The sequence below is a fragment of the Lissotriton vulgaris genome, chromosome 5 (assembly GCF_964263255.1).
Source record: "Lissotriton vulgaris chromosome 5, aLisVul1.2, whole genome shotgun sequence".
NCBI lineage: Eukaryota > Metazoa > Chordata > Amphibia > Caudata > Salamandridae > Lissotriton > Lissotriton vulgaris.
This window is the reverse complement of record NC_141693.1, coordinates 1,757,799,931-1,757,872,019: the sequence shown is the minus strand read 5'-3', so window position 1 is coordinate 1,757,872,019 and position 72,089 is coordinate 1,757,799,931.

The window sequence follows — 72,089 nt, the reverse complement described above, 5'->3', positions numbered from 1 at the left end:
AAGGGGCAACCACGTATATGCACGGTCATAACAGACAAAATACGTACCCTTGGCAGTCAGGAGAACAGGGGAAGAGAGCATTGGTAAGACATACATCTCAGAGCAAACACTCTCTCCAAGGTGAGCCCTCTGATTTCGACCACGGCCTTTTAGACAGAAATTACCAAGGTGGGGTACGACCCATATTGGAGACGAGCTCCTAAGCTGTCTCTCGCCCACGAGCGCACTATACTCAGCCTCACTAAGATCCCTATAGGCTCGCACCTCTTCCTCTGGGATAAGCGACGGCTCATAGATATCCCTATCTAAATCTGCAATCGCTATTGCCAAAGACTTATGGTACGGACCAGGACCAAAGTGTGGAGGACGTGGCTCTCGATTGGGGTAAGAATCTAGTGCACTTCGAAACATTGTTTGCAATGCTCGAGCGGAACCCTGGGAACTATAAGAGAGGACCAAGTAAGGAATTCCCTTATCGGTGGTATGTGGCATTAACCCGCACACCCAACAATTGGTAGTGTTCACCACTAACTGATGCTGATGAAGGAGCTGAATGAAAGAATTGTTCATGAATTCCGCACGTCTAACCTGCTCGTGTTGGGGTAAGATGTGGAAGGAATGGGGAGAAACAGTTGTAGTAAATTTAGGTTCAGGAGGAGGGGTAGGTGAGGCAGAAGGCAACAATGACTGTATCATGTAATACACCCCACCCACCAATAACGAAGAAACAGTTAAGAATAGAAGGAACACCTGAAACATGAAGCATTTTGTATGTGCGATTCTACGCAACTCGAATCTTCTAGTCTGAGCCTTTTCCATGTCCATCAGCTTCGAGAAAGCCATCCTCTAAAACCGTCCGCTACGTTTTTGACGCACTTCGTTCTGTGTAGCAATAGTCAATCCCCAGGAGTTCCTAGGAATCGACGGTCTCTGACCTAGTGTCAAGACCTACTAACCAGAAGGAAGTACCCGCGCGGCCTTACGGTCCACCCGGATGTAAGGTATCTTTAATCAACAATATGTACAAAATCTGCTAGCTGTGGAAGCAAAACACATATGTGGAAAAGACTCAGATTTACAAAAATCACAATTATATATAGGTGTGTTCAACTGGTCAGTGATAATGGGGTAACGTAGATGTCCAGGGGAGAGAGCAAATATTCAAATTTTATTAGTCTTTAGGGTTGGAGCGGAGAAAATATCGGCTTCTCCCAGGACGTGTCTGCTCGTCAAACAATTGGTCCAATGATAAGACAGAGTTCTGTTGATCAGTCAATTGTTCAGATCTTGAGTTTTGTGATGACAAATGTTCAACAGTATCGTTCTGCTGCACTGAGGTGTCTCCGACAGGCTGAGCGTCGCTAAAAGGGACAAAGTTCAGAGCAGCTTCGGTCTCAGACGATGCAATGCCCTTCTTCACCCACGAGTCTGCTGGTAAAGGTATAGGTACCTTTTTAGTATGGGTGGCATGCACCCAGTTTTTGCGTCCTTCCAAACGAACAGCAGTCCTCGTGGCAAGAAGAACTTGGTGGGGTCCAGTAAACCGAGGCTCAAGGTTGTGCTTCCGGCTGAAGTTTCTCGTCACCACCCAGTCTCCAGGCTGGAGCTGGTGGCCTGGACCCTCCGTCTGCGTCGGCAGTGCTTCAAAGACCTGTTGGTGAATTAACCTCAGTTTAGCAGTCAGATCATGAAGATAATCGATCAACATTGGGTACTCAAGATCAGAAAACACACCGGGTCTAGGGACCCCCCAAACATTTGCAGGGCGGCCGAACACAATCTCATAGGGGCTGAGCCCTACTCGGGAGTGTACAGTCGCCCTAGTTGACAGAAGAGCTAAGGGCAAAGCGTCAGGCCACGAAAGACCAGTCGTAGCCTGAACCTTCGCTAACTTCAGTTTGAGGGTGCCATTGTACCCTTCAGCCAAACCTGCTGACTGAGGATGATTGACGCTATGGAATTTTTGTGTAATTCCAAGGCCCTTACACACATTCTTCATCACACTCCCCACAAACTCACTTCCGTTATCAGACCATACAATTCGTGGCATTCCATACCGAGGAAAGTATTCCTTCAGTAGGATTTTTGCAGTGGACAGAGCAGTGTTGTCTTTGAGAGGGTAGGCTTCGATCCATCGGGAGAATGCGCAAACCACCACTAAAACGTACTTCAGGTTATTGCATCGCTCCATATGGATGAAGTCTAGCTGAATCACCTCAAAGGGACATGAAGGGGGAGCAAAATGGCCAGGGGGTATAGGAGTTCCCTTACCAGGATTGTACAGCATGCATATCATACAATTCTTAACCAATCTCTCAGCACACTTAGTAATACCATCATTCTTTCACACAGGGGACAACAACTTGCAGATACCTTTCGCACTAATATGTGCCAAGCCGTGTGCCATCGTCACAACAGCCAGCACATACGCATCCGGCAACATCCACCTCTTATGTTCCGACAAATCAATCCTGCAGCCATTCGCATCCAACTTTCCCGTACTCTCTTTCCACTTCGTCTTTTCAGTCTCAGTGGCCTCATTCTGAATCGCTTTCACACTCTCGATAGTGTCCTCACACATACCAGTTTCTGCAGGCCACCTTACCGAACTCGTCACATACATTTTAGTGCTAAGGTTCCGGGCAGTCTCCTTAGCAATCTCATCCGCAAACGCATTGCCACGACCAACATCATCCGTCACCTTACGATGTGCACTACATTTAATAATCGCCACCTGCTTAGGCAATGTAAGTGCATCCAAAAGATCATTCTCGAGCTGTCCGTGCTGAATCTTCGTACCATGCGATGTCATGAAGCCTCTCTCTCGCCACAATCGTCCAAAGCTATGTGCAACACCAAACGCGTATTGACTATCAGTAAACACATTCACCCGCTTCCCTTTCGACAACACGCACGCTCTAGTCAAGGCAATCAGCTCTGCCGCTTGTGCAGAATTCTGATTCAATCTCGCAGTCTCCACAACCGTACTCAACGTTACCACAGCATACGCAGTCGTCACATCACCATTCGACAACTTAAAACACGACCCATCCACATACAGAGTCCCATCGGGATCTTCCAGTGGAGTATTTTTCAAATCAACACGACCTTTTGTTTCCTCCTCAGTACGTAAGTAGCAGTCGTGAGGCGCTACTTCGTCTGACTCCATACTGATCGGCAACAACGTTGCCGGGTTCAGGACATTACAGCGCTTTATCTGAATGTGACTTGCCAAAAGCGTCAACTCGTACCCAGACAACCTTGCACTCGTCAGATGTTGGGTTTTCGTACGATTCAAGAGAGTGTCAACTGCATGCGGAACCATCACCGTAAGCATATTATCCATGACCAATCCTGCAGATTGTCGGATGGACACCGCAGCTGCCGCTGTTGCTCTCAAACAACTCGGCAATGCTCTAGCTACTGGGTCCAAGGTCGAGGAAAAATATGCACATGGACGTTGCTTACCACCGAATTGTTGCGTCAAAACACTCAACGCACAACCTTCCCTCTCGTGAACGTATAGTGTAAACGGCTTACTGTAGTCAGGGGTACCTAACACAGGGGCCGAACACAACGCGTCACGCAGTTCAGAAAAACTTTTCTGACATTCTTCCGTCCATGGTAAAGGAGTTGGAACATCCTTGCACGTAAGAGCTACCAATGGTTTCGCTAGCAATGAAAAATTTGGAATCCATTGCCTGCAGTATGACGTGATACCTAAAAAGGCACGCACATCTCTCTGAGTTGTTGGCACAGTCATTCGAGCAATCGCTGCAATTCTCTCTGGGGTCAACCTTCTTCCCTCCTTTGACAATAAGTGGCCTAGGTAGGTTACTTCTTGACAACAATATTGCAGTTTAGAAGGTGACACCTTGTGATGTAAGTCACAAAGATGCTGCAACAACGACACCGTAGCAATTCTGCAAATGTCCTGAGTATCCGCAGCCACCAATAAGTCATCGACATATTGGATCAAGGCCGCACCGGCCGGCAACACAAACGCATTAAGTTTACTCTTCAAGGCTTGACTGTATATTGATGGACTCTCACAGTAGCCCTGAGGAGCACGTTTGAACCTAAAGCTGCGACCACCAAGAGAGAAACCGAAAAGGTCTCTACTCTCCTCAGCAATCAGAATGCTGAAGAACGCATTCTTCAGATCGATCACTGAGAACCACGATGCAGATGCTGGAATCAGAGTCAGTAGAGCCGTAATGTCAGGCACCACAGGGAACTGAGGAATCACAATTTTATTCACCTCCCGTAAATCAATAACAAAACGATAAACAGGAGGCTTAGATGGATCAGTGCGCTTCAGAATGGGTAGCACAGGACTATTGCACACGTTTCCCCGAGTCTCCTCAATAACGTCTTTCTCGATCAAATCGTAGATGATTGCTAACAGCGCTCGTTCACCATCAAGGGAGATACGATACTGGGGAATACGTGGCAAACGCACATTAGATTTCAAGTGAACAACATAAGGGGAGATATCAAGCAGGCCCACGTCATTGGGACCTGTCGCCCACAAAGATGCAGGAAGAGAACTCAATTCCGGTGGAAGCTTGTCGAGGGACAAGTACATAGGAGAGATAACTTTCTCACCCAATGTAAGCTTTACCCCCGCAGGAGAGCAATACAAAGTTGCATACAGACGTTTCAGCAAATCCAGGCCTAAAAGATTCTCACCACAACCAGTAGTCAAAATCAAGGGAGCTTTCAGCTCACGAGGCCCAATTGTAAGGGGCAAAGGGCACGAAACCGGATTGCTAACAGGGGCGCCAGAGAATCCAACGGAAACATTTGTTAAGCCAGACAAAGGTGCGCCAGGGAGTTTTGAATGCATGATGGAACTTTTCGCTGCACCAGTGTCCAACAGAAAAGGCTCAACGACGCCCGAGGTGGCAACTGCGACGTAAGGCCCTCTCTGATCGACCGGAACTGATACTACTCCCTCTCTTTGTCTATGGCTGTCCTAGTAATTACCGTCGTCAGTGTTGTGATCGACGTAATAATCGTCTACATTGTACTGAGCAGATCTGTTTTGCGATGACCCACGCTGATCAAAACAATTGTTAGAATCAGAAGAATTATTGGAACGATCAGTTTGAACACCACGACCTCTACCACGTGATGCTTGTTGGGGGCCGCTACGACCTCCTCTAGATGAATTACCACTGTTTCGATCACGCAAGACTGGACAATCGAATTTCAGATGACCCTCGTTCCTACAATAGGCACACTGATTGTACCCCAATGAAGATCTCTCCGAAGAGGAGTCATTTCGTGATTGCGACCTATTCGACTGAGACTGCGATCGATTCCGTTGTTGCGAATCATTTTGATTCGAACGTGGAGGATACGCTTGCTGCAACAACACTTTCGTTTTGAGCTCTTTCGTCTTCTTATCGGCACGATCATTTTCCTCTTTCTCTCTATTCTCATAATATTGGGCCGTAGCCAATATTTGAGCAGAAGTAGAAACAGCCCACGCACTCTCAGAATTTCTTAATTTGTTGCTTAAGTCCGGCAACAAATTAGACACAAATTTGTCCACGAACAACCTCTGACCTCCCTCAGTGCCCATATCCTGACCACTATGATCGATGAATGCCTCCTCAAATCTCGTAAAGAAATCAGAGACACTCTCGTCCTTCTTCTGTTTGCAAGCCGACAACTTGTCCCAATTCACCTTCATAGCTGGCATAAGCGTCTTCATGAGGGTAATAATTCTCTGAGGAAGATCCGTAATTAACTGTTCGGGCTTAGCCCCACCAATTTGTCGTGTATCCGTCGCTATAAGAGCAGGCCAATCACCACCCAACTCTGCTACATGATTTTCTTGACGAATTTTCGCCCAAACCGGTTGCGGAACTACGTTACCAAACAACATATCGATGTCAGCAAGATTCATTACCGTAGCATCCACAAGCTGTGACAATTCTTTATAGTACCCTGCAGGATTTTTGCGAGGGTCAGGCAAAGATTGCTTTACCTGCAAAACTTCTGATCGCTTCCACAGGAGATGTATCCACACTCTCTGGAAGAATGGTAAGATCGGAGGGTTAGCACCAGGGTTACCCGGCATCCACACTGGTGGAACCTCACGCATGGGATACTGACCAGGCGCTGCTGGCGGTCCCTCAATATCTTCTACAAACAATGCTCGAGGCATTATAGAAGGGCGGAAAGATAGCAACTGCTCGACAGCACGTCGAACATTGCTACCCACTATCATTCCGCTTGCAAACTGAAGCTGAAGATTAGTTAGAGCAGTCAATGCATCGTCAGACGCATCAACCGATATTTGGTCACGCAAAACCTTGCACATCTCCTCAAACACGAACCTCTGTGTTGGTATATTGAACTGAGAGAACGTGTCAACCACCACACGTGGAGGATTCCTAAGGGGATATTTCATCCAAGCCATCGCCATATTGTATAGACAGTCACGTTCCCGACTACCGGGAAGCTGACTTCGTCTTTGGGGACCGTCGGAACCAGCAGACTCAAGAATTGGTCCAAGAGAATTGAAGAAGTTGGCAGCAACAGAAGGGACACGACGTCCGGTAGACGGGGTATTAGGGTAACACAACGGGGTAACAAGAGAAGTATCAGAAACAGAGGGAACAGCAGGAGAAACCAGAACAGTAGAGGCAGCGGGAGCAGGAGTATGAGGAAGTACAAGCGGAGGAGCAGTAGGGACAGAAGCAGGCAGAGGAGCAGGAACAGTAGGAGGTACAGGAACAGGAGCAGGTTGAGGAACAGGAACAGGGGGAACCACAGGAACTGTGGTACCCTGTACATACGGAGGTGGTGACTTCATAAGATAGGACATTAAGGGGTCCCCTGTAACTTCCTCCTTCTTATTCGTATCCGTCGGTAAAGCGGGGTAGCATTTATCTATAGACATGCGCTGCAATCTATCGAAAACTTCCTTTTCCTTTTCCTCCTTATCTCGCTGGAACTGCTCTGCGTTTCTTACCGTAGTAACAATACCTTCTCTCTTATTACGTTTGATCTGTTTGATTTCTCTCTGCTTGGCTTCTTTGCGCCACAACCGAAAGGAATCAAACATGGCCGGCCTTGCTTTTCTTTGGAACAATTTAGCTTCAAGATTATCTAAAATCGGAGTATCAAAACTACCATGAGGTGGCCAACTAAGGACACCGCCTTTCTTAGTGTATCGAACCCAACACTCATTGAAGGTAATCGGACCTAAGCCGTGTCGGCTGTACAACTCATAAGTTGGAGTTCCAATCGGAGGTATCGGGCACGAGTCCTCCAATCGGGAATCCGCCCTACAACTTCTAAAGCAACTGAACAAAGTACTACGGCCAGGCATCGTGCACACTAACCGAGTTTCACAAACGTCAAGGGTTATAGGATCACAATATCCCTACAAAGAGCAAAACCCTCGGTTTTTGGCGACTGCAGACGTCAAATATCACAACAAAGAACAAAGTACCAAGAACCACAAATGCAATGGAACCATGCAACAACTAAGCACCCACAACAAAGGACTCTGGGAGCGACCCACAAATACTTAACTCAAAGATCAATGGCGTCACCAGGAAGGCCCGTCTATCGTCTCGCTGTACCAAGGTCTACGCCAGGCGCCAAAACAGGTCTACAGTCAGGGCAGCAGTCCGTCGCAGCCGTCAGGAGGCAGGGATCTTCGCGGGAAAAGTCGTCGGGCCACTTGTTTCGACAACAGGATCGATGAAGCGGGGTGCACCTTCCCTCGGAGATTTCACACGAAGTTCCTCACGACCGGTACCACTGATGCAGCCCAACGTTGGGCGCCAACTGAAGGACTGGGTTCTGCTAAGACCCAGCGGTGCCAGGGATAACACCTAAAACCTTCGTGGGTAACCTGTTCCGGCGTACAAATGACAGAGACACGGGACACTTCCTTCGGCGTCAAAGATTCGAGGTTTATTACTGCAGGGAACACAGAAGTCACAAGAAGTACAACATGTGTAGGTTCGAGGAGTCTGATTCAAATTGTATCTGTGGATCGCTCTTCTTATACAGTTTTCCAGCATAGGATAACATGGTGCACAAAGGTTTACAACTTGGTTCCCATCGTAAAAGTCATAAGGGGTCGCTTTCATGTATTCAAGGCCCGGAACATAATCACAGTAACATTTGGCAGTTCCCAACTGTAAAAGCACATCTTCCCACCATAAGTACATTCCAATCAGTAGTAAACGAATCGAGGAAGAGACAAAAACAGGTGCAGAGGAAGATGAGAACAGTGAGCAGATCGAAAAGGGTGTAAAAGGGGTGGTACCAGGAAACACGAGTTGCAGGCATCAAAGGGGACGTGCTTAATGAATGTACAACTAAGACAATAGAGCAGCACGGCAAGATGAGCCTCAAGCGGGGCCATCTGCCTTACAGTGCCATCCCCCTCATCATAAAGACACCTCCAAAGGAAACATGTCTTCCGCAAGAGCTTGGGAATCCCAGGGTCGCGAAGCGGACAGCGTCCGTTCGCTGGCTACTTGAGGGCAAGAAACAAAATGGATGCCGTATCTAAGATGGAACCCGTGGGTTCAGATGAAGAAACCCACGAAACAAACGAACGGTTCAGGTTAGCACAGCGTAAACGCGTACACCCACTAAACTCGTCATTTGCGGTTCATAGATACCAGACTCGACCATATTCGTGCGAGTCAAAAACACCACTTACAATTGTCACGGAACCTCAATACAAACATTCTCAAGAAGCAGTCTTCAGAACAACACTATGTCACTTAGAAAATTATAAGTGCAGCATTCCACATGAATACTTACAATGGCTTACAAGTACAAAATACAGCATTTGCACCTGTGGGGGGCTTGAACCCCCCCAAATGCCCCTAGGACCGCCACCTCCCCAGAACTCTAAATATGTAAATTGGGGGGTCTGTGACGGACCGACCAGCCCCAGGGACCACCACCCCCCTGGAGCTTTGAAGAAGGTGGGAGGGGGGCCACGCTGCCCCCCTCCTGGAGCCCTTGAGGGCCCTGGGGACCGCCACCCCCCAGGGCCGGCTCCTGCAGTGTCCCAGGGTACCCACCCCCGGGACACTGCTGTTTGTAATGACAGGGCAGGAGCCTAGCAGCTCCCACCCTGTCATTGAAAACTGCTTTACTATATGGAAGAGAGAGCAGGAAACCTGCTCTCTCTTCTAATTAGCAAAGCAGATTGCTTTTCCACAGGGGGCGCACCATGTTAGCTGTTCCCCATGTGGAAAAGCAATGCCGGCTCCCGCAGGACGCGGGGAGCAAGCGGGACTGTGGAGGGATTGGGGACCCCCTCACGGTCCCCAATGGAGAGGGCCAGCCCCGGGGGATGGGGTCCCCGGGGCTACAAGTGGCCTGGGAGGGGGGCCAGGCGCCCCCCTGCCCATACTAATTTTTTCAAAAAAAGTAAAAATAAAAAAAGGCCAGTCCCTGTGGGATGGCGTCCCCGGGGCCATAAGTGGCCCGGGAGGCGGGGCCACAAGGCCCTCCTCCCCAATAGCTGTTAACAAAATAAAATAAAAAGGCCATGCCCCGGGAGATGGGTCCCCGGGGTGATTAAGGCCTCGGGAGGGGGGCCATGCGGATGGGGTCCCCAGGGCCCAAAAAGTTGAAAAAGAAGGGGGGCTACACAGCCCCCCTTCTTAAAAAAATAACATTAAAAAAAGACCAGCATCGCGCAGAAGGCCACGCCCCCTCCTTTCATCACTCTGCAACGCGCGTTTGTAGAGCGTGAACGAATTACCCTTGAACACTGGGGGTCCCTGGGGGCCAACTAGCCCACCAGGAACCTCCAGGATGCACCAGGGGGCTGCGTTGCAGAGAGGTGTTCTGAGGCCACGCCCCTTTTTACACCTCTCTGCAACGCAGCTCTGTGGCGCTTACTGGAGGTAGCTGGTGGGTTAGTTGCACCCCAGGGACCCTCAGTACTCAAGGGGAGTTAGTTACCCAACTTAAAACGTGCCATGGGGCACGTTTGCACAGTAGTGAAGGAAGGGGGCGGGGCCTGAGATCACATGTGTGCAAACACACCCTGTGGTGCGGTTTAAGATGCTGGAATTGATTCCTTGTCAATCCTGAGGGTCCCTGTGGGCCAAGTAGCCCACCAGGTACCTCCAGTAAGCGTCACGGAGCTGCATTGTAGAGTGTTTTAAAAAGGGGCGTGGCCTCTGAACACCTGTCTGCAACGCAGCTCTCTGGCGCATACTGGAGGTGCCTGGTGGACAAGTTGGCCCCCAGGGACCCACAGGATTGAGGAAGAATTAGTTCTCTAACTTAAAACGCACCACAGGGCATGTTTGCAGACATGTCACCTCAGACCACACCCCTTTCCTTCACCACTGTGCAAACACACCCGTGGCGCGTTGTAAGTTGGGGAATTAATTCTCTTTCAATACTGAGGGTCCCTGAGGGCCAAATAGCCCAACAGGTATCTCCAGTAAGCATTAGGGAGCTGTGATGCAGACAGGTGTTCAGAGGCCATGCCCCTTTTTACACCCCTCTGCAACGCAGCTCTGTGGCGCTTATTGGAGGTACCTAGTGGGCTAGTTTGACCTTGGGGACCCTTAGGATTGAAGGGGACTTAATCTCCCAACTTAGAACGACCACAGGGCATGTTTACACAGTGGTGAAGGGAGAGGATGGGGCATGACGTGATGTCTGAAAACACGCCCTGTGGCGCATTTTAAGTTGGGGAAAAAATTCCACTTCAAACCTGAGGACCCTGTGGGCTAAGTAGCCCACCAGCTGCTTCAAGGAAGCGCCACTGCGCTGCATTGCAGAGAGGTGGTGCAGGCGCTTACTGGATGTACTATGAATTCTGATTTGCTCACCTGTTATCAGGAGAGACCTCAGTGCTGCATCTTTGAGCCCAGTACTGTTCCTGAAAAGTAATTCTAACCATATTTACCAGTAACTTGAATTTCCTTCCATAGGCTAACGTTGACTGGTTTCACTTGGAAATTCTTCTAAGTGTGGAGTTTTGGAACTTTAAAATATTCACCTAAAACCATCGGAACAACAAATTCCGATTTACTCACCTGTTATCAGTAGAGAACCCAGTGCTGCATCTTTTAGCCCAGCACTGATCCTGAAAAGTAATTCTAACCGTACTTACCAGTAACTTGTATTTACTTCCATAGAAATCCATTGTCTGGTTTTCACCAGAAAAGTTCTAAGTGTCTATTTTCACAAACTACAAATATTCCTTAAAAATCGCCTGTATGACTTAAATGCATTCTTTCAACTGTTTACAGGAGATGCACCAGTGCTGGATCCAGGATCCACCACTGAGTAAGCAAAAGTAATGATAACACTATTTACCTGCTAAGTGAATTTACTTCCATAAGGTAACATTGACTGGTTTCACTTGGAAATTAAAGTGTGGAGTTTTGGAACTTTAAAATATTCCTAAAAAATCAGCAGAACTACGAATTCCGATTTACTCACCTGTTATCAGGAGAGAACTCAGTGCTGCATCTTTGAGCCCAATACTAATCCTAAAAAGTAATTCTAACCATACTTACCAGTAACTTGAATTTCCTTCCATAGGATATCATTTCCTGCTTTTTGCTGAAAAAGTTTCAAAGTGTTGATTTTTGAAACTTATAAATATTCCTCTGAAATCAGCCGAACTACAAATTCCGATTTACTCACCTGTTATCAGGAGAGACCTCAGTGCTGCTTCTTTGAGCCGAATACTGATCCTGAAAAGTAATTCTAACCATACTTACCAGTAACTTGAATTTCCTTCTATAGGCTAACATTGACTGGTTTCACTTGGAAAGTGTGGAGTTTTGGAACTTTAAAATAATCACCCAAAATCATTCGAACAACGAATTCCGATTTACTCACCTGTTATCAGGAGAGAAACCAGTGCTGTATCTTTTAGCCCAGCACTGACCCTGAAAAGTAATTCTAACGGTACTTACCAATAACTTGTATTTCCTTCCGTAGGAATCCATTGTCTGGTTTTCCCCAGACAAGTTTCTGTCTATTTTCATAAACTACAAATATTCCTTAAAAATCGCTTGTATGACTTAAACGCATTCTTTCAACTGTTTACAGGAGAAGCACCAGTGCTGGATCCAGGATCCACCACTGAGTAAGAAAAAGTAACGATAACACTACTTACCTGCTAAGCGAATTTCCTCCCATAGGATTAAATTGGTCATTCTATGTGAAAACATTTCAAAGTGTCAACTTTTAAAATACAATAATATTTCTTAAAAATCACTACTGTAGCCAAAACGCTTTTACTCAATTGTTTACAGGAGATGTCCCCAGACTGAATCTAGGATCCAGTCCTGTGGTTAGAAAAGTAATCCATAAAGTAACTAATTACATTGAACTAGAAATTCACATTGAGCTCAATGTTGCATTGTGTTTGAAATTGTGTTGCCCATTGCAACAACTGTAACTACTGTACTTAAAAGTCTATTGACCTATTTGTAAAGTATTTAGACTAAAGTAATTCATTCTGAGAAAGTATATTTTATTGTAATGTAATGTATAATGTAATTAAAAAAATATCTAAAAATAAATAATTTAAAAAATGTAGGAAATCAGTATCAAAAAATAAATATAACAATTAGTACATTTAAACATTGTCATTTACAAAACCTTTGAAATTCACAGAAAAAAAACCATAGGTTTCAGGGGTGTTATAGTTAGGAATTAGCATTTAAAAAAAATTAGAAATTCACTGAAAAAAAACATAGGTTTCAGGGGTGTTATAGTTAACTGGGCATTTCACTCGTACAAAACCATTGATATTCCTCTGTTATAGTTAGTTCTACTAACTATAAACTTGCTCGCCTGCAATCCACTGCTGATGATGTCACATATTACATCATTCATGATATGGTCAGTGACATCACTGATGACATCTCAAATGACATCACTGATGACATCACTGATGACATCATCCACGTGACAATCTAATACACCTCATCATACACTAGTATAACCTTTCAACACTCATTATAAAATATGGAGTACCATATTTGAAACCATTGACACATTAAGACAAGTTTCTACAAACCCATTCAGTGATTCCTACATCTAAACACACATCTAAACACTTACCTATAGATTCACTCATACATGCTAACAAAGATCAATAGAACATTATTAAATATACTTATACACCTACATAGACATTACACACCAGCACACGTCCTATTCACTTATGCAGTCATCCTATTCACTTGTGCAATTGATCATACATTTACTAAGCTACACACTTATGCAAACACCACTTTATTTATTCATATAGATAGTAACTCATACTTAGTGTGTTATAAAATCACTATTAAAAGTATACAGTTTTCGATACAGTCACTCATACAATCACTGAGTCTTAAGTATACTTATTTATAAACAACAACTGTCACCAACACCGACTTTTATATTTCTACTTTGTTGGACATGTATCATTGAGAAATATATATTTACTCATCACCACACTCATAATGAGATTCACTCACCCAAACAAGTGTTTCCACGTGCAGTCTTAACCTCATATACCTACTAAATCAACTATTTACACATCTTTGGACATTCACACACCTCCCACCCAACCAAACACACATTCACTATCCTATACAAATACTCACTTAACTAATTATTACTAATATAAACTTTCACATAGCTAGTAACCAGCTTATGTAGTAGTTTACACAACAAGAGATACAGTGAAACAGATATTCACACAGTTTAATCACTATTCCATATATTTAGTGAGACACTTTAAATTAGTTACTTAGACAGTCAATCACAGTGCTACTAAATCCTCCATCCAGACACTTATACATCCACTCATTCTTCAATGCAGATTGCTATATACATAATACATATAAATATCGAACCAAACCACATTCACTGGGTTATGTCATCAGTGATGTCATTTGAGATGTCATCAGTGATGTCACTGCCCATGTCGTGAATGATGTAATATGTGACATCATCAGCAGTGGATTGCGGGCGCGTGAGTTATAGTTAGTAGAACTAACTATAACAGAGGAATTTCAATGGTTTCGTACGAGTGAAATGTCCAGCTAACTATAACACCCCTGAAACCTATGTTTTTTCAGTGAATTCCTAAGGTTTTTTAAGTGCTAATTCCTAACGAAACCTAAGGTTTTTTCAGTGGATATACAGATAGATAGATAGAAAGATAGATAGATAGATAGATAGATAGATAGATAGATAGATAGATAGATAGATAGATAGATAGATAGATAGATAGATAGAAAGATAGATAATATTACACTCTGGTATAGTGGCATAGTTAGGTCAGAGTTTTCATAGAAAGACTATTTACTGTTTTGCTAATATGATAATATCTTTAGCACCATGACTATGCAAGAAAGTTTCCCCCAAAAAATTAGTGCACCACAGCTTCTTCTTGCTCTCTGAGACAGTGAAACAGCCAAAGAGAATTAAACCAGATTTGGCAGAAAGTTAGAACTTTACTCATAAAGCATGATTTTCATTATTTAGTGTAAATCTATTGCTATATTTTTGAGAAATGTGTATGCTTGGGTCTTGAAATAGCTAAAAAATCAGGTATATCTAAGTGGTTGGTCCCATGGTCCACTAGGAGTCCTTTGGTACCACAAATTAAAAGAATTATGGCCCTTTGTTTGGCCAAGAGAGCTTTTAATCTTGTTGGCTTTTTTTGTACCACAGGACCGGTACCAGTTTTGGGGTACCAAACAATCTGATTGGCTGGCTGCAACCCAGGGAAATATCCCTGTGAAGGGACCCCATGATGGAGGGTAAATTGTAAAACAAAAAATTGTCCTGTAGTTACCACAGTTTTCATGTGGGATCCAGTGCGGCGCTCCTGGAAGATGCTGTGGGTGCCACCACACAAGCTTTACCACATGCTGCTGAAGTACCACAGGGGTGTACCCTATACTCCAGTTGCTTGGGAAATTGGTGTTTATTGTCAGCTGTGCACCACACACTACAGGAAAGAGGAAAATATCAGAGAGACAGAATTAAGATTTGTTACCATCTACTATGCAAGAGAGGCAGATTAAACAATTGATGAGAAAGAACTGGAAAATATGACTGGTGGGCTTGTAAGGAAGGGGATCAGACAGGTCTTTAATATCATATTTGTTCAGGGATGGATGCTTATCCATAATCCATATTTAGGTATTTTCCCGTCAGAGGTAAGGGCAACCTTCTCCGGAAGCCATGATGTCAGCACATACTGGAATATGTGATAGACAATGGCCCTTGAGAAGCTGCCATCTTCTCAGTAGGATCAGCCAAAAGTGTAAAAAAAACCACCTTGCTGATGAAGTCTAAGAAGGTTTGGAGAAGACAAAGAGTTCAGAATCGAGGCAAGGAAGTCCCAAGAGTGAAGAGTCAGGATCAGCAAAGAATGCAGCTTTGTTGCCAGACTGAGGATTTTAAATAGGAAATTGCATCAAACACCACATGACAAAAAACATAATGGATTGGTAACGTCAGGAAAATCCAGTGGAGGAACATCACAAGGGGAAAGTAAAGTAAAGGGAAAAGAAAAGAAAATTGAAGGAAAACCAGAAGTGGACTAGCTGTAAAGTTGGCTTAGAAGACAACTACTAACCCTCAGTCAGGTGATTGCTATTTTGGAGCTGAAAAGAGGCGTAGTAGCAGAAAGGAGCCCAGGAGTATTAGAATAAGCAAACCCGGTGAGATACTCTCCCAGCTTACAGCTGTGGGCATCGTATGGTGTCTTCTGCACCCTGGGATGAATATGTGATGTTACAATGCGATCAAAATGATCGTGGTATGTAACATCGCAGTTTTACAATGCAAGTCGTTACAACGACTTGTGCTGGAGGGCGCTGGACTTAGGAGTAGTAAGATTTACTATTCCATCACCATTCTACGATCAGTGAGGAAGGTGTTGTAATAGTAAATCTTACTATTCCTTAGGTAATAGCGCCATCCAGCACAAGTCAATGTAAAGCTTGCATTGTAATGGCTGCATTTTAAATGCATTGCGGTGTACTCACCGCAATGTAAAGGATGTTTCCCCCCTGGGAACTGCAGCACCTCACAAAGTGCCATGGTTCTTGGGTGCCCAGGCAAGTGAGAAGCTACTGAGGCTACAATAAGTGCCCGCCACAAGGTCTCAGGTATCAGAGGAAAGGCTAGAACTAAATTGACGACCCAGTCATGGGGCATGGACTGAAGAGGCAGGAACCAAAGAAGGCTAGCAGACTAGCCTTTCCAGTGAGCAAAGATCGGCAAACGACCACTGAAAATGTAAAAGTCTCAAATCTCGCTGACCTTGCATGCGGTACGCCATCTACCATGAAAGTAGGAGGAGAGCTATCCAATAAAAAGTATTACGTAGAAAAGGCTTTAACTGAGAGACATGAAAGGCAGGGTGAATCTTTCAATAGTTAGGAAGAAGGGCGCTAAAGCTAACTAGATGAACTTGTTTGGTTATAACATAGGGCTCAAAGAATTGAAGACGAAACCAGACTGGAAAATTTCTCTCCCACTTTAAATTTTGGAACCCGTCTTCTTAACTTGCCGGTCCTATCCTTCATTGTCGTCTCAGAATCCTGAAGATTATGATCAATTGCTCTCCTTTCACAGTCAAGTTTCTCTAGAAAATCAGTGGCAGCAGGTACAAGGAGTAGACCTCAGAGAAGAGGGAAAGGATTGAGGATGGAAGCCCTGGGTGTAATAGAATGTGGAGCCTTCAGTAGTAGAGTGAACAGAGTTATTATACAAGAACTTTGCCATAGGATATGTATTCTGCCCAGTTGATTTGAGTGGCATGATAGAAACACTTCAGGTATTGCTGACAATAGAGTTTGATGGATACCCAAGGTACAACAGATTGAGCCCCACAATTTACAATAGTTTTCAGAACCTCAGTCAGAGATTATGGTGCCCATACAGGTGAAACATATCATTCAGGTATTTCCTAGCCATCATGCTGGCATCCAAAAGAGTTCCAAATACCGAAAAGTGACCCATCCTGGAAAAATGGTTTACAGTGACTATGATCAGCCCGTTTCTACCTGACGGGACCACAATAAAGTTGATGGAAATAGTGTGCCAAGGATGAGGAGGAACTGGCAAAGGCTGAAGAAAACAAAGGGTTTATCATGCACTGCGGTCAGATAGAACAGGACTTGACATAGAGCTCTACATCCTGATAAACAGCAGGACACCAGAAGGAGTGTAAGGCAATTTCTAAGGTTGATTGACCTTCATGATAGCTTGCTCCTGCTGAGCCATGACACATTTACAGAACCTCAGTAATCTTAGTTAGAATTAGGAAGGAATACAGGAAATAATATAGACCCTGGCAGGAGGCCATGGTCACTTGATTCAGCAGAACATCAAGGTGTTCCTGAGAGAACTCAGCAAAGCATCCATTACACTGTAAGAAGAACCTTGCCAGACAAAATACCTTTTTCATGGAGCAAGACGAATGGCCTCTCATAATCCGGAACAACAAGGAACCATGTAGACAAGGCATCAGCCAGAATGTTCTGAGTGGTGAGAATGTGAGTTGTAAAAAAGTCATATTGTGAAAAGAATTTGCACGAAGAAGCTTGTCTGCTATTTCCACACTACATTCTTTGCAAACACTGGAGATTATGATGGTCTGTCCAAACCACAAAAGGTTCAACTGCTCCCATTAAAAGATGGTGCCACTCCATACAGGCATGTTTAAGGGCCAAGAGCGTGCGCTCCATTCCGAAATACCTTTGTTCACAAGGGTGGAAGACATGGGAGAGATAACACATGGGATGCTCCAGATTGTCCCACTCCTGGAGCTGAAGCAGAACTGCTCCTACAGCAAAATTAGAGGCATTGGTTACTACCATACGTTCTTTGGACAGATCTTGTTGCCTGAGAACAAGGGATTGTGTGAACAAATTCTGTGGCTTGATAAAGGCCTCCTGAGCTTTGGAGTCCAAGAAAAACCTTTAGTTAGATTCTCCTTCTTCAGAGTTGCAGATAAATTGCTGGTCATTTCCGCAAAGTTTCTACTAAATGGTCTATAAATGTAAGCCAGTTCTAAAGATCTTTGGAACTTCTTGAGAGACTTGGGATTTGGTCAAAATGACAGAAATCTCAAGAGAGTCCATAGACAATCCTCCCTCTAAGAGACAATACCCAAGATACTTCACTTCTGTTTTCTGAAATTCAAACTTATTCGCCTTACGATTTCCCTCAGACGAAAAAGGACTCAATGAACATGGACTCAATGTTCCACAAGGGACGCAGAGGAGATCAGAATATCGTTCAGGTATACCACAAGAAAATGGTGCAGGATGTCGGAGAATTTGCTATTGATGAACTTCTAAAAACTGCTGGAGCATTAATAAGACCAAAGGGCATGTCTAAATATATGTAGTGTCTGGAGGGTGTCCCAAAGGCATCATTCACTCATCACCTTCTTTAATCCGGACCAAATAGTAAGCACTGCAGAGATCTAGCTTTACAAAACATTTGGCACCATGAAAGGACTCAAGTGTATCTTTGATGAGTGGAAGTCAGGTAAGGGTCATTAATCGTGATCTTATTTAACCCACAATAGTCGATTCAAGGTCTCGACACTTTGGTCTTGTAAGGCATGAAAAAAAGACCATCAAAACATTCGGAAGATTCTTAACCAAATATTCCTACAGAACCTAGGGCCAGATGTAGGTGGCCGTTTCATGCCATTTACCGACCGGTAACGGACGATTTTGGCTGTTACCGATCGGTAAATGGGTGACAGGTATGTAGGGGGCATTTTTTTACCGATTCGGTAAAATTACCGATTCAGTAATTTTACCGAATTGGTAAAAAAAAAAAAAATTCTGTAAATTTACCGAATCTGAGGCACCCAGATGTAGGTGGGACTCTTCTGAGTCCCAGAAGCCTTACCGAATCGGTATTTTACCATCAAATCCAATTTGATGGTAAAATACCGATTCCGGTGAGCATGCACATGTGTGCATGCACACCTATGCCATGTGACAGGCAGACCTGCCCTTAGGGCATGTATGCCTGCCACATGGCACCCGAGCCTGTTTTGGGAGTGCCTGAGGGTGTCAAAGTGACACCCCCTGCACCCTTGTGAAAATCGGTATTTACCGATTCGGTAAATACCGAATCGGTAATGCCCATTCATTCCTATGGGCTTCAAAGCCCATTGGAATGAATGGGCATTACCGATTCGGTATTTACCGAATCGGTAAATACCGAATTTTTCCGATTCGTTATTCCAGCACATCTGGAATACCTACATATCCACCCCTCAGATTTACCGATTCTTAATTACCGAATCGGTGAAATTCGGTAATTTTCGGTAATTAAGAATCTGTAAATCTATTTTACCTACATCTGGCCCTAGTTCTTATACTGGGACAGAGTACATTCTACCATAGGGAATTATGGTTGTGGGTATGGTTAGGATGGCACAATCCAAGTATCCATTAGGAGAGAGAGAAACAGAGCAAGGCTTGTGAAAGACACATTCCTGGTTAGCAATAGGAATGGACAAAGCCTGACCAATTGTATCTTAAGACTGAGCTTCAGAAAGTTCTTGTAGCACAAAAAATTCTAAACAAACAATAGTTATCTCTGCAGAACTGTCATAATAGAGAGAGCAATTCAGGTCTCTGAATTGACATAGGGATTGTGTCATTCTAACCTGGGTATCCAAAGCACTATGGCATAGTTAGGAACTTAGGAGACGAGATTAGATCAAAAACATCAATGTACTTATGACTGCCTAAAGACAATAAGGGTATCATTACGATGTCGGGCGGATTGCCTCCGCCAGGCTGGCGGTAGCCACCACCGGCCTGGTGGAGGCAATCCGCCCGACACTGTTTCCCAAATTCCCCCCGCCATATTAGTATGGCGGGGGGACAGCGGTGGACGGAAAGACCATCCGCCGCTTTTCCGCCCCGGTCGCCTTGCGACCGCGGCGGAAAGGGCATAATATGGTGGTGGTGTCCAATAGACACCGCCAGCCATATTATGATGCATGCAAATAGGTGCCTTTCCGCGGCGGCGATGCCGCCACGGAAAGGCAGGTGGTCTTTGCTTTGGGGGGCCCCTGCGGGCCCCCCTGGTGAAGGCCGAGGTGGGGGTGCACAGGGGGGTACCTATGGTACCCCCCTTCATTTGCATGTACAAAGCAGCAGGCACCACCCGGTGCCTGCAGCTTTGTATATGCAAATGCGTAAATGCATTTTTAGCATTGTGGCGGGCGGTGCAGAGTGCACCGCCCGCCACAATGCTAAAAATTAAGGATGTGCCCGCCACTGTGGCGGGCACATCCTAATTCCCCCAAAGGGACACCCGCCCTTATGGCGGGCAGTCCCGAATACCGATAGGGTGGCGGGCGGACAAAGTCCGCCCGTCATCCTAATGAGGCCTCTTAGAGTGGAACTGTCATGGAGGTTACCAGGCCTGCAGTCAAAGGAGATCCATTGATTGTTTGCACACTATCTGGAGATGATTTCTTCCTGATTGGCGTTAGAATCTAACAGTGCAAGAACAGAGACAGTCTGGCCAGGATGCACTTGAAGGATCAATTGTAACATAAACAAGTGTGAATTGCATCCACCAGAAGAACCAAAAACTTTAAGGAGAATCGAATCACCCACCTCTTTCTCTCTTATGTATGATGGGACTTGGCATTTCCCTGGATGATTTGAACGGCACAACTCCACAGCAGATGATGAGGACATCTATAATAGAGATAAAGCCTCTCTTAAGACTTCATTGCCATTTAGCGTTGGACTAAGAACTTCTAGTCGGTCTGAGCTACATTTGGTTAAAAGGCAGCTGAGAAGAAAAAATAACTGGTTTTGGGTGCCTAAAACTTTGGGAAGAAGGAGTAGAAGTGAATCTCTGGCTTCTCCGTTTTTTCCATTCTCCTTTCCTTAAGTCAGTGTTCAAACAGTAGGGGGCACATGCATCAAGCGATTTTGGAATCGCAAACGGTGCGAATCGCAAAATTCGGCCGTTTGCGATTCCAAAATTACTTTTTGGAATGCATCATTTATTTTACATTTATCGCAATTTAAGAAATCGCAATTTTTTGCGATTTCTCAAATTGCGATAGCATTTAAGAAATCGCAAATTTTGCGATTTCTTAAATGCTATGCATGATTAATTTTAATTTGCGAATTCGCAATTAGGAAGGGGAAAATTACCATGAAGTGAACCTTCATGGTAATTTGCGAAAAGTTTCAAAAATGCAAAAAAATGCATTTTTGAAACTTACATTTTACACACACACATGCCCTTGGGACATGTGTGTGAGTAAAATGTACTTACATGACATTCCAGGGGTGCAGACGGGGGTCCTTTGGACCCCCCCCTGCACCCTTGAAATTGCATTCTCATTTTGCGATTCCTTAATTGCGAATTCGCAAAATGAGAATGCCTTCCCATTGATTCCTATGGGCCTCTAGGCCCATAGGAATCAATATAAAGCGATTCCTTATTGGCGATTCGCAATTAAGGAATTGCAAATAAGGAAAATTAGGAAATCGCAACAACTTTTGCGATTTTTTGATGCACCGGAATTTGTGATTCCTTAATTTTCGCAATTTAGGAATCGCAAATTCCTACAACGATGCATGTGGCTGTAGAACCTGATCCAGAAATTCAGAAAATGAATAAGCATGCAAGCTCTTTCCAGCTCATCCTTCCATCCTTCTTTAACCCTCTCCATATTGAAGTCACCTATGTTCATTCCATCCCGTTGGTTTCAGCAGCAAGCTTGCGAAACTCAGAGTACTAGGAGAGCACTTAGGAATTTCCTTGAGAGATCTTACAGAGAGAATCCTCAGCAGAAATTTCATGGTATGTTCTATCAAACATTTTCTTGAACTTTGCCAAAAAAATTGACATAATTATTCAGGCATAGATCTTCAGCAACAACTAGAGAGGTTGCCCAGGCCAGGGGTAGACCTGTCTAGGAATCAATCAAATATGACACTTTGGATGGGTCAGGGGAAAATAGTCCAGGTCAAAATAACAAAATAAACCACCAGGCCAGGCAAAAACTCTTTCAACCCGTATGATCTCCAATGTTGATGTTGAGGGGCTAGAGTCTATAGCTTGACCAAGGGAAGCACTTCCAGTCCTCAACTGATCCTATTCCAGTGTTTGGTGTTGGAGGGCAGTGTCCAGGGCAACACCAGGATCCATGCCAGAAACAGTTAGATGAAGCCCGCACTCTCCTATACAGGAAAAGTCAGTGTCCCAGGAGATGGGTTCCCCGGGGTTGTTCATCCGCTCGTGACTTCAGGAAAGGGGACTGCAATCCCTTAAACCCACCCATTTTGTATTAGTCTTCCCCTTTTTTTCAGTGCCTCCCCTTTTAGCTTTCACATTTACTACTTTATCCTATAAATTACGTGTGCTGAGATCTCAACTACAGGAGCAGCGATCGCCATACAGAAGAGATTAAAGGTAAAAATCTCTGGCTGTAGATTTCTAAATTGCGTTTTGTAGTAGTAAAGTAGTACTACTGCTGTACTAAATGATGTACTCTAAGATGCCTTTTATGGGTGCGGCCTAATAAATCTAAATGGAAATTAATTAGGAGGGCAGCGATTATAATGAATGAATTGGCCATTCTTCACGCTGCTGATTTAAAATGTGCATGTTTCACTCCTTGTACGCCACATGTCTGGCCTTTGTTGTGGCTGCCCTGTGGATGTGAGAGCACAACTCCCACGTTCCCTCTTCATATTATAAATGGAAATAAAGTGACTGAGATCATCATTAGGGCCTGCAAAACCATTTTTGTCTCTGAAAAGATCGGTTATTGTCGAGCATTAAAGACTTTTGGAAGATCTAATGATGAACTATTATAGACCTAATTTCGGATTTGGCTGAAAACGCTTGATTTTGCCTCTGCTCACCAGCTGGCTCAGATCCGACAACAGCTTGAAGGATTAACGTTCTATTTCTGTACTCTGGTAGACAGCATTGCCCTTCATGCATAAGAGTGCGAATATGATGCGGATTGCAGGAGGGAAATAAACCAAATTCCTCATATTTTCCCTTCTCTGGATCATTTTGAACATTTTGAGACAGGACCAGGACAGTTGCCAGTAATACTCGTAATGCACCATAATTTACAAAAAGAACCTCCCTGCATGACATAGTAGCGGTATTTCTGTTTCCCTTGAAATCGGGTGAGAGGCATGGAAATGTTGTCAGTCCTCAAACGTTTGAATTCACAAAGGAATCAGTAAATCTGTACTTGTAGAATTACACCAATGTGTGAGTGTAGATTTAAAAATCTCTGGGATTCGCAAACATTCCCAGAAATCCACATTGAAAGGTGCGCTTGGCGCAGGTTTCCAACTTTCCATGGGGGCTCCTGGGAAGTTCATGTTTTTTTTTTCTTTTGGATTTATAAAGCGCATGGCTGCCCGTAAGCGTCCCAGCGCTACCATGCGAAATTAAGAGGCTCTGAGGAGGGGCAGGAGAATTTTAAGAGGCTTTGGGAAAAAGAAAGAATTTAAGACATTTGCGGAATTTGCTAATGGAAGGTTCAGTGCGAATGTGTCTAGGGAGGGCGTTCCAGGTCTTTGCTGCATTTACCGAGAAGCGACGGCCTCCCGAGCGAGCTTTTCTGACTCTGGGGACTATGACCAGGTTTTCAAGGTCCGATCTCAAGGCTCGTGAGGGTCTGTATGGGCGTATCAGACTGCTTAGGGCTTGGGGACCTTTACCTTGAAGAGCTTTGTGGACGATACATGATGATTTGAAAGAGATGCGTTCACGCACTGGGAGCCAGTGCAAGGTTTTCAGTAATGGTTTTGCTGATGCTCTTCTTGGGGCACCCAAGAGCATCCTGGCAGCAGCGTTTTGTACTCGTTGTAGCGTGTTGATAGTGGCTTCCGGGGCTGCCAGGAGCGAAGCATTACTATAGTCCAGTCTGGACAAGATCAGTCCCTGAATTAATAGTTTTCTGGATTGGAAGGGTAGTAGTGGCAGGACTTTCCGCACAGTTCGGAGCAAGCCGAAACATGTGCCTGCCACTTTCTGGGCATGTGCCCTGAAGGTTAGTTCGGGCTCAAACCATACCCCCAGGCTCTTGATTTTTTCTTTTGGTGAGGGCACCTCTCCCATACACGGGGGCCAAGATGTGGTGGGTAGAGAGGAGAGTTGGTGACCCAGCATTAAAATCTCGGTTTTTGCTCCGTTTAATTTGAGCTTGGAGTTGGTCATCCAGGAGAAAATTTCCGAGAGGCAGGCTGAGAGGTTGTCTGAGCATCCCGAATTTTGCGTCAGCGAAACGACTAGTTGGGTGTCATCAGCGTAGGTGACGCATTTAATCCCGAACGGGGCTACTACCTCCTCCAGTGGGGCCATATAAACATTGAATAGGGTAGGGCTCAAGGATGAGCCCTGGGGACTCCACACTGGAGGGGAGTAGATTTGGACATAATGCCATTTTCCCAGATCTTAAATGTTCGTTCATCCAAAAAGGATTCCAACCATTTCAGGGCCAATCCCGTGATCCCGAGTCTTGCAAGGCGGTGGACTAGTATTTTATGGTCCACCGTATCAAATGCAGCGCTTAGATCCAGGAGGATCAGAACTCCAGACCCCCCTGAATCCAAGATGCATCTTGCCTCCCCAGTTACTACTATGAGGGCTGTGTCAGTGCCCTGGCCCGGGCGAAAGCCAGTTTGCGAGCCACTCAACAGGTCATTGGTTTCTAAAAACCCAGAGAGCTGTTTATTTACAATTCTTTCAGCAATTTTTCCTAGACCAGGCAGCAGCGAGATAGGGCGATAGTTGGCCAAGTCGGCCATGTCTAGGCCTGGTTTTTTCAAAAGGGTCTTAATTCTTGCTTGCTTCCAGCTGGGTGGAACCACCCCTTTAGCAAAGGAAGCGTTCAGTAAGTCTGTTGCAAGGGGGGTGATGGTGTCAGCTACTTTTTTGAGAATATACATGGGAGTAGGGTCAGAAGGAGACCCGCTCTTCACTGCGGTGAGCGTATTGCGGAAGTCATCCATGGTGATGGTTCCAAGACTGTCCAGCCGGGGTGAATGGATCGGGGCAGAGGGGACTTTATCGCCAGCAGCGGGGACAATCTGTGGGAGGGAGTCAAGTATTCTTTGGACTTTGGTGTCGAAGTACTCTGCAAGCAGGTCACATCTAGCTTCTGTGCACTCCTGGTTGGTAGTTGGAGTGGGGGATTTAAGCAGTTGCTTAACAATTTTGAAGGTCTCCCTAGAGGAGTTGGCGGATGTGTTAATTTTTTCCTCAAAAAAGGCTGCTTGGGTTTTCTGCCGTGCAGTTTTATACAATCTTAAAGCCGCCTGGTAGGAGAGCTTACTGTTGGCTGCCCAATCCTTCCTCCAGGTGCGTTCCAGCTTTTTGCAGTTTTTCTTAAGATCCCTCAGTTCAGTGGTGTACCATGGTGATTTGAAGGTGCCACTTTTCTTTGTGATCTTTTTCAGGGGCAGTACTGCGTTAAGGGAATTGGTAAGCCAATTCTGAAAGTTTAGGTCCGCTAAGAGAGGGTCCGTTTCTGCCATAGGGGCCGTTTGTTCTAGGACCTGGGACCATTCCTCCACTGATAGCTTCGCCCAAGCTCTCTGTAGAGTGCGTGGTCGGGAAGCGTTTTTTCCTTCTAATGGAGTTTTCCAGGAGAAGGGGACCATAAAGTGGTCCGACCATGGGAGTGGTAGTGGGGGCTTAACCGTGATGAGACTGTTATTCGAGAAAATAGGGTCCAACAAATGTCCCTTAGTGTGTGTACTCTCTGTGTTTAGAAGTGTTATACCCAGTGCTTTGAGGTCCGTACTGAGGTCAGAGGCCGCCCTGTCGGTGGGATCATCAAAGTGCAAGTTCAGGTCACCCAGGACTAAAAAATTGGGCGACTGTGCTGCTGTCCCCAATATAATTTCTAGTAGGGATCCTGTAAACTGTTTTAGTTGACCTGGTGGGCGATAAATTAGGAGTCCTACCACTGATTTGGTGGGGGAAGTTTGAATATGAAATTGGGCACTTTCAGAATCTGAGATACCACCCTCCTCGATTCTACAAGAATAAGTGTCTTTATAAATTATTGCCAGGCCCCCGCCTTTCCCTTGTACCCTATGCTGACACTGGATGAGAAAACCATTGGGCAGGGCGGTGTTGATATCATAGTCTGAGTTCGAATGCAACCACGTCTTGGTGAGGAAGAGTAAGTCCAGTTTGTTGTCTTCAATAAGAAGACTAATCTCCACTGCGTGTTTAGGTAGGGACCTGCAGTTTAATAGTGCCATCCCAATATCTCTGCAAGGTTCCCTGTCATTATTTATGTCGGGACAGTATTTACAACGAGAGAGATGTTCATCGAGGTAGTCCATCTGGGAGCACCACATTCCATTCTTGTCCTGTAGTAGCATGAGTTCTTCCCTGGAGTAGCTGAATGTGACATTCCCAGTGGTATCCCATTCCCAGAGCCGGACTGGGTACCACAACCGGCCCTGGCAAAGTGCTCGCCCCCCCGCCCCCTGCTCCCCGGGGGGTTGTGGGTGCCGCCGAGCTCTTTGTCAGGGGCAGTTTTCGGCTGATTTTGGTACAGGGCCGATTTTGCAAAAAGGGCCCTGTAACAAAAACGGCCCCCAGGAGCCCAAAACCGGCCCCCACCCATGCGGCGCACCGTGGGAGTGCCCAGTCCCACTATGGCCAGTCCGGGTATGCCCATTCCTGCTGTGTGGAGTTCATAGCAAAGAACTCCACACAACAGGAACAGCATCGGCCGGCAGTGGGAGTACCTGCAGGGCGGTGACGTGGTGAGGGAGAGTGGCAGGGTGGAGGGTAGTAATGTATGGATTACGGAGCTTCCCAGGTAAGTAAACATTTAAATAAATAAAACGAATTTTGTTGAGTGCACTGCATCCCCAAATGCGATGCAGAGCGCACAATTAAAGTCGTCCCCCACGTCACCGCCCTGCAGGTATTCCCACTGCCGGCCGTGGCTGAACAGGAATAGGATTCCCTGTGCAAGCGAACATTTTTCTCTCTACAATATTTTTCCCAGTGGAGAAACTCCTCTACCACACTCCTGCCACCCTTCCACATGCACAGTTCCTCAGACCCATCCATCACAAGCACACATACTTACATCCACCATTCACAAGCACATACCTGCACACAATGCACACACCTAGCCACATATGCGCAAATGCACATACATAACATACATACACACACACACCCAAACATTCAAAAAGCACTTACTTGGCTGGGCGGTGACAGCATGATCCGCAGGTGGCGGTAGGAGGAAACACGCAGGCACCGGAAGGAGCTGGAGGCTTCAGGAAGGAAGAGAAATATAGAAGGTCCTACAGCCTCCTCTCATTGGCTTACCTTGCCATTAGTTAGCCAATGAGAGGAGGACCTTCCCTATCTCCTGACAGAATGAGGTGGGGTCAGTGATCCTTGCTGACCCCACCCCACTCTGTGATAAGGTTTTATTGATAGACAGTCAGCCCTGAGCACTGCCGGGCTTAAACCTGAAGCGCCCATGGCCGACTCTGTTGGTGAGGTTCCCTCTTGTTATGTGTGGAAGGACCTCACAGCACTTTGCGGGCTGATGAGGTCACTGCCCACAGGGCTGTGAAATCTTCCGCCCGGCAAAACTTGGCTCAGATTGTCTAACTCTGATATTCTGCATATCTGTCAGGCTCACCTTTGCTTAGTCTGAAATACTATCATCGTGCATTGGAAAATGGAGGGGGACAGAGCACCTGCACCCACATTCATGGGCTGCCCTTGATGGAAAAACTGGCAGCTTCAATAAGATGCAGTGTTGGCGGCTGTGATATAAAAGTGGTGGAGCAGCGCAGGGGAAAGTGGGGGGACACGCAGGGGGGTTAAAAAATAAATAAATTAAAAGGCATTTATTTGCCGACTGCTGACTCCGTGTTCTCCTGCACCTTTTCTCTTGACTCCCGGCAGTTCATGCAAGGCTCCCAGTCTCCTATTCAAATCATGGCGCTGCTCTCATGCTTTCGAAGCATGAGAGCAATGCAGTGATTGGTCTGAGACGGCTGATTCAACACTCAGTTAGGGCCTGGTAGCCTCTGCTTGTTCTCCACCCAGCTGGCCAGCCCCATCTTGGGTTGGAGAGATCTAAGTGCACATGACTGTTTGGCCATCATAAGATGGCCAGCCAAACTGTCATGAGCCCTTGCAGCATTGCCCACTACTCCTCCCCCTGTTTCAGATGCTGCCTATCAGCATAGCTCAGCCCGGCGCTGTCCTTGACTTGGCTCAGCATGTAAAAATAAAATGATAATAACCAGCCGCGGTTCGTGCAGGTAACAGCGGTGTGGTGGTGGGGCTGGGTGGGCAGGGATGATCCAGAGGGAAAAATAATTCTTTATTTAATTTTCCATCGGCATTGTCCCTAGAAATTCCCACCACCTCCCCTCCCACCCGGCCCCATCGCTCCACCGATGTTACCTGATAATAACTTGTGCTATTACATTTTCTTTTTCATTTTTTCACTGCTGAGAGAGCAGTGGGGCGATGCTCCTCTGCCTTAACGTAGGAGCCGCTACTGATAGGATGAACAGCTGCAGCTTTTTAAGTCAGTTGACTTTTTCAGCAATAACCAAGGTTTGTAACTGAATACTTGGCTGTTAGAAACGTTGATACAAGACCAGCAATGTCAACCGTATTATCCAGGGTCATCTGAAAAGGGTCCATAGTCACTAAGTCTGCATTTCAGGTGTAGGAACAGTAAGTTGATCTTGCTAGGCTACAATGCAAGGTTAGGTTTACCGAACTAGCAAATGTTTTCCAAGATTAATGATAATGCAGCTCCCTTGTTATGGCTGAATAGACAGTCCCTATGGGATGGACATGGAGGACAATAATATTTAGATCAGAGTAAATTAGCATTGAATGAATGATTGAATAGTGTACTTATAGAGCGCAAAACTTTGCCCAAGTGCATCAAGGCGCTATTGCGGAACTGAAAGTGCAGAAAAAATGGCATGCTCAAACTGAAATCTGTGAGAAAAGCCAGGTTTTCAAGGCTTTACGGAAGAGAGGATGAGACACCTGACTATAGAGCTCTTCCGGGAGGGAGTTGCACAGCTTAGCAGCAGCAGTGGAGAAGGCTCTGCCTCCCCATTTTGCCTTTTTAAACCTTGGTACTGTTAACAAATTTGTCTTTGAGGACCGGAGCTGTCTGGTGGGAACATACCGACGGAGAATTGCCTTAATACCATCTGGGCCAGAGCCATCGTAGGCATCAATAGTCAGGCACAGAGTTTTGAAAAGGATACTTCGTTCCAAGGGGAGCCAGTGAAGCGTCCTAATCGAGGCTGTGACTGAATGGTGTTTCGGTAGGTTCATCACCAGCCTGGCCGCAGCATTCTGAACCAACTGCAGATGTCACACAAGGCCTTTATTAATGTCAAAATAAAGGGCATTACAACAGTCCAATCTGGACGTTACCAAGGCAATAACAGCCTGCTTGCGAGAGTCATAAGAGAGGAAATGGGAAATTTTTCTGAGGATCCTGATAATCCCAAAAAATGTGGATGACCTGAAAACTAAGGGAGAGTGAATTGTCTATTGTGACCCCTAGGTTTTTCCATGGGATACCGGGCAGGGAAAGTCGCCAAGCGTGTCCGGCCACCAGTCACTGGACCAAATCTCCAGTTTGCTGACGAAAATCAGGACCTCAGTCTTCTTCCCATTCAATTTCATGAAATTCTCCACCATTCAGGAGGAGACTGCCTAGATACAATTCCTAAAATTAAGGGCGGAATCCCTAATACTGTGAGAGATGGATACCATTATTTGGGTGTCGTCCACACAGGACAACATCAAACCCAAAGGATCTCACAACCTTAAACAGTGGGGCAACATGGATATAAAAATGTGTTGGGCTCAGGGAGAAGGCCTGAGAAACACCACACATTAGGGGTTTGGAGGCCGAGTAGAATTGGCCAAATGTTATTGTCTGTGCACTATCACTAAGAAAGGAGGCAAGAATCCCCAAGGCCGAGCCCCCCAATCCCTATCTCTCTGAGGCGTTCAACCAGCCTCAGAGGGGAAAGGGTATTAAAGGCTGCGGTGAGGTCAAGCAGAACTAGCAAAGTGGTGTGCCCTGCATCCACTTGCGTACGGATACTGTTAAATAGAGTAGTCAGTGCTGTTTCCGTACTATGGTGGCTTCTGAACCCATGTTGTGAGCCATCGAGTAATTGGTGATCCTTTAGGTAGGCACTGAGATGAGAATTTAAGTAAGCTTCCAGAATCTCAGCTGGGACAGGTAGTAATGAGATATGCAGATAATTTTTCAATTCTGTAGGATCCAAAGAAGGCTTCTTCAAAAGTGGCTTAACCACTGCCGTCTTCCACAAGGTGGGATACTGTCCCTTTTATCCAGGTTAGGTAACAGTGGACAATAATGCACTTCTCCGAGGGTAAGATAAGTTAAGAAAACAAGTGGTGTGGACATGTTTTGCCTGATAAGGGAGAGAGTTCTGATTGACTAGCATGCCGGTGCTGAGATGATATATGATGACGAATGGAAAGTCAAGTGTGGAGACTAAAGCCAGTGGTGAATGAGCAAAGACCAGTTGAGGGAAGATTTACAAGTTTCTATGTTTTTGTTTTTATTAATTTATGAAGTACCGCAGTACTGCCTCGCAGTACATAAACTGTTAATCTTAAATAATTCAAAATACACTGTACTACACTATATTATATGGATATAGTGTAGTACAGTGTATTTTTAATTATTTTCAAACCTAAATCTTCACAAAAAAGTCTATGGAGCACCGCAGTAATGCCTACAAATTACCACCCTACTTATTTAACAAGCACAGTTCTCCTGAAACTGCCTGAAAAATATTTAGAAATGTATAAATATATTTCTCTACCTATTACCACTTTTATAAAGTGGTAATAGATAGGGAACAAATATAAAACCTAATACTTACCTATATTTAGGGCTCTAACCCAGAAGACAGCGACTGTGTGCTGAAAACTACAATGCTGCCTTTCACATTTTGTAAAGACAACCATTAGCCAATCAGATGCTACCTTCTTATTGGCATGTACCGCGGTATACCACAAAGTTACCTAAGTATTCCGAGCCACAATATATTGCTAAGTAGTTTAACTCATTAACAATACATACACTTTCACACGTGATCCAAAAACTTTGCATTTCCACCTCATAATCTATGTTCTTGGCACATTACATCTACATCCATTCAACCCCTTTTATGCTATGTGTATTTGAAGTATTACACTCCACTATACACCACTCCACTCTATGAAACTCCACTCTATGCCACTCTACCCTACACTATTACACTGTAAGCCACTCCACTCTACATCATTAGACTATACACCACTGCACTCTACGCTAATCCACTATATGCCAAAGCCCTGAACCACATTCCACTTCACATCACAATTCTCTCAACCACTCCACTCTATGCAATTCCACTCTATCTCCACTTTACGGTATTACAGTCTAAACTACTCCATTATATGCCACTCCAATCTATTCCACTCCAATGTACAACACTTCATGGTACACTACAGCAGTCTATGCTATTTCACTGTACAACACTCTACTCTATGCTATTCCACTCCACTGTACTTCAATACAATCAATGTTATTCTACTCTGCGCAGCTCCACTGTACACTACTCCACTGAATGCCAATAAACTCTACAGCACTTCGCTCTACGCTACTACAGTCCACATTATTCCACTCTACGACACTCCACTCTATGTAACTACATTCTACAACATTCCACTTTATGTCACTCCAGTGTACGAGCCTCCACTGTATTCTGCTTCATTCTACTCTATTCCACTGTATGCTAATGCTCTCTACGACACTACACTCTACGGTACGCTATCTACAGTATGCTATTCCATTCAGACACTCCATTCTACGCCTTTACACTCTATACCACTCTAATATGCAATTTCTCTCCACAACACTACACTGTACCTCACGCCACTCTATGCCACTCCATTCTATTTATATTTTTTATTGCAAGAATACAGCTACCATGTCTAGGTGGCCATCGGTTTTCATATTTTTATGGAATTTCCTTGCAAAATGATTACATCAATAACCATTACTCCAGCTTGCAAGGTCATTGGAAACGTTTCAGCTATAGGGATTTTGGTATAATTTACAAACTACATTAACCAGGGACAGCTATGCTTGATACGGCACTGCAGGTCTATTACACAAGCTATTTTAACCCCTGCAGTGCAGGGAGGCCCCTGGATTTTAGGGGACCCCAACCCTTCAAGGACTCTGTCTTCATCCCAGGGCCAATGAATATCTGTGAGATATGGGAGACTCAGGGGCCCTCATCACATTCTGCAGTGGGGGGGGGGCGTAGAGCGAGCTGCATCGCATTTTGCGATGCATCACATTTTGCGATGCAGCGCGCGCTACGAAATTCATTTTATTTATTTAATTGCTTACTTACTCCAATTATCCATATTCCGGTATTTAGTACCCCCCACCCTGCCTTTGCCCGCCCTGCCTTTTCGCCCCACAGAACTCCCTCCACGGGCCGCGGCTGGGCCCTGCACACTCAAGGTATGGCTACACACACCAGCTGCAGTGAAGTGTGCTCTGTCTAAAGACAAAGGGGCAGATTTACGTTGCCTGACGCATCTCTGCAAATCGGCAGAGATGCGCCAGGAAAGATACGTCACGCAAATCCATCCTTGCGCCACCCATGATGCGCCACACTTACAATGCAGTTCACCATGGTGCAAGGAAGGGCAGATGCGTGACGCATCTTTTGGCTTACGGGCGGCGCATTGCTGGAGTCGCGTCGTAAGCGCGACACAACTCCTGCAATGCACAGGGGCCACCCATACATTACATGGTGCGTCACTCCTTACGCCTGCTTCAAGCAGGCGTAAGGAATTGACGTAGCAGCTTTGGGAAAGTGACTCAGTGAAATCTTGTAGATTTCACTGAGTCACTTTCCAGGGGCGTTCCTGCGACGTGAAACCTGACGCAGGTTTCATGTGGCGCAGGGCCTTACACCGTGACGCATCTCCATAGATGCGTCACGTTGTAAATGCCTCGTAGGGATGCGCCACGTTTACGCCGCCTTGCGTGACGCAACAGCGGCGTAAACGTGGCGCAAGGGGCCCGTAAATCTGCCCCAAAGAGCTCAAACCAGAGTTCGACTTTCAACCTCCAGATAAATGAATACAATGAAGTTGGGTAAGTAATGCATAACGCTTGAACCCACAGTGCTGGAGGACTAGGACTATATAGTGATACACTGCCATTCAGTCATCACAGTGACCATAAACCGTGGGTGGGTAACGTAAGGAACTAAGACAAATAAGGTGATGCACTTTTGCAGAAAAACAATTCAGAGTGTGATTCATTTGGTTTTGCCCTATTTTTTAAAAGTATCCACACTGCCCCCTACTGGCTACAAACATCATCGAGCACTCCATCTGATATGGACACCCACAGCTTTTCATTTTAATTAAATGTGATTTAGTACAATGATAATATCTAATCTGCACCCTGGCCGAGAGAGTGAAATTAATTACAAGCACACGGTCTATAATGATACAGGCCTTACACACGCTGATGACTTTCGGTGCTGAAGGCGTTGTCTTTGCCATGTAGTAAAAAAAAAGGTCACCCAGTTGCTTTCATGAAAGTTTCTATTCATACATGTGGACAGATTTACGGGGCGCCTCCTTCCAAGTTCAGCGGCCCCGTGCGTAAAGTTCATTTTGAGAAATATAAATCCAGATAATTACTGTAATCCGAGCGCCTCAGCAGGAACAATGAATGACCAGGCTTGGCAAGGTATGACACTGACACTCCTCTGAATCATCTTCGGAGGAGAAAACAGAAAATGCTGTCGTCAGCTATTAAAATGCCAGTGCGATCATTGAAGCAGGAGGGGGGGGGACGGGCGGGGGGGGGGGGGGGGTTATCACCAAGGACACAGGTGACTAGTAGTCATACATTTCATAGCTCTACTTAGTAAAGCCAAACTTGTATCTTAGTTCACTTATTTTAAGTATTTAGGGCCATATTATCAAGAAAGGGCGGTACATTATCGCCACTTTTATCGGCAGAAAACTGCTGATAAAGCGGCGATAATGGGCTTGATAATATGCCCTTGTGAATTCCCATAGCAGCTCAGGTTCTGGAGTTAACCTGGGCTGCTATGGGAATTCACAAGGGCATATTATCAAGCCCAGTATTGCCGCTTTATCTGCAGTTTCCTGCCGATAAAAGCAGCGATAATCTATCGCCCTTTCTTGATAATATGGCCCTAGTTTTGACATTATAGGAAAGAAGGACTACAAGTTTTGCAGGCAAGCTGCATTTATTTAAATTCAGTTCACTAATGTTTAGGTCTCACCTAGACATCTTTTATTTATTTATTTAAAAAGGTTTTATATAGCGCTACTGGACCCAAGAGTTTCAGAGCGCTTTACAGGATACTTTACACATCATGAAAAATAAAATCAATTAACGGCAAATTGTTAACAAAAGCTAAGCCGTAAAGTCATTCTAGTGTAGAAGGGAAAGAAAGAGTAAATTCAGAGATCAGGTAAAGAAGAGGGCTGTTGAAAAAGTAAATAGGGGGGGTTAAATAGTTAGAGGGAGAAAGAAGGAGAGCGAGAGTAGGAAAGGTAGTGGAAGGAGAGAGTAGAGGACAGCAAAGAGTAAATGGACAGATAGTTCAATTGAATTAAGGACCCCAATATTTGTTGAAAAGCAGCAGCTAGAGGTTTTCCTTGAAAAGGGGGTAGCAAGGGTTGCAGCGAAGGTCTTTGGGAAGAGAATTCCAAATAGATGGGGCATTACCTGAGAATGAACATGATTGAGTCTTTTTCTTTTTGGTGTGAGGGGGGATTAGGACCAGGGTGTTAGTGCTCCTCAAAGATCTAGTACATCCTGCTTTTTGGAGTTTGTCAGAAAGGTACGAGGGGGTGATTTGGTGAAGGGCTTTGTGATTGATACACGCAATCTTGTAGGTGGATCTGCCTTCGATTGGGAGCCATTTGAGATTTTTGAGGACCAGGGAGCTGTGATCATAACGCTTACAGTCAGAGATAAGCCTGGCCGCCAGGTTGAGAACAGATTTAATCGGGGCAAGATGGACTTTGGGGGTGCCAGCAAAGGTGGCGTTGCCAAAGTCAATTCTGGAAAGGACAAGTGATTGTACAATGGTTATAAAGTCGTCGATCGGAATAAAGGGTTTGATTTTTTGAAGGTGATGTAGAGTGAAAAGGGCACATTTAGCCGCGTTTTTAATATGGGGGATAAGATTTAGATTCTGATCGACCCTAATGCCAAGTGATTTGACAGAGTTGGAAGTGATGAGAGGGCAATTAAGTGCTTTGATATCAGCAATCCAGTGTTGGATAGGCAGAGGGTTGTTTTTGGGAGCAAAAAGGATGATTTAATTTTTTAGGGGATTTAGTTTGAGGTGGTTAAAATGGAACCATGTTTGAATTTTGGTCAAGGCATCATTGAGATGTAAGATGTCGTTGTGTGATTTGATCTTGTAATATAGTTATGTGTCATCGGCATAAAGGTGGTAACTGATTTTAGCTTGTTTGAGAATAGTTGTGAGGGGTTTCATGAAGAGGTTAAAAAGAGTAGGAGAGAGGATAGAGCCTTGTGGGACACCCAGTGAGACATGTTGTTGTATGGAGAGGCAACCATTCAGTATAATTTGTTGGGTTCTATTATGGAGATAAGAGGTGAACCATTTGAGGACATTGCCATTTAATCAGAAGCGGTCTTTGAGAGTTTTCAGAAGGGTGAAATGATTAACAGTATCAAAGGCCGCGGATAGTTCAAGAAGGATGAGGAGGGAGGATTCGCCTCTATCCAGAGAGCGGTGAATGTCATCAGTAATGTTGAGCCTCGCAGTTTCCGTGCTGCATCCCTTTCTAAAACTTGATTGGAAAGCATCAAGGAGATTGAATTTGTCGATGTGATTATCCAATTGTGACAGGACACATTTTTCAAGGGCTGTGGAAAGGAAGGGAAGGTTTGAGATCGGGCGTAAATTGTTTAAGTCATTAGGGTCCGCTGCTGTGTTTTTGAGGATAGGGGTGATTTGACCTAGTTGGAGGGAAGCAGGAACACTGCCAGTAACTAGGGAGGAGTTGATAATGTTGGTCCATAGAGGGGCAATGATGTGTTTAAGTCCCTGTACCAAGTGAGCGAGAAGAGGATCTTTGGTATGTGAGGAAGGTTTGAGTTTGGAGATGATGTTGAAAACATCATATTCAGAAATTGGGCAAAGTTCGCTCCAAGAAGCATTGTTTTTTGGCAGGAGATCAATGGAATTGATGTCATACTGGGGGAGAGAGAGAGGGAGGTTTGAGGGGGGTTAGGCGAGGGGAGGGAAGTGGGCAGAGGTACCGTTGGAGTGCTAGGGGGGTGTGTTGGCTATGGGGAGGTTGACTTAGTTAAAGAAGCTAGCAATTTCTTTACATCTCTAGACAGTAGCTAATAGTTTTGGAGGGCCATAGGAGGTTTGTGTTTTTTACAATGGTAAACAGTTCTCTGGGACGGTTTCTAGTCTTGTCAAGTTGAGAAGGAAGGAAGGATGCTTTTTCACTGAAGATGTGCTTTTTGTAGTTGGCTTTGGCATTTCTGTGGAGTATCAAGTTAGAAGAGGAAGGTTGATTTCTCAGGATTTCTCTGAGGGCACGTCTTTCGTTATTTAGGTCAGAGTTGAACCAAGATTTGGGTGGAATATTTTTTAGTGGTTTAAGTTTAGTTGGGGCAATTTATTTCAAGGGCTTTGAGGATGGAATTGTTGTAATGATCAGTTAGGTCAGTGGTGCTAGGGGAGAGAGGGGGGAGTGACAGTCGAGATTTAATTATAGAATCCAGCTCGCCAGGAGGAGTGAGGTGAAGATTTCGGGTTTGTTTCAGCTTGGGGTTGGACGAGTAATAGAGCTGTTCATGTTGAAGAGGATAAGGTGGTGGTCAGAGCAGTCAACGGGAATGATCTTGGAGAGGGAGGCCAGATCTTTGCTAGAGCTAATGGCATCAAGGGGGGCACCCTTGGAGTGAATAGGAGATTGGCAGAGTTGAGTCAAGTCACTAATGTCCATGGTCTCTTTAAAGAGGTTAACAGCAGGGTCTTCAGTATTATTCCAGTGAATATTATAGTCCCCAAGGAAGAGATTCCTGGAGTTGGAGAGCGACGCTAGGATGATGAGGTCAGATAGCTCCTCGGCAAAGGGGATAGGATTACCGGGGATTTGGGGGGGTAGATGGTATGTAGGCGGATTGTAGGGGAACCAGGAGTGGTAAGATCGGCACAGAGGTATTCGAAGGAGGCTGGGTCTTGGAGATGAACCTGCGCAAGTTTTAGTTCGTCTTTAAAGATTATGGCAAGCCCTCCTCCAACTTGATCAATTCTATCTTTCTTAAGGATGGAATATCCAGGAGGGGTGGGCATATCAAGGATAGAGGTGGAGTGGGGGTTGAGCCATGTTTCCGTTTAGAAAGCAATGTCAATACTTTCGCTGAGAATGGTTTCAGCTATTTCCGTAGCGTGGCATGAGGCAGATCTGCAGTTAATCAGCATGCAGCTGACGGGTAAGATGTCTGTGTTTAAAGTGGCGGGACATAGGGGGATAGGCGTTAGTTGTTGTGGGGGCCTAGGTGACGGAGGGAATAGGGGGTATCTGCTTGTTCCCAGAAGAACTGGAATGGCAGAGTGAGGGGGTGTGGGGATCACAAGCGAGGTAGGAGGTGGGGGGGTATTAAGGTGATCAGAGGGGTCATGGGGTCACGTGGGGATGGATAGGGAAGGGTGGAGGGCCGAGTGGGCTGAGATCATTAATCAAGGGAGATACAGAGGAGGTCATGGTCATGTTAATTCCCAAGGTCACTGGGCAGGACGTATGATGAGAGGGGGAGGTTGACCTAGCAGTGTATGGGGGGAAGACATTGGTACGTTCTAGGGAGTCTGGTGAGGGCTGGTTGTTCTGATGGAGGGTTGGGCTAGGCGGAATATTAGTGTTAGGAACTTTAGAAGGAGAGGTGATTGAGGGGGAAATGAGAGGCGCTATGAAATCTGGCGCATTGAAATTATGTGAGGGGGCAGTGGGGTGGGTGAGATCCAGAGAGTAGTTCCTGGAGAGGAGAGAGACATCATTTTTGAGGGAGGTGAGTTCTAAGATAAGGGTCGAGAGGTGTAGTTCATTAAAGAGTGATTGAGTAAGAAGTCAGGAATGTAGGTGGTCAATTGGGTTCAAGAGGCGTGAGGTGTCAAATTATTTTGGGAGAGGGTGACTGACAAACGGGAGGGGGGAAACCTGGGGGGGGGGAGAGGGGAGTTAGAGAGTGGGGGGGTAATCTGAGAGGGGGTGAGAGAAGTTGGGATCCTCAGGTTTTTGGTAGTGTTGGTTGGGGCATGGGGAAGAGGGATTGTGTAGGACGGTATAATGGGGATGAAGGGAGTGATAGGGGGAGTGTGTGATGGTGTTGGCTGGGGAGGCAAATGGGAGGTAGGGCGAGCCGTAAGGGGAGTGAGTGTGGGAGTTGCAAGAGAAGGTAGTGGATTTTGTGCAGCTGGGGGCATTTTAGTGCAGAAACAAGGAGGGGAAAGGGGTAGGGTAGCTCATCGATCGTTAGAAGGGGATAATAGGGGAGGTTACGTTTGGGAGGATTGTGGAGTTAAGGAAGAGTCATAACAGGTAGGAGATGGAGGAGAAGAGTTCAGGGGTGGATCACAGGGAGAGGGGCAAACAATAGTGCCTGTAGATTTGTGGGTTAGTGGGGATGCCAGAGTATGGGGGCGAGGGACATGCACTTCAAGAAGGCTAGAAGAGTCAGGGGGAAGGGGTACATGGGTCCGGGGGTGAGGGGGCAAGGGAGAAGAGGGCAGTGGGGGGGTTGCAGAGCAAGAGTTGAAGACAGGGGGAGGGTATGGGAGGCATAGGGGGAAGTGAGAGAGTCTGAAGAGGGTGCGGATGGAAGGGAGGTAGTCACTGTTTGGGATTGAGGGTTGGGTTGTCATTATTAATTATCGTATTGAGAGCACGCATAGTCGATTGGGGTTGGGTATAAACAGGAGGGTTAGTGAAAGAGGTGGGTGTATCAGTGAGAGGAGAGAGGGGGACTTGGGAGTGCAGGGGTAGCAAGGCATCTAGGTGTTGGGGGTGCGGGAGGTAAGGGTTCAGGGTAAGAGTGAGATTCTGGGATAGTGTGCTGAAGTGGTGTTCAAAAATATAGAGGTGTTTTTCTGATGCTTGAATAAGTATGTTTCCTGATTTGAATATTGAAATGTCTATTTCACCAGGAAAGGAGGAAGAGGGGGTGGTGGAGAGTTTCATACCATACGGAATATTGCGGGAGTTAGTGATAGGAAGGTGTCGGAGAAATAAGCTTTTCCATTTGGATGGGCGTTTAGTGAAGACGATGTAGTTGGTAATAGTGGAGGAGGTGTGGCTATTATGACTGTTGGCAAATACATTTTCTTGATGAAGAACAAGAAGTTTATGTTTGAAGTTTTTTTTACTATGTTTGGAGAGATGGGGGGGGGGGGGTAAAGGATGAACCAAGAGTTAGGGCCAATTTTAGAGATAGGAGATTCAACAATCGTGGGCGAAGGTGTGAGGGGGGGCATGATGAGAGGAATAGTGAATTAGAATAGAAACAGATAGGTATAGCCCACATAAACAGTAGAAAACCAGGGTATAAAGTGCGGACTAAAGAAAGGGGGAGAAAAGTTAGGGTAGGCTAAAGCAATAAACATTTTACCATTAGAGGTGGAACATTCAAAGGTGCATCATAAAATGATAAGAGTCACATAAAAAGTGTGAGGGGAGGTAAGAAGAGAGGAATAGTGAATGGGAATAGAAACAAATCGATTAAACCACATATACAGTGAAAAAAAAGTGTAAAGAGCATGGGTCAACCGTGTAAACATACATATATAACCAGTAGGACTAGATAATGAATAAATAAATAAATTCACAGGTTATTAACAGTAAAATTAGAAGTAAAATAGAAAAAAGTGCAAGAAGAGAGGAATAGTGAATGGGAATAGAAACAAATTGATTAAACCGATTATACAGTGAAAACAAAGTGTAAAGAACATGGGTCAAACCGTGTAAACATACATTTACAAGCAGTAGAACTAGACAATTAATACATAAATAAATTCACTGGTTATTAATGGTAAAATTAGAAGTAAAATAGAAGGAAGTGCAATTAACAATAAAGAGTAATAATAGTGGTAGGCCAGGCTGGTCAATAGACTCAGAGAGCGAATTAAGAGTGGGGAGGGGAGAATGTCTTCATAAGATGGCCACCAGTGTGGGGCAGAGTGGAGAGTCCTATTTTTATTTTCATGTCATATGGAGCTACAACAACAACAATATCAGGGGGACAGCATGGAGACAAAATGGAGACACGGCTAAACCCAGAGTGAGCTCAATGTAACAAAATGGGTGACCGGGAGAAATGGAAAATGGACGACAAGGAAACAACTCCATCTCCCTCACTCTCAAGGCTAGGCAAAGGTGCAGAAAAACAATGCAGAAAAAAATAAGGAACTGTTACTGGTTGGGACAGTGCACAGACCAGTCCTGACGGAGACAGGCAAGTCTTGCATAGAGTCAGTCAAAATTCGGGCCCATGGGTCCCCTCTCAATGGCACTTCCACCATGGCAGCCAGAATACAATGCCAGCTGCGTACAAGCCCCTGAGAAAAAGACAGGCACCAAGCTCATCGGCAACCACCAGACAAAAATAGTCAATCGGTACTCAAAGAGTTAACCGCTTCATAAGCCATAACAAAGTCTCAACAATTCAGCCAAGCACCGCCATGTGGCAGCATATCAATAGCCTGTCCCAATAGGACTGGTGGACACAGTTGGCGTGGGGCGCAGAGTGAAGATCAGCCAGTCAGCTCTGACTCGGCTAGGATCTCCACCGTGAGTACGCCAGCTACCATCGACACTGGGAGACCTAGGATGCCAACCCCAAGCGACAACCAGGTCCACCTGGGCCCAACAGCTCGGCCCTCCAGAGGATGAGGGGGTCAGAACACCCGGAGGCCCAGGCCTGTCGACTCACCTCTCGATGCTCCCCGGGAGACAAAGGAGGCAGGGTAGGACATCTGGGACCAAAGATTCGTGAAGGCAGGGCGCCAGTATCCGGCTCCTTTGCCGCCAGGGAGGTTGCTTGGACTGTCTATCTCAAGGGAGCAGACACTGGACGGACGGAGGGGAGAGCGCTCCCAACACTCCGCCAGGTAACGAGAGCGCCACAGGCAGCACCGCCATGCTCGGCAAAGTCAATGTCACCACAGAAACAGAGGATGGGGCACCACCGAGGGCAGGCAGGATTTCAATCACCTCCCAGGCCCTGGACATGAGGCATGAACGATCCCGGGGTCCTCAGAAAATCGAAAAGGCAGCATCAGCGAAGAAAGCAGCACTTTCAGCACCCCTTTGCACGTCGGCAGAGGATCGCAGTGACGCGGGCTCCGACAACAGCAGAGCAGCAGCGTCCAGGCGACCAGCAGGCGCCAGGTAAGAGGCTATGGATCACTCCCTCAAGTTTTCGTGGTTGCAATGGGGTTTAGCCAAAGTCCGTTGGTATCTCTTGAGAGGGGGCTGAATCCCATTGGAATGGCGCCGATCCGTGGACTGGGTGGGGGGGCTTAGGTAGGGATTTTCACTAAATAGTGATCACGAACCCCGGAGCCTCTTTGTAGAGCACCTGTGCTTAGGTGCTACTGTTTTTTGTGTGTTTAACCAGTTTACCAGAGTGCGTCTTTTTTAACCAGTTCCTTCATGTCCTTCTCCCCATCACCGTGTCCCTTCCTCCCTTGATTGTTTTGCTTGTCCCCATCCTCCTTCTGTGTGTTATTGCTTCCCCCAGTCCTCCTTCTGTTGTTGCTTACCCCTTCCCATCCTCCCTCCTTCTGTTGTTGCTTTCCCCCTCCTGCCCTCGCTCCTTCCATTGTTGTCCGCATTGATTTTCACCCCCAAATACCCTCCCTCCTTCCATTGTTGACTGAGTTATTGCATTTCCCAATTTACCCGACTTTCTTCTGTTGTTCCCATGTTTTTGCTTGCTCCAACCCTTCCGTTCTTGGCTGTGATGTTGCTTGCCCCCGCCTGACCTACCTCCTTCCGTTATTGCTGTGATGTTGCTTGCCACCGCCTAACCTCCCTGCTACTGTTGTTGTCAGTGTTGCTGTAGTGTGCCTCATCCACCCCTTTATCATTTCACTATTGCCCATGTTATTTTTTGCCTTCACCCATCTTCCCTCCTCCCGTTGCTGCCCATGTTGTTGCTTGCCCCCAACCATCCTCCCTCATTCCTTTGTTGGCTGTGATGTTGCTTGCCCCGCCTAACCTCCCTCCTTCCGTTGTTATCCTTGTTGCTGTTGTTTGCCCCATTCACTCTCTCTCCTTTTGCTGTTCCCCATGTTAATTTTGCCCTCACCCATGCTCTCTCCTTCTGTTGTTGCCCTTATTGTTGACTTTGTTGTTCCTTGCCCATCCATACCCTCCCTCCTTCTGTTGTTGGCCGTGAAGTTGTTTGCTCCACCCAAACTCCCTTCCACCTTTGTTGCTCTTGTTGTTATTTGCCCCCACTCAACCACCCTCCTTCTATTGTTCCACAGGGAGAAGTGTGGCTCAATGATTAGAGCGGCAGACCCTGATGCAGACCAGGGTTCAATTCCCCGCCTCGGCGGGTCTTGGGCTCAAAATTCCACGGACCTGATAATTCTCGCCTCGTGCCTATTCCAAGGATGGAGTCCCACTCTGCACTCTGAGCAATAGCTTGCTTAATCTCCTCAACGCTAAGGATGCCTGGCCTCCACCTTGGGGGTGCCCAGGAGTGGACGCCTCACAGGGAAAGCCAGGATGGGTTCCACAGCGGTATTCGTACAAGCGCCTTGAGACCCTTGCGGGTGAGTAGTGCGCTATACAAGTATCAATTTTTACATTTACGGGGTGATGTCTGACTAGACCCACCAACCCATCCTCCATCCGTTGTTGCCTATGTTGTTGCTCGTATTGCTGTCAGAGCTCGCCGCGTCATAGAACTTTTTCCCAGTGCCTCCATTATCTGTGTTGCTCCCCCACTCATCCTCCCTCCCTTCGTATTGTCCACTCCCTTCCTCACACCTCACAAACAATATTTTAAAAAGTGCAATGACGCAAAGAGCACTGGTTACGTCATAGCGCTTTCTTTTTTTACTTTCAGCCATACTCCACATCAGTCACGCTGCTGTACAACATGACTTAAATCATTGGCATTACCAATAGCTCTCTAGTAGGCAAGACCTACTCGCTTTGTTAATGGTTGTTCTTTGTTGAAAACAGGTGAGTTCAGGCATATCACTAGCCCCCCACTGCTTCATTAACATTCTGTAAATGTTACTTACTTTTGTGAGCCGAAGTCATTTTGATTACTAATGTTAGAAGCAATTTTTGAACAATATTATTTGGTACAACAACTCTTTCTCCTGGTGGTCTTTTACATGTTGCTCTTCTTTTGGCTTCACAATTAATTAACACATATAGGTCTTTATTACAAGTAGGACGGAGTAAAGGTAGGGTAATAAGTTCCATTACCCCAGGGTGAGGTATTTATGACTTGTAGTAAGTACCTTCTATTCCGAGATGTGAACTGTAAAATGAGGAATAACATGCAGACACAGCATTTAGCACATCAAAATCTGCATGTTTTGTCTGTTCACACATCGTTTCCTCCTGACAAATTTCGGCAGATTTGACATACTGCTATTTATGAGGGAGAAAACTGTGAACGTGTAAGAATTATCTCACAATTCCTAGGTTCGATCCCTGCACAAACGTAGTCTTGTAAAAGGATCTGAATCTTTCCCTTAACATTTAATGTCGGCCTTTCCCTTTTGATAAACCGAGCTAAAAAACACAAAAGTTAGATAATTTGTCTGGTGAGACAAGCGCGTTATAATGAGTTGACTCCATGGCGGAGATCTCGCTGGCGGATACATCTTCGTCCTCGCTTTCTGTGTCTCCGAAGTGGAGTGAGTACATGCTCCTCTTGAATGGTAACTGAGAACACCTACAATCTTGGGTGACTAATCTTCAACCCAGTTTGGTGGAGTCAACCCTCTGAAAGACTTTTCTGGAAAGTGTGGCAGACCAAAAAGCTAAATAGTGTCTCCCTGATATTCTAGGCATTCCCTAGCAAATTAATTCAAACCATACATGGGCACTGACCATGTACCCAGTTGTAGGAGTAGATTTCATCTGGCCACCCGGATAGCGGACTTTCCTCCATACAACATGGACGGTGGTCGATTTTTTACCAGATGTTTTACCTCACAGTGACCTTCACCGCCATGGCTCTCCACTGTCAGAGATTGGTGGATATACCTGTTGCTGCTAAATCCACCTATTTGGCTTTCTGTATGGATTTGTTAATGTCAATGTTTTGTTTGTATTTTATTTTCCTTACTGGACTCCTTTTCAAAAAGTATTTTTGTGTCTATTCAACCTCTACTGTGAGTCATTGAATTTCCGAAAATGCTGAGTTTAAATCTCTACCCTTTTTGCCTTTTGTGAACAGTAAAGTGTTTTATATTTCACCTTGATTCTTTGTATTTGTTTGAGCTGCACACTGGTTTCCAGCATTTACCTTGGCTCTTTCTGTGTAGGCTCACATTGTCTAACTCAGAAACTGAAATCTGAACTTAAAAGCTAAAGATATGTGGGGGAAGCTCTTGAGGTTTTTATTTCATCTACAAAATCAAACCTTTCCTTTCGTAATAAAATTAATTTGCTCACAGTGAATTGAGGCACAGAACACAGATAGAGCCTTTATTCCTGTGAACTCGAATGGCACGGACTCCCAGTAATGCACAAAGATTGACAGCTGATATATTGCGAGTGACAGTTTCTTGCCCTGAAATCTGATGAAAATGTAAATTGAATCTATTAAATAAAGCTGTTGCTAGCAATGCTTGCCTTTTCCTCTGCCTTAATATGGTTTGACATTGTTCTTCGCGCTACTGAAACACAGATCACGTGTTGCTTGCCCTTCAAATAAGCACTGGCAAAGCCAATAGGCCTAGCCTTTTGGCTACTATTGGCTGTGCCAATGGTTTTTAGTACTGCTAAAAAAAACATTGGTTTAATTAATGTGCATCATCAATACAGGAGAATTTAAAAAGCCTGTCACACGTCCACCAACGTCATTTTGTAAACGCAGTCCCAGTTAGGTTAGAAAATAAAAAGGATAAAAAATAAAAAAGCATTTTTTGTACCGGGGACGGCAGCAAAGGGAGAGAATTACACGGGCAAGAGAAAACATGGTGGGGAGAAGAGAAGCACACCAATGATACAGCAGAAAAACACATGCACTCTTAATTAGTGCTTAACACAAAAGAAAAAAGTAGTTCCCATAAAAGTGAGCAGTGGAAGGACATAAGCAAATATAAAATGTGTTATGATATAAAATCCAGTACACCAAAGTATATCTTCAAGTAGGTTTATTCTCAGAGAAAGATCCTAAACATCTTCATGCCAGACACAGCTGGACCAACTGCTCACTGATGCCACAGGCATGACATCATCTTAGAACCACCTAAGGCATCATAAAGATGCAACATTCTAATGAGTGAAACATGTGAGAACTGATAAAGTGATGAACCACGTGACATATAAATATAACAAAATGGTCCACGTGATGAATAGACACAAGGTGGAATAAGATGCAGGCAAATAAGATTGACAGTAGAGTCAAGCAACAGGAGGGTTGGAAGCCCTTCTATGTTCTTGGTAAGCCCACAAACTCTCTTTTGCTTTTTTGTCTTTCATGCAAACTTTGAATGTGCTTTACATTTTTTTACAGATTCATATCATTTGTGTGCTATAAGTGTGCTTGTGATTTATTTTGAAGGCAGAAGGATTATATTGAATGACCCAAACTAACACATATTAACCCCATGGCTGCTAAGGCAATTCCCCTCCTGTGCTGGCGATTTTATTTTTACATTGTTTTATGACGAGCTGGGCTCGTCATCAGTGTACGAGGAGGCTACACCATGACGAGCCCAGCTCGTCATCAGCTTGGAAGGGGTTAAACAGTGTAGATTTCACTGCGTCACTTTTATGGGGCTTCCTTGAGATGGAACGCCCACCCTTCATACATTATACCTGACGCAGGTATAATGTAGCGCAGGGCTTTACAATGTGACAAATCTAACTAGATGCATCACGTTGTAAATATGTCACATAGTGGCGCATTGTTTACGCTTCTGCTGCGTCACAAAAATGACACAACGGCGGCGTAAAAGTGTTGCAAGATGCTTATAAATCTGCCCCATTAGCTTTATCCATTGCAATTGATGGTTCGGGTTCTTATCTTTCCACAACTGATCACACAATTCCTGGATCTACTCAGAACCCAGCACAACACGATTGGACACAATATTGAATTCCCAGATCTTCTTTGCATGTCTCAAATTTGCAGTTATCTACTCCCATGAGATTTCACACACACTTTGTTTCCTCTTGTCGTACAATATATTTATTGCACACCTGGAATTCTTAAATTTATATATATATCCTAACGTGATGCTATTGGCAGTTTTGGTGTATCCACCCAGCAGCTTAGACGTTCTTCCTTTGAAATGCATGGTGGACTATTGTACATTCTTACCTGGAGGCTGGACAATGACAGATCCGGAAACAGCCTGTGTGTTACGAGAAACAGGTTTGGTAATGAGTATGCATAGATTTAACACATTCATGGCATATCCTGTGGTCATTTGTCTTTTCGGCACACTGTGGATCTGTCACTGTAGTGATGCTTATGAGTTTCAGTTCATAAATCACATACTCTGAGCTTGGGCTTCCTCAGGGTTAACTCTTATCTTGTGCTTTAATAGCGTCCCACTACCCGTAATCCAGAGGAATTGTGATCCGCCTCCTGGCGTCTCACTCCCCGTACTTCTTTAAATCCTGATGAGCTCTAGCGCCTTCCACCTAGAAAGAAGAAGGACCTATTAGAAGGAACGGGGTTGCCCTGTAGACAGCGTCCCTCCTCATATTTCCTTGTACTTGCATGGAAAGAAGAAGGACCTATGGTAAGAAAGGGTACTGCTTCCTAAGCAGACTTCATCTCTACTGATAGAAACCTGCCTTTTATAATCCCAGGCCCGTCCCTTCCTTTCTTTGTTCCTCACCTTCTGTTCTCTTTGATGGAGGAGCACTCAAGCATTTGTTTGGCCCTCCTTCTTCCTCCACTATTGATTCTCCTCTCATGTGGCTCTGCTCACAACAAACCACCAGGCCATGCCCCCTTCTCCTCATCTACAGTCCATAGGTTTCTTGCCCTCTGATGTTTCTCTACTATAGGCATTATTCCTGCTCCCTGACGCCTCCCAGTTGTGCTTGCCTGATGAGTTTGCTCTCCCCCTTCTGGAACAGGTATTCTAGTGAAATGTAAACATAGCTATTCTGTTTTGGTATTCTACAATTTAGGGTCCGATTACAAATCGTCAATTTCACTTCCGACCACCTAATTACAATCTAGGCGGTCAGAGTTGAAACCAGTAAGTCATTCTGGCTGGATTCCAATGAGCTCAAGGAGCCTGTTGGCCACTCGGAGACCGGCCCACAATCCTAATGGATGGCATTTTCGCTGTTGGGATTTTGATGCTCGGTTTCAAACAGGCTTCCCATGCTGGGATTTCTGGCATGGAAAGCCCGTCAGAAAGCAAGTTTGAGGGCTTCTATTGGGGCCCCCTTCTCAGTGGGGCATCTGGTTGGGGGCTAGGGGGACAACTATGGTGCTGCCCTATTGATCCCTGCACCCAGTGGCAGGCACCTTGAGGAGGAATTGAGAGTGGTACTACTTAGGTGATCTCACGGGGAACCACCCCACATGCACGGGTGCGACCACGGGGTACCCCCAACCCTCGCCTCCCATGGGGCTAATTGCTCCCACCTAATGGGTCATTGGACCTCTAGAGTGGACTAGGACTACAGGTCATATCCACAGAGTGGCACTACCTATACAGTAGGGTAAGATTGGAGCCCCCTTTTCGGTCCTGATGAAAGCCATGTACCCCAGGGACATTATGTCTGAAACATGTTGACCTCTTGTTTTTTTAAAAATTCACATGGCGGTGATTGAATGATTGCCTTCTTACTCACCGCACCTCTGGTTTTAAACCCCACATGGTTCCCTTACTAAATAACATTTCATTGGGGAACTCTTGATGGCTTTTTAACTCACTATTCCCTTAGGACCCTCACTCACTTCAGAAAGTGCATCCCTGTCATCAGGTGCATGCCCGTCCTCCACCAAACGGGGTTTCTGGAGGGCGAGGACTGGCAGATGATGAAGCATGACACCTGGTGGTGTGTGATGCCAGTCCATCACTTTTTGTGAGATGCCCTAAGTACTGCTTGGCAATCCACATTCACTTGGTTATCTTCTAGAAGTGGTCTATATTTGTGATATATGATTTAACTGGAGGCTGACCGACTTCTAGAGCCCTATTGCCTCTTGTTCCCCTCTCTGGTCATCACCTGAGTTCTTGTGGTTTTCTACCTTGAGGTGGCTGCCACCCGGTGCAGGGAAGAACACAATCTCCCATTTCTGTATGGGATGTTGTGCTACAGCTGGTTTACGGCTGTAGCACAAACTTCCATTGAGAAATGGGAGTATGCAACCACACCATGTGCAGTCGCTTTGTAATTGCGGTGTCGGGACTGCCGTCTGGAGGTTCGTCGGTCCCTAAACCGCGATGGTGTCTGTCAGAGGCAATTCTGACTGACATCGTAATAAGGCCCATAGAGTTCTCTCTTGTTGATGGTGAGCAAGCCTCCTACTATGGGTCACCCTCCCAACTTCAGAGGTCTCTTTCTCAGACACTTCAGCCTTTGGAGCTTGGTCTAGGAGTATCCTATTTTCATTTTTTCCCGTGCATCTAAAAATTGAACTCTATGATCACGCTGTTTATCAAATTACATTTTTTACTTCTATGGGCATGCGCTACAGAAAACAATAAGTTTCACTATTTTTGTATGCATTGGTAAAGCCAATGCGTATTCAACAGCACTTTTGAATGCTATCATTACATACTTTAATATAGTAAAGTCAGATCAATGGTTTATTTTAAAGTGCATGCTTTTTATTGTTGTCTATCCATCATGGAATTTTGTCACAGAAAAAACAATTGCCATATAACCTTCTTCTCAGCCATAAATTGTAAAATTATTTAAGTCGTGGTACAAGACTTAATCACATACCATCGCACTTCAGTTCAGGAATTTTTACAAAGTGGGCCACATTGAGCTTCTTATCTTACCCTAAGATTAAAAAACATTGTAGGGTGAAAACCCAAATTCGCTCCAGGGAAGAAAGCCATGCACCCCCCCCCCAATATAATTTTCTTTTTAAGCCAGACCCCACCTCCCCATTTCAAAAAGGCCTAGCCCTGGAGGATGGTGTCCCCAGGGCCACAATCGGCCTAGGGAAGGGGGGGGGGGGTGGGGGGTACCTAGCCCCATTCCCCTAATAAATAAATTAAAATTAAAAAGCCGTCCCAGCAAGTCGCCAGATGCCCCAGCCCCTTTCACCACCACTCTGCAAGCATGCCTCCTTGCGCACTTCTAGTTGGAGGATGAAGAGCCAATGAAGCCTGAGAACCCTTGGGGGCAACCTACCCCTACTGTTACCTCCAGTAAGTCCCACACAGTGGGATTGCTGAGAGGTTATCAGCAGCTCTGCCCCCTTTTTCCACCACTCTGCAAATGCGCCTCCTGGTGCAATACTCACTGGGGGGTGAAGTCACCTTGGATGCTTTGGGGGCCTTACCTCCAGTAAGTCTCACTCAGCAGGATTGCTGAGAGGTCTTCGGAGGCCCTGTCACCTTTTTCCACCACTCTGAAAGCATGCATCATGGCACACTATTGTTTGGGGGATGAAGTCCCCTTGGATGTTGAGGGTCCTTGGGGGCAAAAAACCTCTCCTGTTACCTCCAGAAAGTCCCACACAGCGCGATTGCTGAGAGCTGGTTGGAGGTCCCGTCCCCTTTCTCCATTACTCTGCAAATGTGACTAATAGTAAAAAAACATAGAAATTCACTTAAAAAACATTAGGTTACAGGGACGTTATACTTAGAACATAGATTTTGAAAAACCTTAGAAATTCACTTAAAAAACCAAAGTTTACAGGGACGTCATAATTAGGCTCAGATTTCGCTCGTACAAAGCCAGTGAATTTCAGCAGTGATATTTACCTAAGCTAACTATAACTTTCGCCCCTGCAATCGTGGCATGATCAGTGACATCACTGTTGACACCATCCACAGAACCATTCACACACCCACCCATACCCACGTACAACCTCTTGACACCCACTCACACAGTCACACAACCAATCACATATTCATTCATAGACCCATATCAGAACTCACACACCCACTCACTCTTCCATATAGCCACTCATATACCCACTCACTCACTAGTAGAGCCACTCACGCAACCATGCACTCACCCATCCAGCCACTCATACTACCAGTTACTCACCCGTACAGCCAGTCACATAGTCGCACACTCACCTATACAGCTACTCACACACCGACTTATTTACCTACACAGTCACTCACACACCCAGTCACTCACTCATATAGCCTCTCAACAGAGCCCCTCACTCACCCAAACAAGCACTCATGCACTCACTCCAACTCCCACACAACTACTTACATATCCATTCTGCATTCATACATGCACTCACACATCCCCTCACTCACACAGCCATTAACACAGATATTTACACTCCAATACAGCCACTTGCACACCAACTTTCCTAACCAAACACACACTCAAACAGCCACTGACTCACCCATACATATATATAGTTGACAAATAGGCTTGGTTGAGGATTAAGGGAATCTGTTGCGTGTTGTAGGAAGATTGATGTGAAAATTAGAAGATACATTTGTACAAGAGGTAAATGAATACAGAAGGAAGCTAAAACCTTCGCAGACATTACCACGGGGGGACTCAGGGTACTTCTCATACAGGTTTCCCACAGACCACCTACAAACTATGGCAGTGCAAAGATTCTTGTGCTGGGATAGATACACTAAATTTGCAATGTTTACACTTATTGAAGTTTGTAAAATTATCTGGTGAAAAGTTTACTTTACCTAGTAGACCCTTTCTGTCTATCGCCAGATGATTTTCATTGTATTGTGAAATTATGTTTACACTAGTCAAAGCTAGCTCAGAAGGAAAAAGTATGGAGGCTTTTTTTTACATGTTTACCTTTTGCAATGGCAAAAGTATCCAGGTATCCAGAAGTTATGTCTGTTACGGACTCTCATGCATCATATACTTTATAATTAAAGTAAAGGAAACTGATATTTGAAACAATCTGCTGAAGAAGTATTGAAGGTCATCACTGCATGACTCCCTGCAGAACAGAACTGGTTCTATCAGGGGGCCCCCTGAAAAGTTGGGGCACTGAGCCAGAGCCCACTTTGCCCATGACTTAAAACGTCTCTGGTCCTAGGCTGAAAAAGGAATACATGCAACAGAAGACTTTACAACCACCAGCAAACCGGACTGGTCTCTACGTGCATCTTTGACAAAATAGGACAATTACATGGAAACAATCTGCAGAATGTATTGAGAGATGATATGACCTCTTTGCTTGAGACTAGCCGTCTATGGCAGAGGAAGGGGGAGGTTTAGTAGCAATTGTTCCTTCTGTCAGACTGCTTGAAAATGGCAAAGGCAGCTCTGTATATGCAAATATCAATCAATCAATTAAACATTTTTAAAGCGCACTACATACTCGCAAGGGTCTCAAGGCGCTGTGGGGGTGGGTGCTACTGATTGAATAGCCAGGTCTTGAGTATCCTCCTGAAGGTCAGAAGGTCTTGGGTCTGTTGTAGGCTCAGTGGGAGGGTGTTCCATGTCATGGCAGCGAGGTGGGAGAAGGATCTCCCACCGGTCGTTGTTCTTCGGACGTGCAGGACGGTGGCGGAGCGTAGCTGGCGGTTGGGGATGTAGAAGGAGAGCCGTCTGTTGAGGTAGGCTGGGCCGGTCTTGTGGAGTGCCTTGTGTGCGTGGGTGAGGAGCTTGAAGGATATCCTCTTGTTGATGGGGAGCCAGTGCAGGTTTCTCAGGTGGGGGTTGATGTGGCCGTGACGTGGTACGTCAAGGATCAGTCGTGACGAGGCATTTTGGATGCGTTGTATTCGTTTGATGAGCTTGGTCGGGGCTCCCGCGTAGAGAGCGTTTCCATAGTCGAGTCTGCTGCTGACGAGGGCCTGGGTGACTGTCTTTCTTGTAGCTGTCGAGATCCATCTGTAGATGTTGAGGAGAATGCGGAGGGTGTTGAAGCAGGAGGAGGAGACGGCGTTGACTTGATTGGTCGTTGAGAGCGTTGAGTCGAGGATGATTCCCAGGTTGCGTGTGTGGTCGGTGGCTGTCGGGGCTGCCCCCAGTGCCGTCGGCCACCAGGAGTCATTCCAGGCTGAAGGGTTAGAGCCGAGGATGAGGACCTCCATCTTGTCCGAGTTCAGCTTTAGACGGCATCATCTTCATCCAGTCGGCGACTGCCTTCATTCCTTTGTAGAGGTTGGCTTTGCGGTGATGGGGTCCTTGGTGAAGGAGAGGATCAGCTGAGTGTCGTCAGTGTAGGAGATTATGTTGAGTTCGTGCTGTCGAGCTACATATGCGAGCGGGGTCATCTAAATGTTGAACAACGTCGGGCTGAGGGAGGATCTCTGGGGTACGCCGCAGATGATCTCGGAAGCTTTGGAACGGAATGGGGGGAGGCGGACACTCTGAGTTCTGCCAGAGAGTAAGGAGGTGGTCCAATCCAGAGCCTTGTCTCGGATCCCTACGGCATGTAGGCGTGTGCATAGTGTGCGGTGGCAGACGGTGTCAAAGGCGGCAGAAAGGTCTAGGAGGATGAGTGCTACGGTCTCGCCATTGTCCAGCAGGGTTCTGATGTCGTCGGTGGCGGCGCAGAGGGCAGTCTCGGTGCTGTGGTTGCTGCGGAACCCTGACTGGGAAGGGTCCAGGATTCTGTATTCTTCGCGGTATCGGGTTAGTTGTCTGTTGACGGTTTTCTCGATGACCTTGTCCGGGAAGGGGAGCAGAGAGATGGGCAGGAAGTTCCTGAGGTCTGTTGGTCTGCCTTAGGTTTTTTGAGTAGGGTGTTGATCTCAGCGTGTTTCCAGATCTCTGGGAAGGTCGTGGTCTCGAGGGAGAGATTGATGACGTTGCACAGGTGGGGTGCAATGGAGCTGCTTGCTCTGTTGACGAAGTGGTGCGGGAATGGGTCTGACGGACAGCCGGAGTGGATTGTGCACATGATCTTGATGGTGTCATCGTAGCTCACACTGGCCCAGGCTAGCAGGGGGTCGTGGTCGATGGTGTGCAGAGGGTCTGTTGTGTTGCTGTCTGTTGGGGCTGTCTGGGTGTTGAAGCTGTTGTGGATGTCTGCTATCTTGCGGTGGAAGAAGGTGGTGAGGGAGTTGTACAGGACTTGCGACGGCGGGATGTCGTTGGTGTTGGAGCTGGGGTTGCAGAGTTCCTTCACGATGTTGAAGAGCTCCTTGCTATTGTGTGCGTTGTTGTTGAGGCGGTCTTTGAAGGAGGTCCTCTTGGCCGCCTTGATGAGGTGGTGGTGGTTGCGGATGGCGTCCTTGTGTGCTGCATGGCTGTCCGGATTTTGTTCACTGTCCCATTTCTTCTCTAGTTTCCTGAAGGCTTGCTTGGAGGCTATGAGTTCTGGGGTGAACCAGCTGGCCCTCTTGCTGGTGTCTCTGTGGGGGGATTTCTTCAGTGGGGCGAGAGTGTTGGCGCAGTCCTCAATCCAGCGTCTGAGCCTGTGGGCAGCGTCGTCGGTGTTGGAGGGTTCGGTGGGTGGGCTGAGTTCGAACTTTGCATGTAGTTGGTCTTTGGTGATTTTGCTCCAGCAACGGCGGGGGATCTGTTGGGTGTGGTGGTGTGTGGTGGGTTTCTGGAAGGCGAAGTGGATGCAGCGGTGGTCGGTCCAGAGGAGTTCGGTGGTGTGGCTGACGGAGACGTGCGGGCTTGGGGAGAAGACGGGGTCGAGCGTGTGGCCGGCGTTGTGGGTGGGCGCTGTGACGAGTTGCTTCAGTCCGAGGTTGGCGAGGTTATCGCTTCAGTGTAGCGGCTGGAACCATCATCTCCTTAAATCATTAAAGGGACAATGGGACTGACGTGGTCCCTAGACTCGGTGAGTGAATCCGTGCACTCAAGAGGCTGAATGGGCCTATATTTATCTCGCTGCCTGAGGTCGTCTGGAGCCAATTTAGTTACTGTTCCTCGAATAAAACTCAAAACAAAAGGCCATAAGACCTTCTCATTTCTGGCCTCTAAGGCATGGAATTGTCTCCCCCCCAACCTTAGGCATGCCCCCTCAGAAAGCCTTTTTAGGAAGCTTCTGAAGACCTGGATTTTCCCTCAGTCTGACTCATCAGTCCTCGCAGCCATCTGATTCTTGCTCTCCATTGCTGGTTCTCTGTTTGCTCAGCGCCAAGATGCTCCTTCCGGAGCGATAGTCGCGCTATACAAATTCCAATAAATATCAAATATCAAATAAATATCAAATATTTAGCATACCCATCTGTCTCAGTCAATACAGTCAATTCAGTCGTTTTTTTAAACACAAGAAATGCGGATGTGGCCTTGATTACCATACCCTTTTGTTTTATTAGAATCTACCCTCGAGAGAGCCAGACTCCCTACCACCTAATACAACACGTGATTATCTCACCAGTCAAGCCTGGGTCCTACTCATAAGAGGTCCCTTAGGTGAGTTGAGAACCAATCGCTGCAAGTCACCTTGCTAATTTTAAAAGAGTTTCACGCAAATCCCCACCTGACGGTATATTAATTCAACCAACAGGCGGCACATCCCCCTCTTCCTGACCCACAGTCATGATGAAGACCCGCATTGACCCAAGAATTGTGCTCTCATATGGTAGAAACGTCGACGGTTTAAAATCCATTGTACCAGCTGAGAGTATTCCACAACACAAGCCAACAGAAGTGGCATACTGGAATAACTGCAATTTAGTGCCAAACTGGCCAAACAATCCCCTCCCCTTTCTCTTCGCTCACCTGTACATAGAGTCACCATTTTTAAGTCACAATTGCACAACATGTCACTGCGCACTTCAGATCACGTTCACATTATTTGATGCTCAGTTCTGCAAATGTAATTGATTCTTCATTGATTTTTCATGAATTGATAAAGAGTACTTATGAATGCAAAAAAATCATTAAAAAATTCTACTTTTACCCTATCTGGTTTGGATTTGCAATATTGTTTTGTGTAACGTTGTGATTGAAGTAATCAACGACTGATGAAAATATTGTATGAATAGTTCTTATTATTATTATTTTTTGAGGCAATCAGGTTGCAAACTCGACAAAACCATTGTTTATGACTCCAGGGATGAGGCGCAGGTGGTAGCCTGCAGGTGGTGGAGGGCCTCGAAGTTCCTCAGCAGCGGCAGCTGGGGCAGGGAGGCCCAGGCGGTGCTGTGCGGTGGGGGAGCGACCTACCTGGTTGGGTCAAGGGTCGCTTCGCCACCAGAGAGATGTAAATAAATTGAAGAGCCTGTAAAACCTAAGAAGAGCTAAGCAGAAGCTTGGTTACTGCAACATAGTGCATAACTTGTGTGGGGCAGAAGATTGCCTAAATACAATGTTTACTGTGTAAGAATTCAGGATTCAGCTAACGTAGGATAACGTAGGCCTGTCTTTCATCATTCTTGTGACGCTATACTCTAACACATGATTCGAGCTGCTGTTTATCAGTGCTATAATAAAGAATTAATAGGTTTCACTAGCTGATACAATAATTCCATGTAGCTGTGTAAGAAAGGTGTACTTTCCCAAGGATGGAGCGACTATCCCAGACTGAGCAACATACTATCTAACATGTCATACACTGAGGGACGGATGTCGCGAGCACCAGAACTCCATGTATTGGAACAAGTGAGAAAATCTTCAAATGTATTCTGTTGCAACTATTGCTTCTGTGCTTTGTTTCTATTGGTTAGGAGCATGTGAAACATGTAATAGCATAGTAAATGTATGAAGCTTTTGTCTAAAATGAACGGTTGAATGAACAAAAGCAGTCCCTTATATGCAACTTCTCCATGTTAGGACCCTTTCCCCATTCCTTGGAGGCAAGCCTATGCTGGATTTTGACTAGAACTTAACAAAGTTCTCTACATTATTCTTACTTGCTTTGTTTGCTTATTTAACTGTATCAAGGTATGGCCCAGGTTTGCATTTCTGTACTTCAGTGCATTGAGTATATCTTAAAACGAAGACCCTTGCTTGTCACTCCAAAACAGAAATGCTTTATTCTTGCCCTATGTTGCCCTCTTTAAATTTAAGAGGAAGAGATGGGTCCAGCAGGGAGCACCAGTGTTTAATAGGGATTACACTATCTTATCACCCTATTGTACCTGGGCCACAGGTAAGAAATAAGATTCCACTGGCAATCGAAAATTCTCAAACACACCAATCCTAGAAATTCTAAATGATGTCTCAAATGTCAAAATGTTGGCTAATCTCTGGAGAAGATTGGTGGTGACTGCAGTTATTGTAGCAAAATAGTGCATCTTGCAGAAATGAAGAAGCAGAGATACCTAAAGTATGAGGAGTGGCTTGAGGAACTGAAACCTTTATCATCCCATCAGACAGTGGTTTGTTGCCTCAGCATCAGCTCAACACTTTCTATTCAATCTGGGGCCTGGTGTTGGCAGTAGAATGACACCGGTCCAGAGGTCGTGGTACCCTGATGAGTGAATCTAATGCAACCTCTGAGCTGCAAAAAGCAAGGACTAATGACAGGAGGCTATTGAGTAAGGCCCACTTCATACCCAGGACTCTCCCACCTCTTCCCCAAGGACTCCAAATCATGACATGCGAGCTCGAGGTAGAGCGACCAGAACTCCACCTCTGAAGTCTGAGCCCTCGAAACCATCTTCTGCTATTGTAACTTCGCTGATTATACCATGTGATGGAGTTTTTTGAAATCCTGGAAGGGGTCGGTGGGTTCTTGGAATATTGTTTCCTAGAATTTTGAAATGCCCTCTTTAAATGTTAGATGAGGTCTAAAAGCTCACTTGTCCAAGATGTAAGAGTCCTTAAAAAAATATGCAACGCCAGAAAACCTAGGCAAATACAGTTGTGCGTTTTCCCTTCAGGGCCCACTGATTTTCCGTTATGTTAGCTTGGGTGCAAGTAACTAGCTGCTTTTCGTTTGCACACGTTACAAATGTTATTTCTTCACTGTGATGTTATTTCAGAAATAAAGGGGGCATGCTTTTTTTTCATCTTGTTCAGCTTCATGAGACTCAGTCTCCACAAATCGTACAAGGTCAAACAAACACCACGCTTAGCTACATGGCTCGCCTGATAGACACAGCACTTAGAATACAGATGCTGTGTTTCTCAGAGCACCTTTAAATCACATACACAGGAGTTTCTCTTTGAATGAAAGAGGAGGATTTCTTGCAGAGCATGTAGGTCGTGCTTGCAGATCACTTAACCATTATAAGGTAATTTCAGAGATCTTTTAAACTAATAACTAAGCATGGGCGGAAAATCCGCTACGCTCGCGGATTTTGCGGATTTTCGGTAAATTCGCAATCCGCGAGATTCGCGAATTTCCCGCAAAATCCGCAAATTCGTACGCAGCGGATTTTTTTTCTTTGCGGTGTAAGTCCGCAATTGCGAACATGTAGGTGCGGCGGGCAGCAACAATCTCGCACTCGCGAAATTACAAAAATTGCAATTCCGCACAAGAAATCTACTAGCAAGCAGCATAGACCTTCTGAAAATGATTATTTTTATCAGAATAACTCCTCAGGTTGACATTTGCCTGCACTTTTTTTAGATTTGAGGCCTTTTGATTTTCTTTGGAAAACTTTTGGATTAGAAATCAACTTTCTCATATAAGCTTGGTGGGGCATTAAAGTTGCTGTAATGCTGCTCTGCAGAAAAACGAGTTTTGCAAAAGTGAAAGCAGGTTCAAAAGTTCAAACTCATCATTAGTAACCGTTCCGTGTAGTGCTTCCTGACAAGGACCCCTCCAAAGTTCAGTTGCTAGTTGCAACAATTGTTCAGTTGCTAGTTGCAACAATTGTATGACCCTGCTCTGACCCTCACAGCAGGCTCATAGAATAGCTACAAGGTCCTGGAAAAAAAAATTGCACTGCAACAGAAAGCAAATTACAGATAAGGATGCAGGTGCCAGACTGGAATTTTAAAACAGTGACACATTAATAAATCAACCCCAAATTAATTCATGTCAGTTGAAGCAGGCAGGTGTGCTTGCTTTTTCCCCCCATAATCTACAGTGATGATGAACCAGAGGGTGGCATAAGGCATTGATGTACCAGAGGGTGGCATGGGTAAAACAGAGGGGGGCAGGGGTGAAACAGAGGGTGCTGGTAACCTATGATGATGAACCAGACGTAGAAACAACATAATCGTGACCGTTGCGAGCCGACATGTAAGTTCGCGATTGCGAACTGTTACAAAACCCTTGCGAACTGTCAGAAATCCTTGCGAACTGGCAGAAATCCTTGCGAACACAAAAAAAAATCTGCAAATTCGCGAGAATTCGCGGATTTTGCAGATTGCGAGTTCGCAAATCCGCAAAATTCGCGAACGCGAGATTCGCAAAATTCGCCCATGCTTACTAATAACTGAGCTCGCCTATTATTCACGCAGAGGGAGATTAGAGTAGCAAAGTATGGGCCAGATGTAGGTGGCCAAATAGCAAGTGCTAACGCTTTGCGATCGCTATTTGGCAGCGAGCAATGTAGGTAAGTTGAAACCTACTAGCAAAATAAGGAATCGCAAAATCGCAAATCAGGAGTGTGCCTCACTGATTAGAGCGGCAGACCCTGATGCAGAGGTCTGGCCCGGGACCAGGGTTCAATTCCCAACGCGGCAGGGTCCTGAGCCCAAAAATGTCCACAGACTCGATAATTCTCGCCTCGGTGCCTACTCTAATCATGGGGTCCCACGCTGCAACTCTGGGCAATAGCTTGCTTAATCTCCACTACGGCGACCCACCCGCTGCGGGATGCCTGGCTTTCACCTTGGGGATGCCCAGTAGGGGCTATCTCACAGGGAAAAAGCCAGGACGGGTTCCCAAGGCAAGCGCCTTGATGCCTTCGGGTGATACATGCGCTATATAAGTCGCAATACATTTACATTTACATTTACAATATAAATAGCCCAAAAGAAAGTACACTTTAGTCTTAAGGAATCGCTGCTTACCACCAACTTCGAGTTGGTGGTAATTAGCTATTTCCTTTAAAAAAGCACTTTTTTGCATTTTTTTAAGTGCCATGTGGCACACATTCATGCCATTAGGGCATGTATGTGTGCCACATGTGCCCACATGCACATTTCAGTGGTGCAACGGGGTGTCCTTTTGGAACCCTGGCACCCTTCAAATTGCGTCCGCAATTTGCGAGTGCCTTTTGGTGACTCGCAAATTGCGGGAGCAATTCCTATTCATTCCTTTGGGTCTCTTGGCCCATAGGAATGAATGGGAAGGTATTCCTTAATTGCAAATCACAATTTGCAATTCACAATTAGGGAATATTAAGGAATCACAAAAAATATTGCGATTCCTACCTACATGGCATTTTGCGTTTCCTTATTAGCGATTCCCTAAAAATCGCTATTAAGGAATCGCAAACATGCATTTACCTACATCTGGCCCTATATCTTTTATCCTGGTAGGGTTTTTCATTCTGTTCGGCCTGTTGGCCCTGTTCAGTTTTCTGTTGATTTATATATGTCTTATAATTGCAGCACACTAGCTTCATAGCAGAGCTTGATAGAGTTAATAAATCTTTTAAACTTTCCTCCTGTCTCTCTTTGTTTTATTGTGGATGATGCATGAGTGAGAAACGTGAAAGGGACTGCTCTGTTTTCCCGCGGTCCACTGAAGACTGGAATTGTGTTCAGGGATGCCAATTCACTTGTCTCCCTGGAAAGATTAGGAGGTACTATGAGTTAGTCTAGATTTGGGCTCACGGGTGTTAATGTGGTGTTTTGACATAGTCCTCCCATTCCGAAGTCCTGTGGTCCAGGCATAATTCTGTTTCTCAGGAGAATCCCTGCAACAATACTAGCCATTATAAAACCTTTCCCAAAAAATGCAATTTGGCACCATATCGAGGAAATGACTGATGAGTGTTGGACCCGGCCCTTTGGCAGGTTCACCCCGAGACTTTTTGCTTTTTACTAGCCTGTTTCTGGAACCTGGTGGTGGTGATTTTAGGCCTCTGCACACTTTTTCACTGTGGTACAGTGTAAAGTGCTTGAGCTCTCTGTGTATGTGTGGTGAGTGACTTGCCCTCCCATAGGAATGAATAGGGAATATGTATGCCCTTGGTAGTTCCTGATGTGTGGGGAGTGCAGGGGTGAGTTTGATATGTGCGAACTCGTGAGATTGAATGCTGCGTAATGGTATATGCGGCATGACTGTGTCTAGTCTAGAAGTGCCACTTTTAGAAGTTGGTATATTTGTGTAATTTGTGTCTGCCGTGTGATTGGCTGGTGAGCCTGGTCCAGGAGTGCCTGGGCCTGCTTGTGGATTGACTGTCTGGTTTGAGGATGACAGGGGCTGGGGAGCCCCAGGAGGTTGTCTGAGTCAGCCCTTGGATGAAAGGCTGCATCTGCTGCCAGGGAAGTGGGAGGAGATGGCACCTGGGAGTGTCTAGGGCTGTCCCTGCCTGACCACAACGCTGGCTCCACCTCCCGCTGGGCGACTGTCACCTCTGTCCCTGACACTGAAGAGAGTTCCCTATAACCAGTTCTAGCTGGTTCTCACACTGCCTGCACAAAGACTTCAAAGACTTTTTTCTGTATAAGAAGGGGCTGTGTCCCCTTCCAATTTGTTCTTGTTTCTGACTTGAATCTACCAGGGGCGGGCGCTGCCCAGCCCCTGGATGTCTGGAGGACTTCTGGGGGACCCCTCTGCCTTACCTGGGCTGATGGGGGGACTTTTCTTTGCACTGGGATCCTTTGGACCTTCTTCCTATCCCCCCAGGACTTTGCTGGACTTTTCCTGATTCCCCCTAGCGCCTGGGAGCGCTTTATTTTGTATTCTAAGCGCCTGGGAGCGCTTTATATTGCTCTAGCGCCTGGGAGTGCTGTCTTTCACTTACTGGGCAGAGCACTGTCATTTTCCCTTAGAGGGAAGAGCTCCTGCCCCTTGATGTTCATTTGCATATATTTTTCTTGATGGGTGCCACCCCGTTTATTTAATTAATTATCGGGTGCTCACCCCGTTTCTCCTATCATTTTATCAACCGAGGGTGCCCACCCCTCGTTTTGCCTCCGTTTGGTCACCGCCGTGGCCGGGCCACAGAGAGGAAGTCAGGCAATTGTGGACGGGACGTGGGCGGAGCCTGCGCTCGAGCCGGAAGTCCCGCCCGCCGGCCAGAGAGGGAAGCCTTGGTTCTTCGTTGTCTCCCATGCAATGGAGGGTGACCGGATATGTGCCCGGGGTATTGCTGCCTGAAGCAGGGCTCCCCTGTGCTGAGGGAGCCCCGGAGAAGTGAAGAGGAGCCGGCAGCCTGAGCGGGAGAGGAGACACGCCGCGACTCACGGAAGAGCCGGTGAGAGCCTGCGAGATGCGGGGGGGCTGTCGGGGCACATTGCCGGTCCCCGCCCCCCCCAGGTGGTGCAAGCATCCTTGTGGAGGGGCGCTGAGAGGCCCCGGCGAAGCCTCAGTGTTTGGAGCTCGGGGGCATAGTTGGTGCAAGAAGGGCGGCCCCGGTTGGCAGCGGGTCGCCCCAACGTTGAGTAGAGCCCACGAGAGGGCTCGGGGGGGCCTTCTTTAGTGTAGAGCCCCGAGGCTCCCTGCCCCCAGTGTTGTAGTTCGAGCCCAGAGAGGCTTGTTGCCGCATGTCTATGGTTAGAGCCCTGAGAGGCTCAGAGGGGGCATTTGATTGTTTTAAGAGCCCCAGCATTTGGCCACAGTACTTGTCGTAGAGCCCTGAGAAGGGCTCCAGAGGTACATTCAGAGCCTCGAGGGCTCCAGGGGGCATATTTCTTTTAGAGCCTGTGTGGCTCCAACGTTTGGGGCATGTGTGATGTCCAGAGCCTGTGTCGCTCCCACGTGCGCAGTTCAGAGCCTGTGTGGCTTCAGCAGTGGGTGCAGTTTGCGCCTAAGGGTCAGTGAGGACCCTGTCGCAGTTTGAAGTTCCCAGCTGCCCAGCAATTAGTGGGCAGCTGCACCGTTTAGGTCTTGGGATGTTCTCAGGTGCCCAGGAAGTAGTGGGCACCTGCCACGTTTAGATTTTGCGCCAGTGGCGCATCCCTGACTGGTGCTGCTCGGCAGCGCGCCCTGACATTTGGACACAGGGCGTCTTAGCCCCAACAAGGCCAGTTGGCCTAGGGACTGCCACAGGTGGTGGCTTATATAAGTTATGCGCAATTGTATGGTTATTGCACCTCTGAATGTGTTTTCTTGCATCATGTGTTATTCCTGCACCTCTGAATGTTTTTAGGCATCATGTGATTTTTGCGCTATTGTATTGTTCTGGCACCTCTGAATGTTTTTAGGCATCATGTTTCTTCCTTTTACTTGCACTGCACCTCTGAATGTTTTAGGCATCATGTGTCTTCTTGCGCTGCACCTCTGAATGTATTTTATTGCATCATGTGCTTGTTCTTAACACCGCTGAATGTGTAGGTTTAAGCATCATGTGTTTCTCTTTACTACTCCTCTGAATGTATATTTATGCATCATGAGTAATGTGTTTTTCCTTTACTCCTCTGAATGTGTTTCATGCATCATGGGTAATGTGTTCTTGTTTATACCCCTAAATGTATTTTTCTTAGGTGGTTGTTCTTTTTAGTACAGGTGGTCCTAGTGCGGTCCTGGTTCCTGTTACCAGTGGTTACTGGTTGTGTGCCATAGTTGTTAATTTGTGCTACTATAATTTTTATTCTTTATTATTCTTTATTCTAAAAGTGCTATTTCTGATTCTGACAGTGGCCCATGTTGCCCTGTCCTGTACATATTCCCTTGTGAATATTGCCCGTGCCAGTTGGCACCATGTATTTTGTGTGATAACTATCTGATGTGTTTTTACAATACAAAAGTTATCTTATAATAACCTTGTGTGGAGTTCCTTTTGTGGTGTGCTTAGTATGTTGTTGCTGTTGTGTGCTGGCGCAAATGCTTTACACATTGCCTCCGAGTTTAGCCTTACTGCTCGTGCCAAGCTACCAGGGGGTGAGCAGGGGTTATCTTGGCTGTGTGACTCCCCTGCCCTGACTTAGGAGTGGTGGTCTCTGACTGACTTTGGCGCAAGTCCTGGCCAGCCAGGGATCCCATTTCTAACAATGGGGAAATACTGGCACCGTCCCAGGAGCAAATGAATGAAACTCACCAGACATAGCAGGTTTGCTCAGAAACAGAGTGAAATTTATTTTATTGGTACCAAAACCATGCATCATTGCTAATTAGCAAGGAAGAGGTCAGATCTTCCACCATAGGGGCTCTCAGACCGCTTCTTCCCAGAGTGACGAGGAACTGAACTAGAATAAGGCACCAAGCCAAATATGGCTGACATGGATGTGCACCATGCAAAACAGCAGATATGGGAAGACCAGAAAGGCAGGCTCTGCACTGTGTAAGCAACTTGCACAACCAGAATAAGAAATATCATGTAGTCAGGGCAAGCACGGTGACCTGTAAGGGGGTACAGAATAGCTTGTTGAAGGTTGTCCAGTCAAGGTCAGATAGGAAGCCCGTTTGAGCTCCAGGCCTCATGTTAATGTGATCTTATCTAAGCATGATATCTTTTGAAGTGCATACACATGAATTTATATGGATAGTCATATATATTTTACAACAATGACCCACTCATTTACAGAGACCAAACGCCGAGCTGTGAGTTTTGCGCGCCTTTGCCCGCTGGGAATTGAGGCATGAACATAGCTAAAAATTGTGCTTTCATTTTTGGCAACTTTCCTGGTGGTAGCTTTGCTACGAATGAATGGATGAATTAACAAAAACTGTTCCTTATATGTACAATTATGCAGAATATTGCCTGACTGATGGATCACGTCTCCCATCATTGTGTTCTCAGGGCACAAGCTGGTTTATCATAGCATCAATCTTCACCTTTATTAATCAATGAACTGAAACTGCCCTCATTGCTCTTACTTCAATTTCCCCATAATTCAGTTGTCCAATCCCAATTACCCTCCACCCCCACAGTCACAGGATCGGGATAGCTCCCTTCTCCTGTCCCGTTCCCACCAGAACAATCACTTACCCACCCATCACCTTGCTACACGCCCTTAAGGAACTGTTGTTTGAATTCACAGTGACTTGTCTCATTGGTATATTGCCATATCCCATACTTTGTAGGCCTGCTAAAATACAATCTGCTCAATTGTAAACCCTTCGTTGGCCTTCTTCCCTGGGTGCCCCTCCCACCCCTTCTTTTTCGGTTAAAACTTTAGGGATTAAACTTAATGCGCACCTTTCACTGCACTCTCAGATTAGTTCAGTTGTTTCTTCATGCTTTCTCACTCTTCGCACTATCCGCAAGGTGTCCCGCTTTTTTTCTTTTTGTGCCCTCAAACTCATTCTGTCTGCGATGGTGATCTCCCGCTTGGACAATGGCAATGCCTTGTATATAGGTGTCCCCCGCCTACCATCTTCGGAGACTCCAACTAGTGCAGAATCAGGCAGCCCGACTTGTTTATAATCTGTCCAAGTCCCATCATGTTACCCCGCTACTCAAAGTTCTGCACTGGTTGCCTATCCGGGAGCGTGCCTTGTTTAAGATGGGTTGTATCACCTTCCAGGCAAGGGCAGGCACAGCCCCTCACTTTATCTCTTCTGAGATCTAGGCATACTGTCCTAGCAGAGAGTTGCGTTCCTCTTCACAATCTCTTTTGGTTGCCCCTCGTTTCAAGAAGAAGAGGTCAGGTGGCGCAAAATTCTCTACGCTTGCGCCTACCTTTTGGAATGCCCTTCCTCCCTCCCTTAGATTTTCCACCCATTACTCAGGATTCCGTAAATCCTTAAAAACATTTTTGTTTACTCAAGCTTTCCCACGTTAGTCGGCCGATTCTTCACTCCCCCTGGGTTTTGTGTCCTAGCGCCAAGAAACCGCGTGGTGTATGTGCGCTTTATAAATATTTTAATTTCAATTTCAATTTCTTGCCCAGTCCTGACCTATCTGGTCCGATACGCTCTCATACACTTTCAATATCAAACTCTTCAACTTATAAGGTCTGGAGTTATTCAAGAGCTTTATAATTTACTAAAATTATAAATATACTATTCTTTCATATATGGTTTTCCATCCAACCCTTTTCATTCATTGGTCTGTTGATGTGTCATTCACATTTTGTTTCTGCGCACTGCAGCATACGGCATAGGACAGCCCACTTTAGCCATTGGATAACTTCACTGTGAGTGACAGCATTGTGCCATGTCTCAAGGAGCGCATCCACACATAGCATTTACCTTCAGTTTCACAGGAATACTATGGTAAGGATGCTTTTTTAGGCAAAAAAAATATATTTTCTCTCTTAGCCAATTATTATTTTTTTACATTTGCGAGTGCCAGGCAGCTTCCCAACAATAAGTTTCACAAAAACCTTGGTAAAACACAAAAAACATTAACAAAGCCAAAAGGGATGGCAGCAAATGCCAGACCTACTGGCTTTGTAAATGATTGTTGACTCTTGTGCCATAAATGTGAGGCTGTTTGAATTAACTTCATTTGTCCATGATAAAAAATAGTTCACTAAATAATAGAAGATAAATACAATTGTGCTTGCTACAAAAAATGTACCTATTTCCTGATTTATTTTGCATCAACTCTTCTGTCCCTCCCCCCACCCATCCTACGTTGTGACAGGAGAACGGGTGATTCACTTTCACATCAGTAGCTACATTACAATATTATAGCGCGTGTTCCTTGTTTGCACCAGGGCAAGTGCCAGGTGCAAACCGGGCCCATGAGCCATATTGCAAAAATAAGAAACATTGCCCCAAGTGCAGTCGTGAACTAGCACCTGCATTGGGGAAGCGAAGAACGGAAAGGTTGGCCCCCGCGATCAATGCAATGGGACCCGCGTGCTTTTACAGAAGGAGCAGAGTTCTCCTTGCAGGTGAATACTACGTGTAACCACAGGCAATGTGTGACTACAGCTGCCTGCGTTAGGATGGCTGAGAGATCCCTGGCATTCCCAAGCCTGCATCATAAGTAGTGTTGTAACCAATTGTGTAGTCCTTAGGCTGAACAACAATTAAGGTGCCTCACAGTGGCCTATTTGTTGCCTACTCCCAAGAGTAGCGTGACAAAACTTGAGGGAGCCCCACAGCAAGCTACATGGAGGGCCCCCCCCACACGCCGGACCCAGTCAAGAGCTCTCAGACCAAGGGCCCCCCCCCATGCACAGTGCAGAGTCTAATGTTACACGGCTGACTCCCACATATGTAGTATTGTAATTGTAAGTGCATTTATAGAGCACTTACTACCCCTGATGAGGTATCGAAGCGCTTTTTGGAGAGTTGCACGCTAGTCCAGAACCCAAAAAGGATTAGTGGTTGTTGGGCAGGCCTAGTAGCATGCCCGACACATCCCCGCATGGCAGGTCTCGCACTACTGCTACCCCTGTTCCCCGGACAAGAACCACACCTGCAGCCCTCCGGGTCAACCCCCAGCTCTTCCCTGACGGAACCCAGACTCGTAACCACAACATTCTCGGTTGGCCCGGGCCCCTTCCCAAACCACCGTCCCCGGCCCAGCTGCCATCTTGGACCCGCCACGACCTGGCCTCGTGGCCTCGGGTCGACCTCAGCCTCAGGCCCAGCCAAGCCTCGACATCGAGGCACCACCATCCACCCAGGGGGTAAAGAGACCACTTGGCGAGTCAATGGAAGAAGGAGTGTCGATGGCTCCCCTCCGCCTGGTTTCAATCGCCCCCAGCCTCCCTGGGCGTTGGCTCCACCCCCCTGCTGGGTGTCTGGACTCCCTCATCCCGGACCCCCCGACCTCCAAGTGCGAGGGTCCGGACATCAAAGGGCGCCAGACCTATAACTGGGGTAGCTCCAGAGCAGGAAGGCAGTTGTATCCTGGAGTCGAGAGACACCGAGTCAAACTCATCCTTGGAGGCCTGCTGGCGCTGCCGCGGCTCCTCTTCGTGAACCATCTTTGAAGGCCTGCTGTCGCTGCCGCGGCTCATCCTCGTGAACTATCTTTGAAGGCCTGCTGGCGCTGCCGCAGCTCATCCTCGTGAACTATCTTTGAAGGCCTGCTGGCGCTGCCGCGGCTCCTCCTCGTGAACCATCTTTGAAAGCCTACTGGCGCTGCCGCGGCTCATCTTCGTAAACCATCCTTGAAGGCCGCTGGCGCCACCGCGGCCCCTCCTTGCGAACCTTCCAGCTCGAGGATTGAGAGCTATACACCGGCTACCCCTGTACCAGACCGGTACTGAGACTGTCCCGCTACCCCCTTTCCACCAGAGACTAGAATTGAAGGGATCATCGTATCTTGGTCCTGCTGTATCGTCAAGTTTAACCTGCCTAAGAATACCGATAAAAGTGTACAGAACTTATCTTTGTGTGGCGTCCATCTGTGGGGCGTGGGGGGTAGGTGCTCGTCCGTACGATCTAAGGAGAGCGTCCTCGCCAGGAGGCCTCTCCCCCGTGCTCGGCCGACCCTCCGGGTCCCCGTCTAACATTTGTGGCCAGCGGCGCGATCCGAGCCGACGCATAATCGTACGGAGAGTAACTCGCCCCACGACGCACAGCAACCATGTCAACGAAAGAGACCGGAACAACCGCAAAATTCCAGATGGAACGGCTGGAAGAATACAGCCACAAGAAATTGAAACAATTCGGCATAGACTTGGGCATCGCTACCACGGGGCTGAGCACCAAAGACGACCTCAAGCACGCCTTGGAGGCTTGGGTGGAGACGGGAGCATCCCCACCCCAAAACGAAAGCATCGAGACCACGGAAACAATTGCAACACCCGAAGAAGAGAGAAGAGCGGGCCTCTCTTCCGAGGAGGAGCAGGAACGGGAGAGTAGCCGGCTCCACGAGTTGGAACTGGCTCGACTCCGCTTAGATGGGGAACTAAAACTAACGGAAAAAAAGATAGCCCTCGACACTTACGGCTACGGGAAGAACAAGAAGAAAAAAAAAGCCAGAGGGAGCTGGAAGAGAAGAAACTAGCGTACGAACACGAGCGCGGGTTGAAAGAACTAGAAATAAGAAAGCAAAATAGGGACCTCGGCGTCCCCGAGAACCAGAGCTCCGCTCCCCCTAGGGACACCAAGGTCCACATTCCCAAAGACGTCGTCCGAGAGTACTACCGGAATGACGATATCCAGCAATGGTTCAAGGCCTACGAGGTAGCCATGATCTCCCACCGTATTCCGCGAAAAGACTGGGGAGCCGGGTTGTGGCGGAGATTCGTCAACGAAGAAAGAGATGCCCTGCTACAACTCCCCGACGCGGAGATGACCTCCTACGAGCACATGAAAGCCGCCCTTCTCACTCGCTATGGGCTCACCCCTGAGATGTACCGGCAGCGATTCCGAGACTGTAAAAGAATCCCCGGTACCACCTGGGTGGAATATGTTACCTTTTTTAGCCGAGCCTTAGAGGGGTGGATCAAAGGCAGCCAGGTCACCACCTACGAACAATTATTCGATCTCATCGTGTGGGAGCACCTATCCAATAATTGTTTCATTGAACTAAGGCAGCATCTCCTCGACAGCAAGCTGACCGAACCCCGGAAACTCGCCATCGAAGCGGATCGATGGGAGAGCACCCGGGTCCCCCGGAATTGGCCGGGCGAACAAAACAGAGCCTCCCAGGGGTCCCACCGTCCGCGAGGGGGAGGAGGAGGCCAGGGTTGGGGCAGGGACACCGCCACGGTGCCCCCCACTAGCAACCCCCTGTCTCCGGCCGGAAGAGGAAGCCCTCCGACACGACCGGGATTCCGCTCCAACATTGTCTGCCACAAATGCCAGCGGCCCGGCCATTACGCCAATGATCCCAACTGTCCGAGAAACCAGTCAGTCCAGGGCCCGGGTCCAATGAACCGCCAGATCACCGCCGTCGCCCTCGGAGAAGAGCAAGGCGAAGAAGAAGCCGAAGAGTGCGAACAATACCAGACAGAGTGGGAACCTGCAGCCATGTCCCTGATATGTCTAGGAGAAAGGGACATGGTCCCGCGGGCCCCCATCCCAGCCAACACGCAGAAATACAGCCAATGGGTCACCATTAATGGACACCGGGCCGAAGCCCTCCGCGACACGGGGGCCAGTGTGACCGCAGTCCGTTGCCATCTGGTGACCCCCGATCAAATTTTGCCCAACGTACTTTGTCCAGTACGGTCTGCGGACAACTCTGAAAGCCTGTGCCAGATGGCCCGCGTCCCCTTCGAGTGGGGGGGAGTGTCGGGCATGCTGAAAGTGACCGTCCGAGACGATGCCCCCGTGGACTGCCTCCTGGGAAACAATCTCGAGAGCTCCCCCTGGGCAGCCGTTGAACAAAGAGAGCACCTGGGGATGCTTGGTCTTCCTGAATGGTCTGTGCGACGACCCGATCGATGGCCGCCCGCGCCATCCCATCCACTGAAGAACCCGAGTGGCCCGAACCTCCACCGCCTGTCATCAAGGAAGAGACCACCTCCAAACCTGGTCCACCGGGGCCCGACAACGAAGAACCTGACCCACTCCGAGACCTCCCGGAGCTGGCCCAGTGGCGCCAAGAAGGTGGCCCCACTCAGGAACAGTTCCGCCAGGAACAAAGAGCGTGTCCCTCCCTCGAGGGGCTCCGACAGCAAGCCATAGCCCAGAGAGCAGGGGATGCCTCGGGGGCCCACTGGATCTATTGGGACAATGAGCTCCTCTACAGTGAGCAAAAGATTGCCGAACTGGGGGCCAGCTGGGTGCTGGTGGTCCCCCTCCGATTCAGAGACTTCCTCTTGAACCTGGCACACGATGTGCCTCTCGCCGGGCACCTGGGGCAGGACAAGACTTACAGCCGCCTGGTGACCCATTTCTACTGGCCTAAGATGCGGAACAATGTGATAAACCACTGCCGGGCCTGCCCCACCTGCCAGGCCAGCGGGAAGAGCGGCCGGAAACTAAAAGTCCCCCTGCAACCCTTTCCCATCGTCACCACTCCCTTTGAGCGGGTGGGGATCGACATTGTGGGGCCCCTGGAGCCCCGGACAGCGCAAGGTCACCGGTTCATACTCGTCCTGGTGGCCCATGCCACCCGCTATCCCGAGGCCATACCTCTCCGGACCGTGACAGCGCCCGTGGTGGGCCGAGCCCTGATGGGGATCTTCTCGCGGGTGGGCTTCCCCCGAGAGGTCGTCAGTGATCGGGGCACGAACTTCATCTCCAGATACATGAAGTCCCTATGGCAACAGTGTGGGGTCACCTACAAATTTACGACCCCCTACCACCCGCAAGGAAACGGACTAGTGGAACGATTCAATCGCAGCCTCAAGGGTATGATCATGGGCCTGGAAGAGCCCCTACGCCGCCAATGGGACGTGCTGCTACCCTGCCTCCTGTTTGCCTACCGGGAGGTCCCAAGGAAGTCCCTGGGATTCAGCCCCTTCGAGCTCCTGTATGGGCACCCCGTCCGGGGTCCCCTCAGCCTGGTCAAGGAAGGGTGGGAGGTGACCCCCCAAAAGGCTCCCCCCGATGTGTACAGGTACCTCTTGACCCTCCGGAATCAGACCCAAAGGTTCCGGGAGCTCGCCAAGGCCAACCTCGAAGCCAGCCAAGAGGACATGAAACGCTGGTATGATCAAAACGCCTCGTCCATTGAGTTCGAGCCGGGACAACAGGTCTGGGTCATGTCCCCGGTCGAACCTTGCGCCCTCCAGGACAAATGGACCGGACCCTTCAAGGTGGTGGAACGCAAGGGCCCGTCACCTACCTGGTGGACCTGGAGTCCCCCAGGAACCCCCTCCGGGTCCTCCATGCCAACAGACTTAAGCCGCACTTTGTGCGATCAGAACTTAGCCTCCTGATGGCTACCGACAGTGGGGCTGAAGAGGACTCCGAGCCCCTCCCAGACCTCCTGAAAACTCTAGCCCAAGACGGCTCCGTGGAAGGGGTCAACCTCTCTTCTACCCTGAACCCAGCACAACGCCAAAGATGCCAAGACTTGTTGCAACAATTTGCCGATCTATTCTCCCTCACGCCCGGGGTTACCCCCTGGTGCCTCCACGATGTCTACACCGGGGATAGTCCCCCTATCCAGCACAGGGCCTACCGAGTTCCCGATCGGGTACGCGCCTGCATCCAATCAGAGGTCTCCAAGATGCTGGCCTTAGGAGTAATCGAACCCTCCGACAGTCCCTGGGCCAGTCCGGTCGTGCTGGTCCCCATGGCCGCTGCCCCTGGCGTCGCCCCAGAACTCAGATTTTGTGTGGACTACCGGGGCTTGAACGCCGTCACCCGAACAGACGCTCACCCCATTCCCCAAGCTGATGAGTTGATCGACCGTCTGGGGGCCGCCCGCTACCTGAGCATCTTTGACTTGACCGCGGGCTATTGGCAGATCGGCCTCACCCCAGGCGCCCAGGAGCGATCCGCCTTCTCCACCCCGGATGGCCACTACCACTTCAAAGTGATGCCCTTCGGAATGAGAAACTCCCCCGCCACCTTCCAGAGACTCGTGAACAAAGTATTGGCGGGGCTGGAGGAGTTCAGCGCCGCCTATCTGGACGATATTGCCGTGTACAGTCTCCACTGGGCAGAACACCTCCAACACCTCCGGGAGGTCCTGACCGCCCTCCGGCGGGCAGGACTAACAATCAAGGCCAGCAAGTGCCAAATCGGCCAAGGATCAGTGACCTACCTGGGGCACCAGGTAGGAAGTGGCCAGGTGGCCCCTCTCCAACTCAAGATCGCAGCCATTCGGGCTTGGGAGACTCCGGTCACCCAAACA